The 72089-nt window shown below is 46.3% G+C and overlaps 1 protein-coding gene across 1 annotated transcript; it reads left to right on the forward strand.

The window, feature by feature from the left end:
* The first annotated feature begins 21941 nt into the window (after nucleotides 1-21941).
* Nucleotides 21942-58636, forward strand: LOC149360580 (cytochrome P450 2J3-like). The gene is made up of 9 exons (XM_089567875.1): nucleotides 21942-22004; nucleotides 25475-25698; nucleotides 37953-38074; nucleotides 39372-39478; nucleotides 42530-42837; nucleotides 44742-44857; nucleotides 45291-45549; nucleotides 49761-49951; nucleotides 58455-58636. The coding sequence occupies exons 1-9, from the start codon at nucleotides 21942-21944 to the stop codon at nucleotides 58634-58636; spliced, it is 1572 nt and encodes a 523-aa protein (XP_089424001.1).
* Nucleotides 58637-72089: the final 13453 nt, after the last annotated feature.

Here is a 72089-nt window from a genome sequence, read left to right on the forward strand (position 1 = left end):
TCTTAGCGGCAAGCGTTCGGCCGAGCGGCCGTCCAAACAATTCACGGAGTTTCTCTTTGCACACGTCCCAGCTGGTCAGATGGTCTTCGTGCGTCTCATACCAGACCCGGGCGGTGTCTTTTAGATAGAATATTACATTTGCGAGCATAAGGGTCGGATCCCAGCGGTTGTAGGTACTCACTCGCTCGTACATGTTGATCCAGTCGTCGACGTCAGTGTTGTCGGTACCAGAAAATGTCCCAGGGTCACGAGGGGGAGAAAGAACGAGTGATGTCATGGCCGGGGCTGACGTTTGCTGGGCGGCGTCTTGGGTCATGATGAGTGAAGGCAACTGGCGGCCGCTGCGGAGCTCCGTCGTCGGTAGACGTAGGGGAAATCCGCACCTCCACCAAATATGTTGCGGGAAAGAATATATTTACAGATATTTACAAACAGACAAGAACAGCTGCGAGCGGCACCACCGAGAACACAGTCCGAACTTCGTTGTCGTCTTCTACTCTGCGCACTCGTGCCATCGCTCTTTGTCGTCGCCGTCTACCCGCATCAATATGGTGTGGTGGTCTATATATTTTTTGTGCTTTTAATAAACTTTGTCAGTTGTTAGTGAGCACTTGTGTTGTTGCCACTCTGTCACTGTCCCTGTCCCTGTGGTGCCACACCAGTATGAACTTTAAATTTAACCGACATGCTTGAACGTATTCAGAACTTTGCAGCTCGGCTTGTCTCAAGAAATTGCGATTTAAACAAACACTGGGATAGGAGCTGTTACGGAAACGCCGTACGAACTCCCGGTTAGAAATGTTGTATAAAATCTTTCACCGAAAAATAAAAATAGGTAAAGAAAATTATTTGCTTCCACCGCATTCCAGGTCAAACAGACTTGACCACGGATGGAAGATTAGAGAAATTAAATGGAAAACTAACGCTTATCAAAATGCATTTTTCCCATCTACCATTCATGACTGGAATCGCCTGCCCCATCAAATTGTTGAGTGCCGTTCCAAACCTATGTTCCGCGCGTTGCTGTCGGATGTATGAGTGCGCAGTTGGCTTTTTAAGCATGAAATGCATTTAGCTCCCGTTGCCGGCAGTGTGGTGACGTCACGCCGAGACCGACAGCCAACATCCGGGCACTGAAACGAGAGCCTCCGGGCGCCGTACGAGATTTAACGAGACTCACCAAGATAGAGCGCGGCGCTTCCGCGCCGTCCCCAAGGATGGCGCTGAGGTCCCACACTCAGTAGGGAGCCTACATGTCGCTTGGAGGGGCGCGACATGTAGGCTCCCTAACACTCAGGCGTGTAAAAGACCGGCCGCTGGGCCTTCAGCTCTCGGAGGTTCCCCCTTTGGCAGGCAGGTGTATACACGCTCGCGGAGTATTCGAACGCGCTGCGGGTACATTCTTGTCAGGCCTGCGTCTCGTCGTGTCCCGCGTATGCTTCTGCATTGTCCTGCATTTCATTGCCGCCACCGTCACAGCTGCTTAAGCCGAGCAATGGAACATCACTCGCAAAGCGATCACTTTGCGAGTGATACGCCACAGCAGAAGACTGCTCACTCCTGCCGACAACGCCATGATTATGCGGCCGCTCCCGAAAGCTACAAGGCAGCCGCGGTTCGCTGCTGCCTACCTAAGCCCGCACTATTGCAGGCGATCGCTTCGACGCAACAAGAATAGTGTGGTGTGGTGTGTTGAACACTAGACCCATTTCAAGATTTTGACTAGTACCATCTACAACCAATGTGTTATGCCCGTAAACATTTCATGCTTACTCTACTGTCGGTTACGGGAGAGGCAGATATTTTTTTAGAGCGCAGCTCTTTGGCGTCCGTTCCTGGGTTTCGCGTCGTCGTCGGCCTCGTAACCAGCTCCACCCCCAATGTCACGCTTTTCAATTGGTCGAAATGCTCGTGACGTCACAGTGCGCGAATTTCAAATGGGGCCAATTGTACTTTGGCTAGTAACCATGCAACCAATCAAAGGGATCGTATAGTGATGGTGCAACTAAGTTGGACTGAGTTTAGTTAATTGCTTAATTAATCAATTAGCCTAATTAATATAGAGGAGAATGAAGAGGTCAGAAGAAAAGAAAAGAAAGACGCGCGCCGCAGCGACAACAGCGTCCGCGGAAGGAGACGCTGCTGAAAAAAAACAGATAAGTACGAAGCCGCGTTCCCTCCACCACCACGCACTTCCCCACTCAGTAAGACGTTGCTCGTTTCATATACGTTGTGTCGAACATCCTAGACAGTTCCAACAATTGACAGGTTAATGACAGAACACGATGGATAGAAATACAATAATATAAATATGAAATAGCCTAATTAACCTTTCTAGTTAGACCGCATAAATCAATAAAACCGAGAACGAAATTGGTCGAGTTGGGGAATCGAACCAGGGTCTCCGGAGTGCGATACGAGCACGCTAGCCACTCCGTAATGCCAGCTGAATGGTTTGGAATGAACAAAGGCGCGTCTAGCTAATACGGCGTCTTCGTTCACTCCCATCTTCCCCCTTTCCCTTACGGCGAGGTGCAGGTGTCCACCCAGATATGCGAGAGAGATACATTTCCTTTCCTCAAAAAATAAATTTACCGTCCAGCAAGGCGTACAGCCGAATTGGCGATGGCGTTCTGTGGACTCCCTGGCAGCGTTGCAAGACGCTGTCGCGTTCCACTCTTACAGGCGAAGCTTAACATGTTAACCACACATCAGTAACACACGCAGACAGCCAATGGACGCGTCATTCGCTGGCAGCACTTGATTCATCATTCACAACCACATTCTTAACGTACGCTCCCTTGCCGCACATGCCAAGGACGTACACCACGATCACATTCTGCGCCATTCCTCTGTACTTTGCTTTGCTGAAACCTGGATGGATCCCGAAGAGCCTCTCGAAATCATAGATTTCCTATACTGCTGTGGTGCTCGCAGAGACCACAACAGAGCGGCGGGAGTCGCTATCTACTTGCGCACAGGTCTCTCTGCAATACCAGTCGAAATGTTTGGCACGTCACATGAAGTTGGCGAACTGTGCGCCGCAAAGTTGCCCAACGGCTTGCTGGTGGTAGCTGCCTACTTCGCCCCTAACGCACTCACGAAAGACGTCGTGCACTTCCTGCAACTCGCATTAACCGTCCATCGATCCACACCGATGTTAGTAGTGGGGGACTTTAATGTTGACATAAAGACAAACAGCAATTTCCTAACACTTATGCGGGAGAACATCCCGTTCCTCTCGCTCGTAACGCGTCCCACGGCTGTGACAACCTCGCGAGGCACTTGTATAGATCTCGTCTTTGAGAATCAAGCATTGGTGTACCAATTCGAACATATATCACTCTATTTCTCCGACCACAAAGCTTCCTTCATGACTGTCAAGAACTGTTAGTGGAGTCTTTGTTAAAGGAATACGTGTGAAAAATAAAAAAAAAAAATTCTGTGATAGCGCATACATGTGTTGCTCGATTTCTTTGCCTCAATCTATCGAAAAGGTGAAACAGCTTATTTGCTGCGCTCAAATTTCGCATTAGGAAGTAACGTAATCGTCGGTAATTTTTTTTTTGGTCATGCCTTGTTGTTTCTTCGTATTCATTCATTTTGTACTTGTTGTATCATGCTTTGCTGTATTGCATTTTTTCCTTTTTTCTTTTTGTCTTTCTCTTTTTTTTTCCGGCCTATTCTTTTGTTATGAATCCTCACCCCCACCCCCGCCCTTGCAATAATGCCTTCGGGTGCTGCAGGTATTTCCAATAAACAACAAATAATGCCTCATTGTTGTAAGCCGGAGTTGACAGAAATTTCACGCTTTTCAGTTAGTTTAAATGGTCTTGACGTCAGAAAACGCGAATTTCAAACGGGGCCAATTGTACTTAGGCTAGAAACCATGCAACCAATTACAGGGATGGCATAGTGATGCTGCAAGTAAAAGAAAAAATAAATAAACCGAGAAAGAATTTGCTCGAATTGGGGAATCGAACCAGGGTCTCCAGAGTGCGAGACGAGCACGCCAACTACTCCACCATGCCAGCTCGATGGAAGAGAATGAACACGCCTAGTGAATACGGTGTCTTCGTTCACTCCCATCATCTTTCCTTTCCTGACTAAAAAGAAAGGCAAAAATTAAAATAAAAAAGAAATGAAAAGAAATAAGAATAAAAAGTTTAAAAATGAAAATAAAAAATGCACAAAGAAGAAATCAATACACACCAACGCGCAAGGAGAATTTTTTGCCTTACACCACTTTAGAGAGCTAAAGTGCCCCCTGAATTTTCAGATTTGCGCAATCTATGAAATAGTCAGGAGAGTGCTCACTGATCTGAGCCCAACTCAGCCTCTGGTCCGCATTTTATCCCCTGTTTAGTTTTACTGGCCTATTGCGACAAGCGTAGCCAGGTTCCAGGTTGTACAACTGCGTTCGCGCCGACGTGAGGTCAGCTTCAAAAAGTGAGGGCGTTGGCTGTGGAATATGTTATATTCAAGAAGCATCATCTCGAGCGGTGGCATGTGCAACACACAAAGGTGACGGAAAACAGTCTCCAGGGAAAGCTCCCCTGCGCATATGTGAATCACCTTCCTCACGTGGCAACAAAGGGCAACGGAACGCAGCTGGTGCTCGCAGAGCTACGCGACAGCTCGAGCATGCAAACAGTCACAGCTGTTGAACCGTTATCTGGCGCCTCATTTCGTACGTCCCGCTGGGAGAGGACTCTGTTTTTCAAGCGGCGGTAACGGCATGCACCACTGATACCAGGCGCTGCTAGCCTTCTTCCCGTCTACTCCCACAAGCCATCTGCTAATACGGCTTAACCGGCGGACATCCATCTGACGCAAGTTCTTCTTACTTTTGTATCAACATTGTGATGCAACCGTTTGTCACACAGCGCTGCGGGCTATGTATTATTATTTCTCTTTGCATTTACCATACATTTGCAAGTGATGTTTGAGCCTAGCTTGCGAAAACGATTCCAGCCGGCTACGTTTGTAGCTTTAATGGTATCCCTTTCCCTAAATTTCTTTTCACAATTTGATGGAACCGTTGGTCGCACATCGGAACCGGTGGTGTCATACGATTTCTTGTTGCACACAGATACAGCTGCTAGACGATTTAGAGGCTATCGCGTGATAGGGATTCCAACCGACTACATATAAACTCACCGTGAGACATTCATGATTTCGCCTTCAAAACCGCAAGTAGTCTTAAGTACCGTCCGTATTTTTTTGTTGTAGCAGCATGCCCTTTCCTTGTCTGTCTCTAGGTGAGCGTGTGTTGTTGCAGCCCTCCTTAAAATGATGCTTGTATAGTCATTCTGGGAGATCGTTCGGTGTGCTTGATGGTATCGAGTCTAATTTGTCTCACAACGTTAATATCAGTGGCAGTGGCAGAAAACTGAAGAGCATGCGATTTCCGCGAAGCACGAGGCCTCCATAATCATAGCAGTTGCATGGGGGGTGAAAAAATTCCAGCCAGCGACGGACTTTGACGCAGCTCTCAACATGTTGTCTAGAATTCTCGGCAACATAGAGAGCAATAACCACCGCCTTTCCTCGATTGTTGCAATTCACTAGAGCGAGGCTGCGTTCCATTGATATCAAAGCACTCGAAAGTAATTTTGGAGTGGTTTTTCTTTAGTGCGCCAGGACAGTTCACCAGGTATCGAGTAGGAGCTTGAGGAGTAGTTTCGCCTTTCATTGAGAGTCATGCCAGTTGGCGTCTTTCGATATGTCAGCGCTCCTGCTTGCTTGGCGAGTGCGGTTAAAGATGCCAAAAGAGCAGGGAGTCACTCAAGAGCACACGGGAAGTGTGCATTCTTGCTTCGCTATGTCGAGCTCTTGAAAGTCGCCTTGCGGGACCTCGCAGCGAAAAGTGGTAGACGAGCTGCTCCAAAGTGTAGAATCAAAAGAGGAGCATTTACAAGAAAGTGGCATGGGACTTCCGATTTTATAAGCATAACGCTGAACAAGCTGTCAGAGGTAGATCAATAAAATTCTCACTTCGTAAGGGTGTTGGGAGACGGGCGATTGTCACTGCCTCCAGTCTCATCTGACGGACACGAAGCTCAAACAGCACCTCCAGTCCGAGACGTAGGAACCTTATATACGGATCGCCAGGAGCGACTTATTTGCTAGTGTCAAAATATGAGAGAAAGCTGACAAGAAATATGGCTGCGATATCTTTTACGAATTAGAAGACTATCACAAGGCAGAGAAAATTTTGGACTGCGCTTTTCTTACGCGTATATTTGTTAATGCATTGGTAGGCTCAGCTGAAACTTGGGGACATACACAGTGGCCGTCCACAACAAAGCAACGTTTCGTAGGGCGCATTCGGATCGACTTCTTTGCCTCCTTGTTACACTGTTGCCATAAAAAGCACTGCATCGGAATACAACGGCAAAACGTGGGACTGCTCAAGTTTCGCCGCAGCTTCCAAGAGATGCAAGACGAGCGGATCCCGATTGCTTGAAGAGGATAAGGGGGCTCGTGCCCTACACCGGAGTCGTCCAAGACCAAAGCCCTCGCTCAGGCGCCGCCCGTACAAGGACTTATATCACACGGAGATCAAAGCTCCGCGCATCAAGGCGTCATCCCTGGCGGAGCTCTACTCCAGTCCACCTTCCCCGGCTGAGGCATCCCTCGGACCATCTTGTGCATGGCTCGGATGCCCCGCCTCACGCGACACTTCCTTCCAGCTATGCGCCGATTCCCTGTCAAGAAGAACTCTAGTTCGGGCTAGTTGGTTCATGATTCAACAGGAAAATGGCGCAAAAGACGTGGACAAAAGAGACAAACACGACCCTGTCAAACGACGCATCCTGCATCGGAATCAGGTTGCCACTGACCCCTTCTAGCCACTTACAAGGAGAAATCGACCATCATGGTATTCGACCCAGGCAGCCTACCAAGCTTTCGCCTTCACATCCAGTAAAGGACGGACTAATGATGGTCTTGGAGATAGGCTGCCTGTCGGTTCAAGTCTTCCCGCGTTCCGGATGCTATGACCACTACGGCACACAGTGCAGAGTGGCAACGTGGTGGCCTCTACTGGCAGCAGCCAACTATTAGGGGTCATAGTGGTAATGTGAACGCTTCCTTCGGCAACTACCGACAATCACGCCGTAGCAGACGCGATAGGACCGCCTCCTTTCATAGAGTACCATGACACAGGATGGCAAGCGCAGGGGGACCACCCCCTTTGGTAGCATACCAAAGCGCACTACATGACTGGACATTAGAAGCGATGTCTGGAAGTAGGTTTAGACTAGCCTTACCTATGATAGTGCGAGTATGAGAAGCGCAAAAGGCGGGGATCAAAGTGGGAGGAACACAGGACGAGTGCTGTCTGTGTTCACAGGTAGCTCGTCCTTCTACCCCCTCTTTTGCGTACCCGTCTTTTGAGCTGTTACCTTTAGGGATGCTTTTCCAACTCGCCCGTTTATCACGAATAAATAGTGGGCTATGATGTAGTTATTCTATATAAGGCGTGACCTTAAAATATACGAATGATGTTTCGATTATTCATAAATTAGGAGGAGTAGTACATGAAATTTGTAATTTCCGAAAATAGGTACAGTTCTGCGCTGTTAAAAGCATTAACCAAATTCAATTTCGCAGCGCAGCTCATCGCTGACAGCGGCACATATTTCATGGGCACTATATTTGCAGACGCTTGCAAGGTTGCCGTTCAGCTTAAAATGATGGTTCCCTACCACCCTCACCTCAATAATACACAACCGCTCAGAAGAATCCAACTGGCGAATCTGGTCACTTACGCATAATGTCGGAAGGATATTGGCCATGCGGCCAACAGGTTATATACCGGCAGCTATTCGCCTTAGTTATTCTATATAAGGCGTGACCTTAAAATATACGAATGATGTTTCGATTATTCATAAATTAGGAGGAGTAGTACATGAAAGAAGAGGGCATTGCACAGCCCCATAGCTGCCTCCATAAAGCAGGAACACCGCAACTGGAATATGCACCGGGAGGGGAATTACAGGATAGGAGAACGGAGGGTACACGGTGAGGACGAGAATGGTAAAGGGGCCTGAAGTAGGACAGCGGAATGTGTTCATCAAAGCAGAATCGTATATCTCTTAGCCAGGCTGCGTCAGACCACGGAACCTAGGCAGTTAAAAGCGTTCGTAACAAAGCAAAGTCAAAAATGAAAAATCGATCCCCGTCAAAGGGTAATCAAGACATGATAATCGCAGAAAAGACGGCAGGAATCACTTTTCACAAAAAGAAACCGCCTACACATGTCCTTCGAGAAATCGCAGCTCTTTGTCGAGGAGTGAAAAAGAGGGCGTGCTGACACACTTCTCTCTCGCTTTAGAAATACAAAGAGCTAGAATAATCTCCAGCTCCAGTTTGTCTTTGGCGCATGCAGAAAACTTGGTTTTGTTAAAGAGCGGTTTACAGTCACAGCTGTCACAAAGGTATGCGATGAAACGGCAGAATTTTTTTTCATGTTCAAGTCTTCCCGTTTGGTCATTGTAAACGCTATTGCAGATCCTTCATAATTAAAGAGTTTTGAGGCGCAAAAAACAGACAAGACACATTGGTAGGTGACAGGACGAAGCGCCAACTTCCAACTGATTTTATTGCATGCATGAAACGTACTTATATAGCTTGTTGTCACATGCGCAGGAGGGTCACCTAAAGCTCAGGAACGACATAAGGCGCGCTCCTTATCATTTAATTATTTAATTATGCTCATTTAATTATGAACCAAAACCAACTAGCCCAGCAGCAAGTGCTCTTAGGCTATTGCAGATGAGAGGAATCTCATAGATAAGTTTGCTATTGCATTTTGTGTACTTGGTGACATGCTTTTCAGAGCATGATTGTTGCTTTCGATCGCAAAGCATCGCACAGACCTTACCAAACTTGTACCGGGCAATGAAAACCACGTTAATGTGATATTTGCCATCTTCTTAATATTCTGCGACAGCCCGTGAAAACACCGAATACCGCGGCTAAACACTTCGTTCTTTCTTTTCCGTCTCTGTTTGTTGCTTTGTAGAGCAGGCTTTCACAACTGCTGGAAATAAATGCACTGGGATAACCAGCTCTAGTTAGGCGAATCACTTCGTCATCGAAGCTTTGACTTCGATGACAAAGTGGTATGGTTTGGTTTATTGGGGTTTAACGTCCCAAAGGCACTCAGACTATCAGAGACACCCTAGTGAAGGGCTCCGGAAATTTCGACCACCTGGGGTTCTTTAATGTGCACTGACATCGCACAGTACCCGGGCCTCTAGAATTTCGCCTTCATCGAAATTTAGCCGCCACGGCCGGAATCGAACCCGCGTCTTTCGGGTCAGCAGCCGAGCGTCGTAACCACTGAGCCACCGCGGCGGGGATGATGACAAAGTGGTGAAATGATGAAAAGTAATGCAATTGCAGAAATTATAGTAACGCAATAGTAATCGATTACTGTTCTGTAGTTATACAGTTACTTTTCTGGGCTGGTAATTGACCACTGTAATCAGTTACATTTCGATGGAGTAACTTTAATTGTAATAGGTTACTTATTTTTTTTAACGTTTACAAGACTGATGCCCATTTAACATGTTCGTGTGCTTCACTGACTCCTCGGCGCGCACTCAAGGAGTTCGGCACTACGAGAAGGTGACGCCGCCTCTCGGCGGGTAACAGAAATCCGATGCTGACGTGGGGGACGAGGGTGAGATCAGCGGCCGGAAGAAGGTGGAGGCGCTAGGGATAGAATCCGGAAGGCAACCGCGCGAGGGCCAGGGTACGAAGCGTGACCTGTTTACCCACGGCCAAGAGGGGGCGTGCGGCCATAGCCTTGAAGCGTAGAAATAAAACGTAAAGCGGAGAGACTATCCCACCGTGACCACGCCACGTGATAGCGTGTTGTGATATATACCCCTAAAATCCCTAGATCGGCTTTGCTAAGCACGGACAAGTTCCTTCTCACCCAGCCTCCTTTCTAGAGCTACTCGCGTCGTCCGCCATGTTCTTCCTAACGCGTTTGGGGCGATGCGGCTGCACGCATCCGAGCGGTGCGGTGGGAGACCTTGCAGAGTTACGGTTTTGCCGCCGCGGACAGCGAAAATTATGATAAATGAACTAAGCACTAAGAAGGCGCAGAAAATTCCACTAGCGCACCCCAAGTTTATTTTACGTAGTGTTTGTCGCAAGCGTTCAGGGCGGCTCGTATTGCGCAGCGTGGCGGCCAATTTCCCGGGCGCTTTCTGACATGCTGCATCCCATGTACACAGCTGTTGAAGCTATTTTCAACGCACGAAATGTTTCTGCATGGCATGCAGCTTCGTGCTGGTACGGAACCGCAGAAGTAATGGGTGCTTGCAGCCGCACAGGCTGCATGTCTCAAAGGAGGTATCGCATATAAACAGGCGAGATAATAGATAACACGAGCTCTTATAACCTCTTGAGGTTTATTGCAACTGGCACTTTGCCTAAGCTTTTTCGCCTTCTGCTTTTCCTTATCTCTCCCATTTCCCCCTCACCTTTATATCCCCTTATTCCTTTCCCCCAGTGCAGGGTAGCAAACTGGTTTCATCTTCCGGTTAACATCCTCGCCTTTCCTCCTCCTCTTCCGCCTCTACTGCAAGCGAAGCAATCAAAAGGAAGTGTTTCAAACACACATAAGAAAAAAGGTAAAGATATGAGACATCGGAACCAAACGCAGTTTGGCTGGAGGTTACAGTAATTTCGGCAGAAGACCCACCTCAAGTCGCAACAAGAATTTTGCAACTTTCGGACCATAAGGTGTGGGACCAGAGAAAATAAAAAAGAATGTCATCAAGTTGCGCGATTATAAAGGTTTGACATAACTGGCCTCAGCCGTGACCTGGGCTTATCAGTCTTTTTTGCAGCCAAGACACACAAGGATGTCTTAAGGACGTCCCGTTTAAGGACGTCGCCTCGCAACGACGCACATGGCAGCAAAACTAAGAACAACAAGCTTGTTAGGTCTGGGGGTTCTTATCACAACAAGAAAGCTGACTAAAGAAACACACTCATTGCGTAGGATATCAGGAGGGCGTAGTGTGGTGCATTATGGTCCTATGCGGTGCTGGTCATACAAGTCATCCCTTTTGACGGCGTCTACGCGTTGAGGCGATGCCGAGATAGCGTTGAGCTTATGGGTTCAACAGTCGAGGAATTATGGGAAAAAGAGTTTTCGTGATTCCGTCCGTGAAAAGCAAGGAGGCTCGCCGAAAGTTAGGCTGCACCGGGTCTACCGGGCAAACTTTCATAATGCGCTCGGTTCGCTTCTTTCTGATGTAAGTGGCCTTTCTTCGGTTGTCAGTCTTGTTTGTTTTTTTTTTTTCGGAAGGTCTAATGTGAAGCGAGTGCGACTGCATCTTTAAGTGGAAAACCAGCGGAAAGCACTCGTTCACAAGCACAGGACAATGCTGGAAACCCAGGTGTTTCCAGAGTGGTCCTCTGTACTTCCCCTGCTTGTGAACGAATCTTTTCCACTGGTTTTCCACTTACCATGCACGAACTGGCCCAACAAGCTACGCTTCTTCAAGACTGCAACTTTCTTCGCATTTAATGCTGTTTGGCATGGCTTCAGATGGATTCGTTCGCTCGTGGGCTATACGAAAGCCGTGCTTCTCGTTGTCTTAGCCCGTCGTTCAAGCTGCTGTCTCTGCTAGGTTCTGCAGGTCTAGCTTTGATGTCGCCCGCATTGAATGGCTTATTGGTTTGGTTGCAGTCGGCATCATTCGCGGGCTCGACTTGAAAGCTGCCGTTCATATTGTTTGAGCCCCACCGATTACGCAGCTCTCAGTGCAGGTCTAGATTTGATGAGCGCACTTCTGGACGTATTTGTTTCTTTGCCGTTGGACCCCTTCGAACACGAAATCTATACGAAACAGACAGTTATCGTTGTTCCAGCCCCCTCTGTTCATTCTGCTGGTGGTGCATGTGAAGCTTTCATGCTACGCGTACTGCTGACCGTAATTGTTGACAGTCAGGAGGTCTAGTCTTATGTTGCTCCACGTCCTCCTAACGGAATAAAATTTTGAATAAAACTTGACAAAAGACGTCGGTCGCAAAACAAATCTCCGAAGGTATTCATTACATTGCCACGTATCATTGTAGCGTCCGTTCGTTCGCGCAAGGCCGCAGAAAAGGGGTGTTATCATTTTTGTTCGTGACGCGAGAAGCGACCGGACTTATCTCGATTGTTCACAGCCATGAACAGCTGCATCTACGCGTTTCTAGATTACTATAGATGATCACGACCTGTTATCTCGAAGTTTCCTTGCCGGCTTTAAATTGAGCGATGCCGCGAGCAGCGGACATTCGTAGATCGACGATTGACGAGCACGCTTGTTGCTTACGCCGCCACCGAGTGATTTAGTTCTTTTGCGGGCGCAAGTCAGCCCTAATAAAGAACACTCTAAGAACTGATACTCTCTATGATAGAGTATACCGGCTACTCTACTCTCTTTAGCAGCAGTTTACTCCGCCTAAATTCCCTAAGGAGTGAAACGCCTCCTTCGGTAAAGAGTAAAACTGCGAGCGCACTCCCTCTAGGGCCTGAGGGAGTTGGAGGTTGTTTATTTTCTTAGCTTTTGTACTGCAGCGGAGCCATATATATAGTGACCTGTGACTCGCATCTCATGAAAACTAGTGATTAGCAAAAACAATCAAACAAGAAAGTGCGCTGTGCTCCGCCCGCAGAGCCAGACCTTGTACATAACCGATACGTGCAGTGTACACTTTGGAGATTATTGCGTTGCATTCATACAGCATATTTGATTTGATTTCAATGGATTTTACGTCCCAAAGCAACTGCACTGACATCGCGACATCCCAAAGCGAAGTGCACTAACATCGCGCAGTGCATGAGGCTTTGGAGTTTCGCATTCATCGAAATGCGACCGCCGCGGGGTTCTGAATAGTCATACCATTCAGCGAAGTCATGCACTTCCGTAGAATGCGTTTAAGAATGGACTGTCATGGTAACTGTCGCAATTTATCCTAAACATTAGTTTATTGCTGTGTGAATATATTTTATGCCCTTCGGAACCGCCATTCACATTTTGCAACATCTATTTCAGCACAACAACCTCCAAGAAAAAGCGGTTCGCAGAAACGAGCGATGCTTCTGTTAAAGGAAAACACTTCTGTCAGATCCCGTAAACCTTCGCGGTCGACGGCGAAACATTAGTCTAAACACTTTATATGGCATTCCTACTACGGTATGAATGATCGACGAGTGTTCTAGGGAAGCTACACATCATTTTAATACGAATAATAGTGCATCAGGACACCAGTTAACTCGTTCGCGAAGGGCGAGTCAACGTACTGTGCACCATGAAATTGCTGTCGAGTAAAGATTTACCGTGGCGTTGTGGCGTTCAGATGTTGCCTTTACTGTTTCATCATTTACTGAGCTGTGCCAACTCTAACCAGCCAGCGATCTACCAATTTAGAGAACAGAACTCGCGACATATACGCACGAAACTGCCGCTGAACTCAAAACGTTAGCATATGTAACTACTGAAAAGCATTACCAGCCGTCTCGCCTTTTTTACCGTGGGGATCGAACTGCTTAATTTGTAAACAGCCTGAAACAATAGACCATGTTTTTTTGCACTGCTGGGAAGGGGTTTATTTTTGGGACGTGTTACAAAGGACCATAAAGAAAGAGCTACCACTTGACGCGCACGGAATTCGCTATTTAAGCACTGATAATGAGGATGGGGTACCTTTTGATCTCATAATGCTCTTGGGCCTCCACTGTATATGGCGCTCCAGAATGGCAGGCTACCATTGTGACAAAGACGCACGACCGGCCCGAATTTATTTTCGGGAAAGCATGGACTGGTTTCTTGCAATCCAAAAAGCAGCTGCGGAGCCTCCCGAGTGGCTCTCAAGACTAGAGCCGTTGTGTATGTTGCGGGAATTTTAAGCTGACGAAGCCAGTCTCGTGCTGGCTGACCACGACAGTGTCGTATGTATATAGCGTTATGTGTATTTTTGTTGTGCAATGTCATGAGCCAAAGACAGGCAATAAAAAAAAAATCAAGTATAGGCGAGAGGTAGCCCACTCGGCTCGCAATGCAGAGTTTCCCGGTTCGAATCCTCCCTTCGGCGCAGCTTTCTTTTTTCCCAGCCATTCGTAATAAAGGAGTGTTTCTACTCCTGCAGAGGGAGTGCGCCTAGCAGGAGTGCGGCGACTCTGAAAAAAGGAGTGAAATATGGGACAAGCGTATACTCCATCGAAAGGAGTTCCCCGCACTCCTTTTGTTCTTAGAGTGAACTTCGTTTTCAAGTATTTCTGGTGTCTTCCTGACCGCTGGACTGCCGTCACTAAAACGTGACATCTGGTGGAGGTGCTGGGTAGCCTTCCATGTACCGGACACCCCCTACAAGCCGTGACGCCAGCCCTCTGAGTCATCAACAGCAGGGCCTGAGTCCAGTCCACCGCGCTAGCCGACGCCTGCAAGGGGACGCACCAGAGTTCGAGAATCTGCCGGACCCTACCCGGAAGCGGAAGCCAGCCGCAACGTCTACCATGAGCTTGCCCCAGACGACGACTCCAATCATTCTTCACCAGCCCCGGGTGCCACCAACCTTCGACGCTTCGCCTGGCGCCGACCCCGAAGAATGGCTGGAGCAGTTCGACCGTGTGGCTATCTTCAACAACTGGGACGATGCCACGAAACTTAGGTACGTCTTCTTCGCCTTGGAGGGACCAGCAAAAGTCTGGTTTGAGAATGAGGAAGCTAACCTCACGAACTGGGAAACCTTCAAGGAGCAGCTTCTAAAGACCTTCACGAACGTCGTGCGAAAGGAGAGAGCCCAGCAGCTGCTACAGTCTCGCATACAACACCCAAACGAGACCGTTGCTGTGTACACTGAGGAAATGAAGCGTCTCTTCCGGCGTGCCGACGCGAGCATGAAGGAAGAAGAGAAGGTGAAGTTGCTTATGCGAGGAGTTAAAGAGCAACTATTTGCCGGCCTCGTTCGCAACCCACCGAAAACCGTCGCGGAATTCGTAGAAGAGGCATCCACAATGGAGAAAACTCTTGACGCCCGAGCCCGCCAGTATGACCGCCAGCAGCGCTTTTTGTCAGCAAGCTGCATGGACACCGCTAACAACGATAACCTGCGGGAGGTTATACGTCAAGTTGTGCAAGAGGAGCTACGACGATTGCTGCCAACGGGAACGCAGCCGCAACTTTCATCGCTCACTGACGTCATCCGGGACGAGGTTCAACAAGCCTTGGGTGTGACGCCGACACCCAGGCAGCCTCTGCAGCCCCCAGCCATGATTTACGCCGCAGCTGTGCGCCGTCCTGCACCTCGACGACGGGACCCAAGCCCCTATCGCCCTCAGCCAGCTGCTTTGGACCGCCGCCCACTCGCCCCAACCCGCCCGTCCTACGAGCGACGCGCGCAGCCGAGGAAATGCGACGAGTGGAGAACTCCCGACCAACGCCGCCCACTATGCTTCCACTGTGGCGAAGCCGGTCACGTCCTCCGGCAATGCCCATACAGAAGACTGGGCATCCGAGGGTTCTCTTACGAAGCCCCACAACCCCGACCCGGCCAGCGACCAGCCGAAATCGAAGAGTTCTTGCGTCGGGAAGAATACTCAACGCCCAGCCGCCTATCACGTTCCCCGTCGCCATCGCCACCGCCCTTCGTATCTCCTAGCCGAGGTTACGCCGTGCGTGGACGCTCCCCCAGCCCCCGAAGGTTAAACTAAACAAAGCAGCCTCTGGAGGTGAGCTTGCTTCTAAGCGCAATGACAAAGATCCTCCATCGACGAGTACTCAAGACTATGCCTCAACTACGACGACAACACCGACGACGACAACACCGACGACGACAACACCGACGACGACGACACCGACGACGACGACACCGACGACGACGACGCGGCCAGACTTGAAGCATTTACCGCTGCTCAGTGAAGTAACGTCGCAGTACGCCCACCGCAGCCTCACTACTCGACGAAGCCGAGATCGGACACCGAAGACAACGTGCAATACAAGAACGCGAACAAGCGAGCTTGAAGTTACGGTCGACGGTCACGTGGTTACTGCCTTGGTGGACACGGGAGCTGACTACTCTGTCATGAGTGGCCCACTCGCTGTCCGACTCAGGAAGGTAACAACAACCTGGGATGGCCCGCTGATCCGCACCGCAGGTGGCAACCTGATTACGCCGTCAGGACGCTGCACCGCGAGAGTTACTGTAAATGGGAGAACCTATGCGACAACCTTCCTGATCCTACAGCGCTGCTCGAGAGACGTGATTTTGGGGATGGACTTCCTGAACGAACTTCGGGCGATCATCGACCTTCGATCTAAGTCGTTCAAGCTTTCCACGGAAAAAGCCATACCTGTTGCGACGGGCGCGACTCATCACGTTGCCTTAAACGTCCTCTATGAAGCATTGAGCGTGCCGCCCCGATCAAGTGTTCTCGTCGGCATAGGTACTGGAGACATCGAAAATGCCGAAGGCGTTATCGAGGGGAACACGCAGTTACTCCTGGATCGAGGAATGGGCGTCGCGAGGGGTGTCGCCGAAATCTGAAATGGCCAAGCCCAGGTGTTGCTAACCAACTTCACGGAAGAATACCGGCATCTAAACAGAGGTACGACGATCGCTTTCCTTGATGAGCTGGCAGACATCAGAGACATATTCGCCCTACCCGACCAACCCGCAGAACCATCTGACCAAGGCCATCAACCCACGTTCGACATCAACCCGGCATTACCCCGGAGCAGACAAGACCAAATACGCAGCCTTCTTCAAAAGTACAGCGACTGCTTCTCATCAGCATCGAATGTGCGACGAACCCGGCTTGCCAAGCACCGCATTGTCACAGACGAACACGCACGACCACTGCGACAGAGCCCCTACCGCGTATCGCCGCTAGAACGCCAAGCTATCCGCAAGCAAGTTGAGGAAATGCTTCGTGACAACGTCATACAGCCATCGAGGAGCCCCTGGGCAGCACCGGTCGTCCTAGTGAAAACGAAAGACGGCACCCTTCGCTTTTGCGTCGATTACCGCCGCCTGAACAACATTACGAAGAAGGATGTCTACCCCCTCCCCCGCATCGACGATACACTGGACCGGCTGTGCAACGCTAAGTACTTCTCATCGATGGACCTGAAGAGCCGCTACTGGCAAATTGAAGCCGACGAAAGAGATCGCGAGAAGACTGCGTTCATCACGCCAGACGGACTCTTCGAGTTCAAGGTGATGCCATTCGGCCTCTGCTCTGCCCCAGCGACGTTCCAGCAAGTAATGGATACGGTGCTCGCAGGCTTGAAGTGGCAGATTTGCCTAGTCTACTTAGATGACGTTGTTGTCTTCTCCTCAAGCTTTGAAGACCACCTCAGAAGGCTTCGGATAGTGCTGGAAACGATCAAGTCTTCAGGCCTGACACTGAAACCAGAGAAGTGCCACTTCGCCTACGAAGAGCTGCTGTTCCTTGGTCACGTCGTAAGCAAGGATTGAGTTCGCCCAGACCCCCAGAAGACGGCTGCTATCGCAGAGTTTCCACAGCCTAATGACAAGAAGGCTATACGCAGATTCCTTGGATTGTGCGCTTATTACCGACAATTCGTCAAGAACTTTTCGCGCATCGCTGAACCTTTGACTCAACTTACCAAGGCTGACGTGCCTTTTAAATGGGAAAGGCCACAAGAGGAAGCTTTCAACGAGCTGAAGCGCCGCTTACAGTCCCCTCCTGTGCTCGGGCACTTTGATGAAAGCGCCGAAACCGAAGTTCATACCGATGCAAGCGGGGTGGGTTTAGGAGCGGTCCTAGTTCAGAAAAATGGCAGACAGGAGAAAGTTATCGCGTACGCTAGCCGTTCACTGTCGAGAGCCGAGGCCAACTATTCGACCACCGAGAAAGAATGTCTCGCCATTATTTGGGCCACGTCCAAATTTCGCCCCTACCTATACGCACGACCATTCAAGGTTGTGAGCGATCACCATGCTCTGTGCTGGCTGGCAAATTTGAAAGATCCCTCCGGCCGCCTTGCTCGTTGGAGCCTGCGTCTTCAAGAATTCGACATAACAGTAGTCTACAAATCTGGCTGCAAGCATTCCGATGCAGACTGCTTGTCACGAGCTCCTGTCGACGCAGCACCCGAAGAGGAAGACGACGACGCTTTCTTAGGACCGGTAAGCGCAAGCAGTTTCGCGCAGCAGCAGCACTCGGATCCTGACTTGCAAAGCCTAGTTGATTATCTGAAAGGCAAGACCGCATCGCCTCCCCGAGGGTTCAAGCGGCAACTGTCGTCCTTCGTCCTTCACAATAATGTCCTCCTGAAAAAGAACTTCGCGCCGAACAGGACAGTGCATCTTCTTGTAGTGCCCAAAAATCTCAGGCAAGAAATTAGGCAGGCATGTCATGATGAGCCGACTGCAGGACATCTCGGGATTGCTCGCACGTTGCACCGCATCCAGAAGTACTATTGGCCACGGTTAGCTACCGACGTTTCCCATTACGTGAAAACGTGCCGTGAGTGTCAGCGACGCAAAACACCTCCGACTAGACCAGCCGGACTCCTGAGCCCCATACCACCGCCAACTAAGCCCTTTCAGCAAATAGGGATGAACCTCCTCGGCCCCTTTCATCGTGGCCACCGACTACATGACCCGCTACGCCGAAGCAAAAGCGTTGCCTAGTGGTACCGCAACAGAAGTCGCAAAATTTTTTGTCGAACAAATTCTCCTGCGACACGGCGCCCCGGAAGTGCTCATCACAGACAGAGGAACGGCGTTTGCAGCAGAGTGGACGCAAGCCATTTTAAACTACAGCCAGACAAGCCATCGGAGGACCACTGCCTATCATCCACAAACCAACGGACTCACAGAGCGTCTGAACAAGACCATCACAGACATGCTCTCCATGTACATCGACGCCGAACACAAGACGTGGGACTCCATTCTTCCCTACGTGATCTTCGCTTATAATACTGCCGTCCAGGAGACAACCAGGTTTACCCCATTCCAGCTGGTATACGGCAGGAAGCCCACGACAATACTCGACGCAATGCTCCCGCACGTTTCCGACGAAGACAACCTCGACGTCGCCGCCTACCTTCATCGCGCCGAAGAAGCCCGAAGACTTGCGCGGCTTCGCATTCAAGACCAGCAGCACACCGACGCTCGACGCTACATCTGCGCCGACGAGACACGCATTACAAGCCAGGTGATCGGGTTTGGATATGGACGCCAGTTCGCCGCCGCCGTGGATTGAGCGAAAAGTTGCTGCGACGCTACTTTGGGCCGTACAGGGTTCTCCGTAGCATCGGTGACCTCGACTATGAAGTCATCCCCGACGCCACGACAGCATCTCAGGGACGCCGCCCACGCCCAGAAGTCGTACATGTCGTACGCCTGAAGCCATATTATGAACGCTAAAGGACTCGAAGTTTCATTTTCCGTGTTTATTTTCATTTTGAAGCATCGAGACGATGCTTCTTTGGAAGAGGGGTAATGCCACGTATCATTGTAGCGTCCGTTCGTTCGCGCAAGGCCGCAGAAAAGGAGTGTTATCATTTTTGTTCGTGACGCGAGAAGCGACCTGACTTATCTCGATTGTTCACAGCCATGAACAGCTGCATCTACGCGTTTCTAGATTACTCTAGATGATCACGACCTGTTATCTCGAAGTTTCCTTGCCGGCTTTAAATTGAGCGATGCCGCGAGCAGCGGACATTCGTAGATCGACGATTGACGAGCAAGCTTGTTGCTTACGCCGCCACCGAGTGATTTAGTTCTTTTGCGAGCGCAAGTCAGCCCTAATAAAGAACTTCGTTTGCAAGTATTTCTGGTGTCTTCCTGACCGCTGGACTGCCGTCACTAAAACGTGACAATATTGCCGCTAGCTCGCTCGCGCACGCCACTTCCACTGTGTGTACCACAATCAAAGCGATTTCAGTACAAAACGCTTCGGTACAGCAGTGCAACGTGAGTTGTGGCAGTTACCCGAGTAACCAATCTTTGAATCTCTCATGCCATGATCGCGCTGCGGCCGAGCGCAGGCAGGAAATGCAAAAAAAAAGAACAATTCGTTGGAGCGCGTGTTTCACTTCGCGCCAAAGTGCGAGCGTTAGGAGCGTGCGCTATCTGTACCCGACCTAGGGGCCGCAAGCCTCGACCCTCAGGAGGGGAGGAAAGAAGCGCGGGTATGTGAGGCGGGGGGAGGACATGTTTTTACTTGTAATTCATTGAGGGATTTTAGCTACGTCCTATTTTCTGCAGCCGGACAGGAGGGGCACCCTTTGCTAGATGGCCGCTGTCTCAGCGCGTTTGCGAATGCGTAGCAGGCAGTCTGACACACGCACCGATAATGGAGACGACTCCGTTGCGCCCACAGTTCCTATTGGCTGCGCCACCAGCTAACGACTCTTTGTAGTCCTTGCGAAAGCACGTGGCTTCCGGTCCATGTTTTGTCATGAAGCTCGGATAGCCAGTGCCTCTCCGGAGCTTTTCTTCCTCCAGGATACTGTATATAAAGCCCTTTTCGTACGGTACGACGTCGACATTAATTGGCCGGCCTGCCCTTTGGTGGACGCCGCGCCCACTCCCATGGAACACGGCCGCTGTAACGTGACGTCTACAACACTGCAACATTGGCGACAGCGGTTGGATGCCTCGATCGCACAACTGATTGTACCGTGGGATGACCCAGATCCAAAAGTAGAGGGAAGCCATGTCAGGCTACAGCAAAAGCAAAATAACTGACACTTTCATGCTTTATTGTGCTGTTTTCTGCTTGCGCGAAGAGCAAAAGGCCAAGCAAAAGCTAAAGGCCTCTATACAATAGGTTAGCTTGCTCTGCGGCTTTTACCTTCCATAAAGGCCTTTGTTCTTGCTTCACTTTCTCCTTTATGTGTAAGCAGAAAATAATCCAATACAGCAGCGAAGTGCAGGTTAATTTGTATCTGAGCTTCACAATTCGCAGCAAAAAGAATCATGCCTTATTCGAACAAAACTCTGGTTGTATCTAGGAACCTTTAGCTTTCCCTTCGCATTTTCCTGTATGCGTAAGCAGCAATAAATCCAATAAAGCATCAAAATGAAACTTTGTTTTGCTCTTTAGTGCCACAATGCGCAGGCAAAACAAAAAAATCACCTATAAATTAGGGGAGTTAAGTATAAAAGAAGTCATGGTGAATCCAAAGCACAGAATAAGAAGAAAAATCTCTACGTACCTTAATCAAATTCATCCAGGGGTAAGTGACTGGCTTATTTGAGGGATGCAGACTGGTACGGTAATGGAAAGTGTTTTTTTTTTTATTTTAAAAAATTACCTATTACATTTCGGGCCCATTTATAAATGCATCTATATTGGTAAGCCGGAATTCCCGTTTACTGGATTCGTATGTAAATAAAAGTGGATATGATATTTTGGGATGAATGTTTTAGGTTAACTTCGCACTTTATTCAGCATGGCGATACCTTTGCAGAAGCCACCGACGTGGTATTCGATTCTGAAGTAAAAAGAGGCCTGGGTCTTAGCCGCAACATTGGCTGGCGAGAGGCAGTATAGCATATAGAAAATTACATCCGGACAAACACAGCACGGTTGTTGGAAATCTGCACTGCTGCCTTGGTTAGCGGAGCCCGTGCTCAGTAACAGAATAAAAAGCATCCCATAAACAATAAAACATTCTCCCTCAGTCCGGATTCATTGCACCTGCTGCAGCATCGAGTCGTTCAAGAATTATTTCAGCTCAAATATAACTGCGGGGTAATCGTCAGGAAATCTGCACTGCTGCCCTGGTTAGTGGAGCCCGTGCTCAGTAACAGAATAAAAAGCATCCCATAAACAATAAAATGTTCTACCTCAGTCCGGATTCATTGCACCTGCTACAGCATCGAGTCGTTCAAGAATTATTTGAGCTCAAATATAACTGCGGGGTAATCGTCGGCAAAGCATGGATTCAGCACAGATGCAGACTGAACAAGCCGAGCCGATGTTTTTTGTCACCCCTCTCATGGTAAGGAGACTTTCATCTTTTCTAATATCACGCTACCGCCCCTATTAAAATAGTATTGTTTTAAAATTCACGGCATGCTCATTATGTAAAAAAAAGATGAAAAGCGATTTGTACAAGGTCATAGAATTGGTTCTTTTCGCCCTTGAGTAGGGTAAGGAAGTGAAGGAAACAGGTTATCAGTCTTTCGAAGTTCCAATAGATGTCAGGTAGGACACTGAGTAGACTACTGATTGAAAACAATTTTGCGAGGACCTGAACGCGACAATTTATTTCTCCTGAAACGTCGTATGAAACTGATAAACTACTTCACTCCACTCATGCTCGATTTGATACGTGCAACTGGTTATCCACACAACCGTTACGCGTAGGCTAGGTAATATACAATGAAAGAGCCAATAGGTCCCTGTTTTTAGGGTGTGATGCGGTGGGGAGTGGCACTGAAATCCAGGGGCTTTATAGACAATTATGAAAAGAATTTTAGAGAACAAACTTTCTCTGTGTATTTGGGATTGTAGTTAAGCGCTTAATAATGACGAATCTGAGCGCAAGGAAAATTTGTCATCGCGATTGTATATCCAGTAACTTCTATCCATTCAATTTTCTAGCCAGCGCTATCGTGGCTTTTCGTTTTAGCACCTTCGTTTCTGAGCTTAGAGCTTATTTCGACCGTAGCTTTATTTCGAGCTTACACACACGTAAGGTTCAAACATTCGGACCAAACCTTAACCCGTTTGTAGGCCATGTGCTCAGTACTTTCCAATATGCAGCCTGATGTCACCTGCTTTCTGAAGCCAGCGCTTTCCATTGAGAATCTTGGGCGTCACTGTGAACCCCATGCTTCTGGAAGAAGTGGGCGCGAATATGAGAACCTATCCATATTACATTCATTCCTTGTCTTGCATTTTTGTGACAAATGTTGCGGGGAAAATTGGAAGGCATTTGCTGGATAAAAATTGCTTCCCATCTCTTGGCATGTGAACTGATCCGAGTTCTCCGACCTCATCTTTCACAGTGCTCGGACGAGCTGTAGAGAACGGACAAAATGTTCATTGTTGCTGATTGCTAATTTTAAAAATACAGATTTCTGAGCTTTTAGTTGCAGTAACAAAATAGTGCACTAGTGCTTTTGAATGCGAGTTCATTAGCTGCCGTAAGGTCGAGTTACTGAGTTTTTTCTTGATTTCTCCATATTTTGTAAGTGAAGGGTTTGCGCCGACACGCTCTGTGGTGCGAATATGACTACTTGTTCAATATGCCGACCTTATTCTCGAGTGCCTCGGCACAGATAAATGACCAGTGTGTGTATTTGGCATTCCTATACAATCAAAACGACGCGGCAGGTACGATATGGGCTGGCGTTTGCTTTGCACGCAGTAATAAACTGTTTTAAAACACGCCTGCTGGAGCGGCAGCGGCTTGCAGGCTAATCACGTATGAATGTCAAAAAACTAACAAGAGCAATTTATTTCCCATAACGCTCATTGTCCTGCACTTAATGGACTGATGTTTCATCTATCCCTGAATTTGTAATATTGAGTCCCATCGATTAAGACTTGTTTTCTGTTCAACTCCGCTCGAGCACAGGATGGAGTAAATGAGGCACAGTTAACAATGGGCAAAGTAACAAATTTTATGAGCCTATTACATCGTCACAGATAAAAAGGGTTATGTTTTCAAGTAATCGATACGGTTATTAGCAGTGTGAATCCAACATAGGGTCGAAAATTGCCTCCTCTATTATGATTGATAGGCATCTTGACAGGACGCAAGATTAGCTGTGAAGGAATTTATACATAGTAAATGCAAAAACGTGTAATTCGAAACGTTGCTTTTGGTAAAGTGGTAACTAAATGTTAATGCCATCTTCTGGGCTTGTAACTTTTATCCTGTCAGAGCATGGCTTCACTTACGTTCCTTTAAGAACTGCATTTGATAAAAATATTGTTAGCAGCTGCATGTTTGTTATCTGCAGACTGTGTAGGTGAACAGATGCTATCTCACTCATGAGCTAGTCAAGTTGTCCGAAAACATAATGATCAGTAAAATGTGGGGAGGACCACGTCTGTTATGCAGATACGAAAGACAATGAAACGCAAAATAAGCGAAAAGGTTAACTGGTAGTTTTAGCGCTAATTGAGCTTATCTTTTGGCGCGTGGTAATGACAGCTAGATTTCTGCACTATATTTAATCTCCTTCCGGAGGGAACAATGGCAGCATCAATTGCACCACCGCATCGGCGACTCAACCATCTGATCTCTCTATGGGAGCATCTGTGAATCGCTGGCGTCTGCTGCGGTAGTTTTGTCGGGGTAGGAGCGATTGTATATTACAGAAGTGAAGCCAAACGGGACACTGTTAGCTCAGCATGTAGTCCTCACCCGTCGCACCTAAGAAAGACGTATCCATGCTGCGAGAAAAAACTTATGTCAGAAAGTAGAATACTCCCGAGCACCGCTGATTTTTAAACACTGTTTTCAAGCTCATATCGCGGACTGCTTTGACGCATGCACGTATGAAAAAGAATGTCTTCCCGATAGTCTTGATATATCTTGACAGATTTAGAATTTAGTTTTGAAATAAGTCTGAACTTGGCTGACTGTTGAATGGTCGTGATCTATGAGCCGCTAAATAACTGCGTGGGAAATCCGAAGATAATGCCTTATGTACGAAACCATATTCCTGTCAGGAATTAAAAAAAGATATAAAAAATTATGGTTCAGCACCTCAGCTGCGTCAGCTGTTAGCTACAATCACCGTCTACATTCTTAGTCTAAGTGCGTACTTTCTTGTCTTGAATTTATTTGGTGCAGCTGATTTGTGCCATGCAGCAAAAAAAAAAGTTGAAGTAAAAACTTCAGGTGCCTATATGCTTCTAATCGAAAATGCTTGGCAAACCTCGAGTCACAATTTTGACCTTGTTTCTTGATAAGTTAACGTAGTAGAACGACGAAATCCACCTAAAGAAACAAAATGCGAATCCCTATTGTAATATCGAAAGTGCTGAAATACCTGGCTACATGCATTAACCCCATTTCATTGCTCAACTTTTTAAGTTTGAATTCTGTAAGGAATAGCGATTTACCTGGTTCGTTAACATAACTTTTCAAAGCCCTGACGCATTGCATTCTGCTATTTAGCTTTAAATATTAGTTCGCAAATGCGATCCCTGAAAATTAAGATCTTCAGAACTTTCTTTGCAGCAATCTGAGCACTCGTCTTGAAAAACAGGATGCTATATATATTAATTTCATATCCGACAAAAAATACTTTGTACTCGAATGCTTAATATCCGGTTCATCGCACAGTACACCCGGGTGTTAGCAGTAGCGATCGTTTTGACGGCATCTTGGCTTCTAGCAATGCACAAGCTCCAGTCCAAGGGTGCTGGAGGAGAAATAAAATGAGCAGTACACGAGCGAGAGTTAGGTGCTCATTATGAGCTCGCTTATATCTTCTCACGTTTTTGCAGGAAATGGTGCCTGCCTCCGCAGCAGCACTCTATGCTGCAGCTCTGACGTCACTGGTAGCAGCGATTTTGGCAACGCTGCTACGGTTACGGAACACAGGCTGCGTTACGAAGACACCGCCTGGACCCCGCTCCTATCCACTGCTGCGCAGTCTCAACTTCTCAACATCCCACATTGATCCAAGGAAAGCCATCGAATGGGCTAAAAAATATGGTTCCATTGTCGGGTAAGTGACGAGTTCTAGGTGGGGTTCCATATCCGAGGTGTGCCGCCATTACGATCACCACGAGACACGTTGCGTCCTCTACAGGACAGATATCGCTCCCAATGGCTTCATCTTAGCCTTGCTTGCGCGCAGTGCTGCCACCCTTTTCCAGGACATTTTCCGAACTTACCATCGCACTTGGGTTTCTGCCACTATTTCCCAAGTTTTCTTTCCGTATACTCGTTTAACCTTGCCCTATCACTTTCTTTCCGTGCTCCGCTGCACTCTACTAAAAATAATTCCAGGTCTTTTGGTCGCCCTTCAAACAATGCAATTGTATTTCTCGACGTCACAGGCGTGCAGCGATAGCTAGAGGGTTAATAGAATAAGAGTGGTGGATGGCCAGGAGACAATCTTTTTGAAAGATGTTGAAAGCATTAGCTAAAATTCCTTACTGGGCTATTGAAAGGACCTACAGTTTACCTTTAGAGGACATTTGGCAATTTTAGTTCCCATGCTACGCACCGATGGCCAATTCATCACAAAGATAAATGTAGGCAAACGTGGCTTGGTGTAGCTTTCGCCAACCATTACTCTTTTTTAATCGGTATGGCTGATAGCCCTGCATGTGGCATCTGCGGGTATGACGAGACTATATCCTACATTCTTTGCGACTGCCTTGCCTACAGCGCCGAAAAGCAGTCTCTGAGCCATGCGCTGGAGCGTGCATATCCACGCCCACTGACGGAAATGAAGATTCTAGGCCACTGGCCGCGGCGATCGTCGGCTGTGAAGGCCTCCAAAGCCCTATTCTGCTTCTTGCGAACTTCTGACCTACATGATAGGCTGTGACTTTAACGACGCTGACTTTTTCATAGCGACTTCAATTTTCTGCTACTCTCCCTTTCATTTATTTTTATCCCCTTACCCCTTTCCCCCGGTGTAGGGTAGCAAACCGATTATTCTTCCGGTTAACCACTCTGCCTTTTTTCGTATTCCTCCTCTTCCTCCTCCTCCTGCACGCACTTTAACACAATGCCTGCATGACTGCTACTTTAGTGAATCAATAAATCTTCCACATTCGATATAAAGATATATGCGCCGAAAGACATGAAGGTTTTTTATTGTGACTTGGCGCTTCTTGTACACTTCTCATTAACCTAGGTGACCTGCAGAGATTGCTCTATTCAACAGTAATTCTAATGCGAGCAGAAATTTTGAATGCATCCGCTCATGGTGCATCAGGCAGAATTGCATGAGGATGATTTGTACGGCCTGATATTCGTCCGGAACTCTGTAGCCTGAATTTTGGATTCGACTTCTTGATTTAATATAAAATTATGAAAGGAATTTTAGGCCGGAAATTTCTTTTCTTATGTACTGGTAACCACTCCGCGGTGGAAGTTTTAACGATTGGTAAAGATTGGACGGCAACAAAACGACGTGGTCCCGAAGTGTGAAGGAACTACGCGGACCCCATTGTCTGTCCAATGCCAGCTCTCAATGTCAAATCTTTAGGGGTCATACGCACCTGATATTCACCGCAACTACATATCCGGCTGACCTCATATTTTTTCCTGTTACTGAGGAGCGTTTTACAGAGTCATAACCGCATTTTAACCCCGTCAGTGCTCCGAAAAAAGATCAGCTCGCCTCGATTCACCATTCGATGACGCACGAAACAACGCCGCAGCTGCGTCGCCCGCCGGCTCACAACACGCCATGGCCTGTCGACACGAGGCGATGGCGAGCACTCTGATCCCACTCGCTTGAATCCTAACCACCGCGGTGGCTCAGTTGTTAGCGCGCCCGGCTAATAAGCCGGAGTACACGGCTTCGGTTCCGGCCGCAGCGACCTCGTTTCGATGCAGGCGAAACTTTATAGGTGCCCGTTTGATGTGCGATGTCAGTGCACATTGAAGATCATCAGGTGGTCGAAGTTATTCCGTAGCCCGCAACTACGGCAACTATTACGGCGAGAGCCTTTAATGCCTCATACTGTCGTTATCAAGACGTGTTAGCAAATGTGTCCGCGTTTCGGATGCATGCCTTATATGGGCATATGCCAATCAATAGTCAATCGATACTTAATCAAGTGCAATCGAAAGACATCGGAACATGACATAAAGGGATTTCATGATTGTATCATTGTACTTAATGCCTATATAATTAATGCCTAAATAATTAACCTTAACTAACCCTAATGCCTAAATGACTAATTGGTAATTAGTGGTAGTTAAGAAGTGGCATATGGGGCTGTGCGCTGCGCCTCTACCTTAACTAACACTAATTAATCAGTGTACTACTTAAGGTCACGTTAACTATCCCTGACCATACATTAACTAGCATCAAGAACTGCTTGACTGCTTGAGAAGAAATGCTTGATAGTCAAGTCATGCTTGACTATCATTAACCATCATTGGTAGAGAGAGGGTGTGGTAGATGGTCCTTGGGGATCACAAAATGAACAAGGGAGGGGAAAACCTCATGTTGCTTGAGCCAACGTTTCGACAAGGGGACTGGTCTTCGTCTGGGTAAAGCGTTCATCATTGGCAGGGATTAAATAGGGCCTTCGCTCCGCGGAGGAAGGCCCCGGGGGTGGGGAAGGAAAGTGGTGTGAGAGGGGATGCGTGTCAGGAAGAGGAGGAAGGTAAATCCTGATTCTTTCAGCTGCAATAGTGTAAAAACTTATATCCCGAGGGTGTGTAATGAACAAAGTCTTTGAAGGGGCTGCGACGGGGGGTTGGCGCTGGGTTGACCTGAAAAACTCAGATAAGAGGATTAGTCAGCGTGGTACAGGGAAATGAGAACAAGGCAAACAAAATAGGCTGGCACCGGAAGGAGTACGAAAGGGGGGACATTTCCAAGGAAGGACAAGGCAGGGGGGGGGGGGGATGGCTCGAGTTCAGAGAAAGCCAAAAGGTGGGGGCAGAGGGGCTTACAGGAATGTCATGGTTTCCGAGAATTGATAGTAGGGGTTTAGGAGGAAAAAAAGGGTGAACAAAGGGAGAGGGTGAGAAGGCCGGAAATGTGGTGGAAGATATGACGTGGGAAGGGTGCAAAGAGCGATAGTATACTCAGAAGTACTTGTATTTGGGCGTGTTGGTTCATAACTTTTCAGGAGGACACAGGGGCGCAACAAAAGACACAGACATAAAAGCAGACAGGGACAAGGGCTTGTCCCTGTCTACCTCCACGCCCGCGCCCTCCATCGCGCCCCTGTGTCCTCCTAAAAAGATAATATACTTATGCGAGGTTCTAGGAAATGGTCTGACCACGTGCAAGACATTTGTTAATTTAAAATGATGCTAACCCTGAAATGTACCTGAGAGATTCCAGGTTTCCTCTGGACATGTTAATCCCTGTTGGTTGCAGTGTTTTAAATTTGTGGATTAGGAATGCTTCTCTGTATTTTCTGTCCCTAGTCGATTTGAAGCCTGACTGAAGAATGAACAATTTGAGTTCGTCGAATTTGTGATGGCGTTGATTAAAATGGGTCGACACTGCCTTTTGTTCATTCCGTCATTATTAGTTAGATGTTTCTCGACGTTTCATAGACATTGTGTCGAACATTCTAAAGAGTTCCCTCACTTGACAGGTGAGTGACAGGACATGATGGATGGCATTAGAACAATAGTAAAGACCAATTAGCCTAATTAACCTTTCTAGTCAGACCACATAAATAAATATAACCGAGTAGGAAATTGGTCAAGTTGAGAACACAACCATGGTCTCCGGAGTGCGAGATGAGCACGCTAACCACTCCGCCATGCTAGCTCGGTGGTTTGGAATAAACAAAGACGCTTCTAGGTAATAAGGCGTATTCGTTCACTTCCATCTTCCTCCTTTCCCTTACGGCGAGGTTCAGGTGTCCACCGAGATATGCGAGAGAGTTACATTTCCTTTTCTCAAAAACCAATTTACCGTTGAGCAAGGCGTAGAGCCGAATGGGTGATGGCGTTCTGTGGACTCCCTGGCACGGTTGCAAGACGCTGTCGCGTTCTACTCTTATGGCTGTTTCACATGGTGCGATTGTTGCCGCAGCGCAGTACGATTTCTGCCGGTGTGCGACAGAAATGCGCGTCGTTCTTGTCGCAGGGCCACTGCGACAGAGTTTCAACAAGTTGGTCGCACTGCCTTGCCACTGCCGCAGCGTCGGTGCGATCGCAGTGATGGTCACAGTAGTCAACAAATAGCAGCTCAGCGACATGAAAGGAAATGACGGAAGGGAAACCGTCGAAATCTGGCGTCGGCATTGTTTTGACTACTTTGCGCTACTGACAGGTCCTTAGCGAAAGAAACGGAGGCTAGAACGGTCGCTCTAGGGTGCCACGGTTGAATGCTCAGTGTCAAAGATGACGCGCCGGAGGCCGACCCCCGCGCAACACTTTGCTGACTTTGCGGCGAGATGCGCGTAGTTGCGTAGCTGGTAGCAAAGGCAAAAAAAAAATCTCGAAAGCGCTTTATTGAACATTATAATACACCACGGCTCAATATAATTACCCGTGATTACGAAATCAACGCCTGCCACGACGTTTGACATTTATTGCTGCCAAAGAATTTTTGGCCACTGAAAGGCCGCACCGACGGTAGGGTGCCGACGGTACCCACTGAAATCGTTGGCATGTGAAACGGGGGCTGCGATTACCGTCGCAACGACAGTGCTACCGGGCCGTATTTTTTCGTTCGCGTCGCACCTTGTGAAACAGCCTTTAGAGGCCAAGCTTCACATCTTAACCACACATCAGTGACACAAGCAGCAACATTGCACTTAAGGCTATCGCCCCACCGAACTTTAGGTCAACCAAGTGCCCCCTGATTTTTTCTATTTCGTCTTTCACTCCTACCTTCCTCCGTTCCATCACGGCGCGGTAGAAGGGTCCACCGAGAAGTGAGACGGTTACTGCGCCCTTTCTGTTCCTCAAATACCACTAATTCTGGCCTCACCATCCTTCCTCTGACACCTTGGCGCGCCTTTATTCTACACTTCTTCCTCCCACTCCTTCACATTACATACTTAAGACTTTTCACATATTATCGTTGCTTCTCCCCTCTGCTCTTGCAAGTAGCTAATTATGCGGAAAGAGGGGTAAAATTGTGTTCTAGACCTACCGCGCGGTCGAATGTGCTAGAAAGCCAGGCTACTGAGCCGAATGATCCGAGTTAAAACTTGGCCGCGGCGGCTGAGTTTCGATGGAGTAAAAACGCAGTGTGATCGTATGCTGCGCGATATGAGTATACATTAAAGACCACCAGATCCTCAAGTGGTGAAAGTTATTCTTGACCCTTGCACTGCCGCGACTTTTTCTGCTTACATTCATTTTTCAGCACGATAGCTAGGCGGGTGAGTTGGAGATACATTTTCCGAAAATAACAGCGCGAAAAACCGACGGGGACGTAGGTTCGAAAAACACAGGACTAGCGCTGACTCTCAACCAAAATTAATCACAAGAAACAGGTAAATATAAGACAACAGGCAACAACCGAACAATAAAACTAAAAGGCACGTCTTACTATGTTGGGTGAAGATAGGCAACCTCAATGTCACGCAGGAGGAGGGATGGTTTGCTGACGCACAACCTTGGTTTGTTTCTCATTTAGTAGGCTTCTACGATTTTCCTGGTCAATTCGGCGAGATTTTTGTACAATACGTCACTATAGTATAAAGAAGGAAAACAAGATTTACAATCTCGGCAATGATCAATTAAATTACTGGAGCGGGTAGAATCTAATGAGTTAAGATGTTCTCTGAGCCATGTGTAATTAATACAACGTCCCGTTTGACCTATTTAAATTTGACAACAGGATAGAGGCATTTTATAAATGACGCATTTAGAGCACGGAAAAAGTTCCTATCATGCTTAATGCCACAAGACGCTACAGATTTATTAGGATGGCAACCCTTATTTACAACGATTGAACAAATTTTATTGAGGTTATTTGGTGCCGAAAAAACCACATCAACTTCTTACCTATGGGCCACATCTTTAAGACCCTGTGACAGGCTGTATACATAGGGAAGGACTGCGCGCTTTTTACATTTCTGTTCTTTCTGCGAAGAAAGTGACAAAGCCGAGCCAGGACAGCGCTTGGCCTGTGTGTTCCTACCCTCCGTCCCCGTTTTTCACAGTGTTATTTTTTTTAAATATTCATTTTTCATCCCTTCCCTCAGGGCAAGGTTGAGGTATCTATTGATACGTTACAGATTCTGCGCCATTTCATTTCCTGCAATACAATTTTCATTTTAATTTTTGATATGATTTCGCTGAACGGGGAATAACGTGTGCCACTGGAAAGCAAAGTGACGTTTACACACTATTTTTCATCTTCAAACTTTCTTGAGGTGTTGCTTTACGGTGTGTTTCTTGTGCCTTCCCACCACTGTGCCACCTACACCGGTTGTGTAATACCCTCTTCAATAGAGCTTTTAGGTGTATTTGAACCAAAATAAATGCTGTAGAAAATAAAAGCCCATGCCTGGAGTCAAAGGTTTGAAACACGCTGGTGGCTTGCCGTATGCGTCCCGCCTGGCACCAAAATTACAGTATTTGCTTCAAAAGCATATGTCAGCTTCACGGCCACACTTGTTTTTCTTGCAAAAACAACGAAAAGGCATCGGACTAGTTGTTACGCATTCATGGTTAATAAGCGTAAAAAGACGAAGAGAAGAAGACTACAACACGACCCAAACGCTCACTCGCAACTGAACGTTTATTGGAAAAAAACAATATGTAGACAAAAATTCTATCTGACTACTGCCGAGCATGTGACCGGATAGGAAAGCGCAAGCGATGTGCGCCAAAATTGGATAATATCATCGTGTTCTTATACACCATAAAAAGTATCGCTACCAGACAGTACACATTCATTGTAGAAACGAAAAGAGCAAGGCGCCTGTTAATATGCGTGAACTTCGGACGGACGTCAGCAGCCTTCAACATCACACAAGGAACGAGCCACCGGTAGACCGGTACGATATCAGGCGCATTTTACAATTTAGGGCATACGTGCAGTTCTTGCCAAAAGTAACCGGGCAACGGTGGTTCCTTTCTTAGCCGCGTAACTATGCACTTACAGCAGCCCTTAAGCTCTGATTCTGTGTGACGTAAGGTGAACCCTTGTCCACACGTTTTCACACCTTTCGGTCTTTAGGGATGCCGTAAAGGCTCAGTTGTACGGCCGAGAAGCAAAAACCTGCTGCTCGGTCACTTTTGACAAAGGGGGTACGTATATATGTCTCTGAAGCCTGCTTCGTGGAAAGCTGAATACCTTCGTACCGGGTCGTGAGGAAAGTGCCAGATGCATCCACCTGGCAGGGCTTTTTCTGAGTGAAGGCATGGGTGAATGATACACCTGGGTGAAGATCTTCAGGGTAAAGGCCTTTAGGTGAAATGCCTTTAGCCCGTAAGGGCTTTAGAGGGGCTCTGAAGGGGGGCTCTCAATATTGTTGTGGTATTCCTATGATGCTAAAGGACGCGTCTTCATAAATATCCTCGAGCAAAATTTTTTTAACCCATTTCGCGGAAGCTCCCTTATATGCAGTTAAAATTTGATTTTCCCAGTTTTCGTGCCCGTCTCTCTCCTCTCCTCACATTTGCACACCGAAACGTTGGCACTCCTCCGCCGGCCCCGCCCACTCGGCCCTTACGCCGGCTACCAATGAGCGGGGGTTCCCCTGGGGCGAAGGTTCCGGCCGAGGCCATGGTATCTGCGTGACGTCAGCAAGGGCTGGCACGGCGAACCAATGACAGCTCTCCGCTGCTGACGTAACAAGCCCTGCATGACGACTTGCGCGCGGATTCGGGCGGAAGCCCGTCACCGCTGGTTGCCCCGAGGTGCAGAAGCACGAATTTTTAAAAATAAATTCTTAATGATCGGCTCGCTTTTGAGGTCTTGTAAGCGGTATGAATGCTCGGTAGATTATACTATACACAATTCAAGCGCATTATAGCCAACTTCAAACGCCCTTCTCAGGAACCCTTTAAGAGTTCTCCGTAACCAGCGCGAAAGCACGATGTTGCGTGTTTAGCAATGCTAAACCATCTGAGGCCCGGTTGTGGGCGACTTGAGTAATGTGTTTGGCGCAGTAGCCCTATGGCCCCTACTCAGCGATTTTGCTGATGTTTGTCTGTCCGGTCCCACAGTGAATGGTGCCCACCATGCCCACCGGTTAAGATGGCAGTTCAGTTAATAATTAGTCTCGAAAGGTTCCTCCGGAAGAGAAACCTTTGTCTGACAAGTCCCACCGATGGCGGCATTTGCCATCGCAGGGCACTGGCGCATCGTTTAACTGTTGCATCACTGCGCCGGGACGTGTGTGCGTACTTCCAGCAATCTATGAATGTAAAGTAGAAAATTACCAATTCCGCATTGATGGGCACGAAGCCATTATGGCTATCGCGTCATACCCTTGAGCTGAAGTCGAATTGCTGAAGTGCGATTTCGCCGATCTCAGAAACCTGCTTGACCTTCGAACCAACACCGAACCAAAATCGAGGATAAAACCGAAGTGCTACCGCACCTAACTTGCATTCGTCCTATAACCACGCTAAATCCTTCGCCATTTTTTTTCTTACAATACGGATGAGAGATGTATTGTCTGAAAACATTGTTTAATTCAATATCTCTCTACGATCAATCCTGAATTGGCGACCTGCGAAGTTTCCGCACAAAGGGTACCTGCCGCTTTTTTTCTTTTCACGGAGAATGGAAGATTTTAGTTTTGGGTGGAGACATAATGGTTATTTTGGTCAGAAAAGAAGTGTTACGAGACCAGTTCTGCAAATCATGTATTGTGAGCATGCTTTTTTGTTTTCATTTTGTTGTAAGTCTCAATTCGTTGAAGACATCAGAATAGGTAGTTCCTGCGCTTCAGTAGGTAATTATACACTGCTTTGAAGATTCAAGTCAGCAATTACTTTTGTCCCAAAGGAGGCTTGGTTTGGTTTGGTTTGGTTTATGGGGTTTAACGTCCCAAAGCGACCAAGGCTATGAGAGACGCCGTAGTGGAGGGCTCCGGAAATTTCGACCACCTGGGGTTCTTTAACGTGCGAAAGTACTGATGTGATAAAATACTGATGTAATAAAAGGAGAGCAAGAAGTAGTTGCCAGTATTGTGGGGCATAGCTAATCTAAAAATTCAGGGGGCGCTTTGACTGTCTAAAGTGCGTAGAGGCGAAAGCGTTTTCCGCACCACTTTCGCTGCTTCTGTGGCACTGGTGGCGTCACATATAATTGAGTACTAATTACTAAGTGATGACAAATCACTAATTATTGGTTAATTACTGATTATTGCCTGGATACTAATTAACGGCTTATTAATGACGCTTAAGCTTCGCCTTTAGGAGTGGAACGCGACAGCGTGTTGTAGCGCTGCGAGGGAGTCCACGGAGCGCCACCACCCGTTCGGCGCGATGCCTTGCCCTTTGAACGCAACGCTTTTTGAGGAAAGGAAATGGCGGAGTAATTCCCTGTCATCTCGGTGGACACCTGGACCGCACCGTAGAGGAAGGGAGGAACTGGGAGTGAAAGAAGACAAAGAGGGCCCGTAATGAAGAAAATGAAAATTGTATTTGAGGAAAGGAAATTACGCAGTAACTGTCTCACATATCTCGGTGGACAGCCGTCAAAATTCAGGGCTGCACTTTTTTGACGTAAAGTGTGGTCACTGATGTGTGGTTAAGATGTTAAGCTTCGCCTCCAAGAGTGGAACACGACAGCGTCTTGCAACGCTGCCAGGGAGTCCATAGAACGCATCGCCCATTGGGTTCTACGCCTCGCTCCTCGGTAAATTGGTTTTTCAGGGAAGGAAATGTATCTGTCTCTCATATCTCTGTGGACACCTAAACCTCGCCGGAAGGGAAGGGAGGAGGATGGGAGCAATAAAGACGAAAAGAGCTGGCATGGCGGAGTGGATAGCATGCTCGTCTCACACGCCGAAGACCGGGGTTCGATTCCCGAGATCGACCAATTTCCTACTCGGTTTTATTTATTTATATGGCCTGACTAAACGAGTTAATTAGGCTAATTGGGTAATTAAGCGATTAACTAAGCTCAGTCCCACTTACTTGGAGCACCACTATACGATCCCTTCAATTGGTTGCATGGTTACTAGCGAAAGTATAATTGGCCCCGTTTGAAATTCGCGCACTGTGACGTCACGACCGTTTCGACCAATTGAAAAGCGTGACATTTCTGTCGACAACTGCTGCTTACAAAGATGAAACATTAAAGGCTTCCGCCTGTAGCCCATCCAAGTTTTCTTTCTATTACTAAAAGGAGGACAACGAAAACCCATAATAACCATGAGTTGTAAGTGCGGATTCAAGACATTCGCAGCTCTTCGATGAATTCGAAATTACCTTTTGACGATTCGCTACGCGGGTCTACGATGTTGAGCTTAGGTTTCAGATGGTACTTACTGAACCTCAAGCAACACATTACGACAGAAGTTTTAAGACGTAGGTGCCACGAAATTTTGCAATTTTTCGTTAAGGGAATAATTCCAACTCTGCGGCATTCGGATGACGTTCAGACCGCAGCACTTCAAAAAGCACCCATTCTCCTTAATGAAAGTGCAGAAGTCTGCTCTGTGTTCAAGGATGACAAATGACCGCCTCAGAGGCACCATGCGAATCATCTCCGGACAAGACCTAACACCGGATGCTGCATCCCTTGACCCTGCAAAACGTTGTCAATCATCGCGTCAGCAGCACGCTGAGAACTAAAGATGAATAACTCTTAATAAAAAAATAAGAGCTGCTTTCATACGGACAGATATATTCGTTGTTTATTTTATTTTGAAAGCTGTCAGTGACCCGGCTCTCTGTTATTTACGAGTTCCTGGCCCGCGGGTGAGGACATTCACGCAGTGCGGACCGCAAAGCAATAAAGCATACTATAAGCTATGTTATAATTATGGAATATGAGCATCCCGTATTCGCGTTTGCCCACGACATACACTGCAAGCAGCCGCATTCACTAAAAAAAGGACACTAGCCGAGGAAAAAAAGACCCATCGAAAGACATACCGGAAGTACCGAATGAGACAGGGCGGCCGCGGTGGATAGTGCTGCCGCACAAGCACACAGCATCACACTCCAGAATAAAACTAGTGCGGGTACTGCAAAGATTTTTGTAATAGGCTAGCGAAGTGGGCATCGCACCCGCTTAATAACACTTCTTATTGTTAGCTTGCTTCTAATGCCTAATAGTCAGTGTGCTGGGAGTTTAAGTTAGTCTGTTGTGTACCTTAACAAGGCGAGTACCTCTTTATGGGCACGGTAAATAAATAAATAAAAATTTAGCGCAGGGATTGAGGCAACCATACCTGAACTTCTGGGATACACTTAAGCTCCACCTTTAAGGGTATGACGCGATAACCTTTAAAAGGTCCCATCACTGGCTTATCTTGGACACGCAGAGACGAAAGCACTTTAAATATTTTGTAAAAGAAAACACAATGTAAATTTAACGCCTTGCTTAACCTAGTCTTACGATCGTGCCTCTATTTTGATCTAATGGCGGTGTGCTCGGCATTGTCTCTTTTCTCGCGCTATACAGCTGAGGTGTTTCGTATTATGCACTCGGTTGATTTGATTTGCCACTGTTTTGGCAGTGGTTTGAACATAGTCCATGCACACAGGAAATTGCATCATGCCTGCGTCCACTAGCACTAGCGTGTATGACTCAAAACCCAAGGTTCAGAGGCTCGATTGTTGACCCAATTTTCTGAATGTTCTCTTCATCTCAGTTCAGTCACTTTACATGCTTACGTGTCCTAATGACGCTGTGCTCAAGTTCCGCACTTGTAAGCACCAGATTTGTAATGTTTCAATCACTTTTCATTCAACAGCTCCACGTGTGACGTCAAGAGCGTCTCTATCAGTGCGAATTTTCCGCCTAAAAGCGGCGAGCATGCCAGCTACGACCGCGGGACGGATGGCTATCGGGTTAAAATTCGACATCGTGGATAAAACTTATAAATGAGGTGTGTTAGTAGGAGTAGTGTGTTCACAAGTTTATGCAAAAAAAGAGAAAAACATCTGAATGTTTACATTTTACTTTCCGCTTTTTAAAAGGATTCAGAGTCAAGTGCAGTGCGAAATGATGACATGAAATAGAGTGGTTTCCGGTTGTGGTCATCATCAGCAATTGCTCAAGAAAGAAAATAGACTCCGAAGTCGCAGTGTTGGCTGTATCTCATAAAACGCAATTGTTTTTGCTACACTCATGCCTTCGCTTGTCTTTCTTGGTGCCTCACCCACGATGCGAAGCCTGAAGCAGGGTTCTGTGAATGTGGTGATCCTGAGCGACTATGCGGAAATAAAGGAGTTCTTCAGCAGGCCAGAACTCCAGTACCGGCCTACCACGTGGGGTCTGCATATTGCTGAGAAAGGTCAGTCACGGTTAGGGCGTAGGGGGTCAAACTGTTCGCGGAGCGTCGCTAAGAAAACGTCTATGTAAACCACCAGAAAAATGGCTTCTATCCTGTGTGCGGCGGACAAAAGTTTTATTCCTGAAGGCCACATAAATTTATGCAGCTTTAGACACCTTCAGTGTCTTCAACGAACGTTGCCACTTTGTGAATAATAGAAAAAAAATCTTGATGGGCTGCTTAAGGTCGGCCTTAAAGATGTGCGTATATGTGTTCATGGCCATATATGTGACACTGGTCGCTCCGTACTTTAGAGTAATAGACCTCTAGAAGTCCTGATGCAGCTCCTGCCTCAGTGGCATAGTGGTTAAGTGATGCAATGACTCTGGGAATAGCACTTCGCCTGCCATAGAAAAACAAAGTGCCAAAACATTTCTTTTGAATTTAAATGGGTACAGGAATACGGTACCGCATTATCTGTAAGAAATGTATTTTGCTTTCCCCTTTGATTACTAGTCCTAAATATGCGTAAGGTTATGCCGTTAGAGTTGTATGCGTAACGTTACTATTTCGGCACCAATATTTCTTCTGCCTCCGTTCTTGATCTGAGTGATTGCTAAAACTACTGCCATAGTAGCGCACTCAAAAAATTGTTTTGTTTATTTATTATTACTCAGGTATTGGATTTTTGCATGCAATCCCTGCTGAAAAAAGTTATATGATGCAATAACCTCATAGATCGTTCATCATAGAATATCATACAATCTGTATGACATATCATACAATCTGTATGATATATCATACGAATTGTATGATATATCATACAATTCGTATGATATATCATACAGATTGTATGAAATTCTACGATGAATGACCTATGAGGTTATTGCATCATAGAACTTTTTTTCAGCAGGGATATGTTTTGGACAGTCTCTAGCAAAAATAACACGGCGGCTGAATTTCGATGGAGGCGAAATTCCAGACGCCCGTGTACTGCGATGTCAGTGCACGTTAAATAACCCCAGGTAGTCGAAATTTCCGGAGCCCTCCACTACGGAGTCCGTCATAGCCTGAGTCGCTTTGGGACGCTAGACCCTAATACACCAAACTAAACCAATCTAGAAACAATAAAAACAAATTCCGTGGCTGGTGTTCGGCAGCAATGTGGAACAGTATGTTTCCTTTTTCGTGATGTGTAGCTACTTTCCCATCCTAACCAAGCTAACCAATGCCAATTGCAAAAAGATGATTTGTGGCTATGTGCTCTTAGTTTCCAACGAGCCTTACGAGACATTAACCTTTTGTTTGCTTTTTTCAGGGATCACAGTTTTCAATGGAGAAGAGTGGAAGCAGAACCGTCAGTTCTCCATGCGGGCACTCGCCAAGCTAGGAATGGGGAGCTCGCTTATGTGTCAGCACATCCAGGTATGGGCGAGCACAGTGGATGAGTGCCCTGATGCTGTCACTATTGAATTACGGATGGTTCGAAATTCTGGGATGACGACATGGCCGTCTCTCCGGTAGTTACTGTTATTGACCTTGGCCAGAGCAAGGGCAAAATCATAATTGATGGACACAAAATAAAAATATATTGACACTAATGGTGGATGATATACAATTTTACTTTCAGTAGCCTTGTATTACGGAGACACTGCAAGGCAAACAGCAGCATATAAACAAAGCTTGTAGGAAAGCATACGTAGTAATGGTTTCGGTTTTTAGGACAGTATCGTCTTTCTTACAGACCCGTCGTTCCTCCCCTACCAGAATTATTACGGTTCTACAATAATACTAGGCCGACATGTATTTGGGCTCTAGGGTTTTCACTTCAAGCTAACTGAAGAGGCCTATTTGATGGGTCACCATCGCACCAGCATGTCAAAGATAAAAAAATAAACGAACTAGGTCACCAAACTTGACGGGGCCCGGAATACTATAGACAACTAATTCTTAGTTGTTTCCAACTTCCTTCTTTTTAGACAGCCAAGCGGTGTTTAATGAGCGTAAATTTTTCTGGAAGGCCCAGGAGCAACTAGTGAATGGACCGAAAAAGCCTTGAGGCTTAATTCGTACAGGTAATCCTACATGTCGCAGATCAAATTATGGAGGGCCAAAGATCCATTACTTGCTATCAGTGACGCAGCCAAGAATCGCTTTCAAAAAGTATGTCGCTCATATCACCTTCTTAAATCTGGGTTGAATTACTGGCATTTCTTTTTCCCAAAAGGATTGAAGGATCAGAGTGATACGGAGGGTTTGCTTTGCGCGTATGGAAAAAGTGTGGCCATAGATGCAGGGTTTAATATTATTCGATCGTATATCCTCTGTTTGTCATCAGCTTAGCGTATTCTCGAGTTGGTCAATTTGCTCTTAATGTTCATTATATGGCTCTCACAAAGAGCACTTGAACATATATGTCGCAGATCGCATTATGCGGCTCACACTGCAGGTGTCCAATGATACACAAACAGGATAAATACAACGCGAAGATATTGTTACGGCGAAGTCTGTATTGAAGGCTGCGCTGCGATGGCCAGCACTCAGCTCAGACTCCAAGGGCCGAGCTTCAGACTGTCAGCGTCGTCGTCGTCCAGCGGACCGCCACTTCGTCGTTTACGATTCGTTCACGAATCATGCCCGAGTCGAGTCCACTTATACAGCAACCAGTTCACTGGTAACAATATCAACAATATATATTTCTGAAGAAGGAACATAATTGAGCTAAATTTATACTTTCAATCATCGGCGCTGGTGGCACTGAAATACCAGCCAAGGGAGCTAGTATTTAGTCTCTCTGAACTGAAATCTCACTTTTCTTCTCTAGTTTCAACCCCGTTCATGTTTTATTTCGCACCCGCTATACCTGGTTTTACTGAGCATGCATCTGACTATGAACGCCCTTTGAAAGCATGTTCTCGCCTAATAGTTACCGCTTGTTTCTGTCTAAGCATTTTCTGATATTTTGGTCATTGCTAGCAGCGCTGAAGGCACTGCCGCCTGCACAGAGCATGGCCGTTAGACTCGAGAAGAATGGCCCCCACGCAAAGTCGACGATGTTCTGCTGTCAGGGCATGGGCCTCGCATTTTTTTTTATTTCAAACGAAAATCTATTTACAACGGTACAGTACGCACAATGCTCTAGGACCCATAGCCAGAGGCTAGTTTCAGCTCCATCACAATAATGTACCACGCGAAGACGACACATGCGTTCATAAAGTAAAAGTCACATTGTCAACAATTTGAGACTGAAACACAAATTAATTTAAAAAAAAACGTTTCAGGTACATGCAGCGTATGCTGGAGGAACTGTTACAGAGGTATCGTATTTTTTCGAGGTGGTTTTATTTGTCCGCAGCGATTTCTCTTTAATCTTAATCTCGAAAGTTTACCTGTGTAACAAAATACCTTGTACTCCAATTACATGCCGACCTATGCAGTGTAGGCTATTTATAGCCGTGTAAAGAGTGGTCAGTGATGAGCGTCGGCTATTGAAATAGCAGGACAATTTTTACAGAGATAGCAGCAGATCTCTCATCCCCGGGTTTCGCGGCAATACGGCATCTGCAAGCATGACGGGTAACAGCTAGAAAACATCAATTGTCACCAACAAAACAGGCGCGGAGGAGAGTGTGAGCACTGCCTGTCTCATAAACGAGGCGCTTGATTGGTCGGTAGCAGCTAGGGGACGGAGAGGCGGGTAACTGGCCCGTCTGTGACGTTATGCATGTATACAGCTGGCCAATAGCCTGCCCGCTCATAGTGGAAGACGGAAAGTATGGGGAAAGATGCGTCTTCGATCATGCCAGTATTGCGCCTTGCACGTGAGCGGGAACGCAAGCGGTGTTTTCTTCTGAAGCAGGGTTACTTCGCAATCCCACAAAGCACCGCTTCACAGTCCCCGTCCTTCAAATGTGCGCAGTTAAAGTGCTTCGGCAAACGGTAAACGCTTCCGCTTCTATAGACAAAGGTGCTGTAGAAGCTACTTAAGGATCTAATAGACAGATCAACTGGTAGTGTTAGGCTATGACTTGCAAACATCATTTCGCCTCAGCATCCATACCAAACCAGTTTCCACTGCATTGCCACAAGGGCATTTCATTGTGCTTCGCGTTAGCAGAAAGCTAGATTTGCGTTAAGATTTTGTTGCGAATTTTTTCTCTCCAACCGTTTTCTTTGGCTATTTCATGCCTTCGCGCTTGGCACATTTCAGTTGCCCAATTTGTTGCAGAAATTTTGTGATTAATTTTGTCGTAATAAAAATACTACTTTTGGCAGCTTGAGAAATGCGAGGTGGAGGTGAAGGATGCATTGTAAGTTCGACTTGTTAGTGTCCGATGTCTTGTTGGTATTAGTGTTCCAGGGCATTGAACGCTTCGTATTTATTTTTAAAAATCTCACGCTTGGCAAAAGAGGTAAAAGTAAAAGTAAAATCTAGCGCTCGTCATTCATGTCACTTTGGCTTCTGCCCATGAACAGGAAGAAGCCTCCCACCTCGCGGATACCCTTGCATCTCGACGTGGCTGCCCCGTGGCTGCTCGCTCGTACTTGCAAAAAAGTTACATGAATTCCATCTGTCGATATCTTCTCGGCTACCGGTACGACCTGGAAGACCCCCGGCGTAAAGCGCTGGACGACGCGGTGTCCGAGTACCGGCTGCAAAGCGCCACAGCACCAGCAGAACCCCGCGCTGCGTGGCTGCGTCGGGCCCTGCTCGACCGCCTGTGGCCAAGATCCACAAGCGCTAAACGGCGTTCCATGACTACCACGCTCAACGCCGTATCCAGGTCTGGGTTGCCATTATGCTCATTCAACACATCACGCCTCTCTTGTTCATTTTGGTAGTGATAGGGGATGTGCTACTTAATACTGGATGTCCTGCGAAAAATAGCCAGCGTAATTGTAAGTATTTGCGTTTGTTAATTGAACTTCAGTGATTGCGAGCAGAGTTTGCTAGGAGAAGGTATAAACCTTTGGGCAGGGTAGCATGTGTGTGTGTGATCGAGAAAGAGCTTTACTTTGAAGATGTGTGCTAACGAAGGTCGAAGTAAAACGTCTAACGCCTGTTGCTTCGCAAGAACCACCAGACAGAAAAGGACAACGAGAGGAATCACAAAAAAAATAAGGGCAAGAGTCGACGACGCATCTCGTGGGTTCAGAACTTTATCGTTTTTATACCTAAGGGCATTTTTAGTTAATTGGATGAGGAATACATGACGAAAACGGAAAGCGAGTAACAATATGTGCACTCTTTAGCTGAGGTGTCTGAGAAGCAATCTTCCTGGTTTCTACTCTCCACTCGCATTAGCTGCTATTCGACGCTGTCGACTTCTTTCCAGGTGTAAACGTAAATAGGCATCCGAACCTTTTTTAATCATTCAATTCCGCAGCTCGATCTGAAGGTGGCTGTGTAATAAGGAAATAATACTAATACTTTATAATAACAGTTAATAAGGAAACGCCAGGAACGTGTCAGCCTGAACGGTGGTGATGACAACATGAAAATAAATTGAGGAGCTAAAACTACCATATCCTTGGCTTCTTGCTTACATATACTTGTCCTGTTCTCTTTTGTTGCTGACATAATAAAAACCGTACATTGTTTCTCTCCCTTTCTGAAATCTAACTCCTTGCTCCTACATTACGTGTTTCATTTGGGAGAAGAATTCGGAGAACAGCCCACCAAAACATCTCCAGAAAGAACTTGGTCTCTATACAAAATATAAAACCTTGAGCATTAACCATCGCAGCAGGAGTCTTATCGAAAAAAAAAACACAATTTGCACCTGCATCATCTGCTCTGGGCAGACAACGTTTGTGAACACCAGACCTTGAGCAGACATTGTTGAAAAAAGCCGTTCTGGTTGGCGCCACGGAGTGCTTCTCTGAGCATGCAGGCTTATTTATTTAGCTTTAAGTATCACAAACTCTTCTGAAGCTCAAAACAAATATGCACTGACGTGCTCCATCTGTGACACTACCTACTTTCCTATACTGAGGTGTACTGACCCATAATAATCTGCAAACTGAGCTTGCAAGAAAATACTGCCTATGCATAAATATGAAAGTCTTCTTCCTGGTATCTACTACATTCATGTTCTCATCCCGTAGTGCCATGGGCATGAAAGTCATCTTCGTCGTACTACTGAATTCACGTTACCGTCCCGTATGTGATTTGATAGCTTTGGGAAGACGCTCCCTTTAAAGCTCTTGTTACCTTATATGACACCTTTGCCCGATTGTGTTCTGTATCGCCTTATGTCAAATCGTTTTATTGCAGTGGCGTCGAGAGAGAAAAGTTCATGCGAGAGATTGACATTACATGACCTTGCGCGAGATCTGGAGTCGCTCTCAAGCTGTCTTCACTTATCCTCGCTAACCCTGATTAATTAGTAGGTGTTTAAATTCGATATCTCCCCCCACACAGTACCTACAGACTTGAGGCAGAAGAGTTCATTTTTCATTTTTTTCCTTAGTGCAGGGAAAGAATGGTTATTACTGAAAGATTTCAGAGTTGATCATTATGTTTAGTATAACCCAGTGCTACTCAGCACCTTCAACGGCTCTTTGTGTGCTATTACAAGTGTCGTATAATTTTCATCTCATTGTATACAGATGCAAAATAAAGCTGCCCTACTATTGTCCACGACTAAGAGAAAAATTACACAGAATTTATGCTTTTTATTCTCAGGCGTTTAATAGAGATTAACCGCGACACGAAAAGGGATCAACGTGAACGGAGCTACATCGACCTCTATATGGAAAAAATACGTGAAGCCGAGAAACAATGCGACCCTTACTTCAGATGTGAGTACCGAACACTTTGTACATTGAGGTCTTCCTCATGTGCTCAGCTGAGTGCGTTGCGATGCGCGAGAATTCTTGCGCGAGCAGAATTTTCCCACAAGAGATATTGTGTATCTTGTACAAGTGTTAGCCCAGCCAGAGTAGCAGCATTTGCTCTGCCCAGAAAAAAGCCCAACTTGAAGTAAAGACCACAGTAAAAGCAACTAGAAAATTTTTGGCGAACATTTCAAAATATGCGCCCCAATTAAAAGTAAATAACATATACGAGCTGACTACTTCGTTCTAAATCTACAACGCATTTACTCTTAAGAGGTTGACACAGTAAAACAATATAATCTCCATCGACCGCGTTAAATGATCCAGGTGCTTGCTTTAAGAAATGGCTGTTGCTCTGCATTCGCCACAGCTTGCCTGTCTTTGAAATGTTTTTCAGTTGACGCCATGGTAGGGAACATGGTGGATATACTCACAGGAACAGCCGTGCTTGGCCCCCTCTATCTCCACTGGAACCTCCTCAATCTAGCGACCCGTGCGGACACACTGCAAGCAGAGCTACATCAGGAGATTGACGCTGTTGTGGGCTTCGACCGATCGCCCATATGGGAGGACCACACGCGTATGCCGCTCACCATGGCGACGATATGGGAAATGTTCCGCTGGAAAGTGGCCACGCCTTTCAATATACCGCGAGGGTGGGTTCTTCAGCACTATTTCAGACATTGAGGAAGGTTGAGAATATGTGGAAACGAACTGTGAATATATGCAAACACAAATGTCCTGCAAACTTATGCGTTCATGCGAACACACTTTAGCTATACATGCATACTTGTGTTCTTTTAGAAGTAGCTGATAGGCTTTTTGCACAAAATCAGTGGCCACATGGAATAATGCAGTAGATTCGAACCTGATGTAAACATAGGAGAAAGAGGAGAATAAGGCAGCGACCTGAGGTGGGAAAGTTTCCAGCCATAGGCTAGTTGCAGCTTATGCAGAACAGGGTTGTTGGAGCATAATAGTATAGACAGTTGGCCTGGTGGTACTGATGATACTTCAGCGTTAAAACAGTGCTGATAGTAAACCGAATTTTGAGGGCTTGAGAGGAAAATAATGTTGTTTTAGAGGTCTCTCCAGAAATCACGAAAAGAGCCATCCAAATAAGAGAGGAAAATAATAAAACCACTTTAATAAGCATGGTTGAAGTAGAGATTGCGGAAAAATAAGCCAAATTCGCTAAACGTGTCTTCTTACGAGGCTGAAGAGCTAAAAATGTTCCACATTTAGCACACCCGCGATACGTGGAAAGTGGGGCAATAGTTCTTCTGTCAACACCCACTTCCTCCTCTTAGCCATAACTTTAGGAAGGGCTCACAGAGTATACCCTGCACTGCATAGGCCTACATGACGCTAATTATAAAATAACAAGCTCTAGTCGTTTCGTATTATCGCCCTTTATCCGACGGACTTGTACTCCGTTCTTGAGTCGAAGGTAAATCGATTTTCAGTTTTTCGATAAAACATACAGCGAATAGGAGCTCCACATCAGCAGGCAGGGCAGGCAGGACAGGCAGGGCAGGGCAGGGCAAGGCAGGGCACGGCAGGGCACGGCACGGCACGGCACGGCACGGCAGGGCAGGGCAGGGCAGGGCAGGGCAGGGCAGAGCAGGGCAGGGCAGGGCAGGGCAGGGCAGGGCAGGGCAGAAGGGCAGGGCAGGCAGGGCAAGGCAGGGCAGGGCAGAAGGGCAGGGCAGGCAGGGCAGGCAGGGCAGGCAGGGCAAGGCAGGGCAGTTCAGGGCAGCGCAGAAGGGCAGGGCAGGGCAGGGCAGGCAGGGCAGGCAGGGCAGGCAGGGCAGGCAGGGCAGGCAGGGCAAGGCAGGGCAAGGCAGGGCAGGGCAGGGCAGGGCAAGCAAATTGTATGTCCATGATTTCAAAAATGATCGCAGAAGTGAATTCATTCTGTGCTGTCAACGCACTGTACAGTAAGCATATATTCTACTGCCTTATCGAAGCGCACTACCGGATAAAACACTGTAAAGTAAAGGCGCCAAAAACCACACACACACAAGAGAGGAGAACGGGACAGAGCACCTTGTGTGTGTGTGGTTTTGGCGTCTTTACAATCCATTACCAACTAGCCCCGCAAGAAGTTCTCTTACGCGGATAAAACACGTATAACGTACTGCTTAGCGCAGGGGGGCGCTGACTATATTACACAAGGGCCGCCACAAGATGACAAGCGCAACCTAGTAACCTTTAAAGTTCTGATAACGCCCTCGGTAGGCAGGTTGTCTGGGGTCATCAATGTTAGTTTACAATAGAAAGTTAGGGGGGCGGAAAAGATTAAGAAGTTTGTAAGCCTTTGCCCTGCAGTGGTTGTAGTCACGCTGATGACAATGGACGTACTTACGATTGGAAAAGTGCGTAGGATATCTGGTATTTTTTTGTACACATCACATAGTGCGACGTCTTGACGTACAAAAGCAAGCTGCGAATTTCGAGAAATTTCGCAGGCTATACATTTGCCAATATATTTTATTCCTGGCGTATATTGCTATGATGTATAAAATGCAAAAGACAACTGCATTCTTTCAGAACTGCATTCAAGCTGCATTCTTTCAGAACTGTACGAAGACAATGTGTTTCAGATGTGCTAAGAGTCCTTAGGTTCGGTCAATAGAAGTATGAAGGTTTAATCGCTGCAGTATGTAATGGGGTATGGTTGCCATTATGCTTTGTCATTATGCTTGAGCAAACTGAAAATTGACACGCGCACATTTTGTGGGGGTTATAGCATCATCATCATAATCATCATCAGCCTAACTGCTCACACTGCAGGGCAAAGTCCTCTCGCATGTTTTTCCAATTAACTCTGTCCTTTACCAGTTGCAGCAACCATATGCCTGCAAACTTCTTAATCTCATCCGCCCGCCTACCTTTCTGCCGCCTCCTGCTACGTTTGCCTTTTCTTGAAACCCACTCCGTTACCCTTGAGGACAACCGGTTGTCTTGTCTTCGCATTACATGCCGTGCCCAAGCCTATTTCTTACTCTAGATTTTGACTAGGATGTCATTAACCCGCGTTTGTTCCCTGACACACCCCGCCCGCTTCCGATCTCTTAACGCAACACCTATCATTTTTCTTTCCATAGCTCGCCGCATTGTCCTTAACTTAAGCTGAACCTTCTTTGTTAGCCTGCACGTTTCCGCCCCACAGGTGAGTACTGGTAAGATACAGCTGCTGTAGACTTTTCTCTTGGGGGATATTGGCAAACTGCCATTCATGATGTGAGAGAACCTTTCATATGCGCTCCAATCCATTCTTATTCTTCTAGTTATTTCCCTCTCATGATCTGGATCAGCGGTCTCTACCTGCCCTAAGTAGACATGTCTAGCTCATTGATCGTGCTTTGGAGTTCAAGTCCTCAATTACTTAGCAAGGCAATGTCATCAGCAAATCGCAACTTACTTAGGTATTTAACATGAACTCTTATCCACAACTATTGTCATTTTAGGCCCCGGAATACCTCCTGTAAGCAGGCGGTGAATAGTATTGGCGAGATCGTGTCTCCCTGCCTGACACCTTTCGTTATTAGAATTTTATTGCTGACTTTATGGAGGACTACGGTAGCTGTGCAATCGTTATAAATATCTTCGAATATTTTCACATAACACACTTCAACACCTTGATTATGCAATGCCTGCATGACAGCTGAGGTTTCCGCTGAGTCCAATGCTTTCTCGTAAAATGAAGGCTACATGTGGAGGCTGGTTACATTCTGCGCATTTCTCGATCGCCTAATTGATAGCGTGAATAAGGTCTATTGTCGCAGTACTGCACTTAATTTAGCCAGCTAATTAAGCGCCCCGCTTATCCGCGGCTTGACGGAGACGGGGAAGTTCATCATCCGGTGCGCATAACTTCAGCCAGGCACTGCAGAAGCAGAGGTAAACTGGATGTTTGGTTTAGAGTTTATCAGGGTTTAGCCTCACAAAGCGACTCAGATTATGAGGGAGGCCGTAGTGAAGTGCTCCGGAAAATTCAGCCCCTTCAGGTTCTTAACATGCACTGATATTCCACAGTACAGAGGCTTCTTGAATTTCGCCTGCATCGAGATTCGACCGCCGTGGCCGAGATCAAACCCGCGTCTTTCGGGTCAGCAGTCGAGCATCATAACCACTGATTCACGTCGCGCGCCGATAAAGTTGAAGTAATAAAGGGATTGAACAGGGACCGGATAGAAAAAAAAGTGCTCTAAGTTTGTATAAAGGGACGGGTAATTCGTGTAAGAGGAATGGGGAAGGAAGATTAAATTCAAATTTGCGAAGGATGTAGGATTTGTATGCAGAGAGGCGGAACAGCAGGGCCGCATCCCAAGGCCGTTAACATGTATGCCGAATAACAAAGGGCTTAATAGAGCAGCTTGGAGGGTAACTGCTAATGTTACCGATGAATCATTGTGCAAGTTGGCAATTAATTCACACTGAGGCCTATCTATTGAAAAAATTGTAATCAAGTGGAAGAAGCTGCGAAATCCAAGATTTGAAACCTTGCTAATGAAAAGACAACGACAACAGCAGCAAAAAACTTTGTTCTGCCGAAAGACTTTCTTGTGCCATTAAAATGTCTAGGCACTGGGGAAAGTGAAAACATTAATTCACAGTTGAAAATCAGTCATCAAAAATCTCATCCTGTTTTGTTAGTGACCGCACCATGAGCAGAAATTCGTCTTGACTGCTATCACACGCTCAACCGTGACCAGCTCGGAAGCAGTTCGCACTCCTATCTTTCATCCAAGCGACGCCGCCATTTCCACTAACAGATTTTCCATACCATGGCCTTAAATGGATTGACGAGCAAAGCGTATGACTAGTGGGAACAGCTGAAACTTTGATATGTTATTTTCAGAGTTGAACGAGACACCAAGATCGGAGAGTACCTGGTTGTCGAAGGCACCATGGTACTCCCGAACCTACTCGCACTGCACAGGGACCCGAAGTTCTGGAAGGATCCGGAGACATTCGATCCTTCGCGCTTCTTGAAGCCTGATGGGAAAGCCCAGACGACGAAACCAGAGGGCATGCTTACTTTCTCAGTTGGTGAGCTATTTTTCTTAACCAAGCTCAGTCATAAGGCGTTTAACGTGGTCTAGCCGATTTATATTCTTGAGAAAGTTCTATTGTTATACAGCTTCGGAATTAGGGCTAGAGAGCTTTAAAAATAAGCTGAACTTTCATCGGCATCTTGCGAGATGGTGACGCAAATCATTTTTTCACTTCAAGCAGCCTTACTTCACTCGCTCGGAGAGATCAGCGTGAACTCATCGCTTCTGACGGATCCACAGCACTCTCAGAACATTTCCATCAAAAGCTTCACTACAGGACCTCATGCTTCGATCGCCGTGTGCCTAGTTTGTACCTTCAAATGACCTTGATGTTCGAAAGGAAAGTAAAGGCGCAAACTGACCTCCTAGGATCTTGGACAACTTAGTGGCGCTTTAAGCTACGAAGCCAATAGAGCTCGGGAGCTTGGAAAGCACAGGAAAGGCGCATAACTGCCCTCTTGGAACAGTGGACACCTCAGCAGTGATTTAGGTTACGTGGCGGTCGTGACAGATGTGCTCTGCATGCATTGGTATGCACAACGTTGTGACACAAATGCGGCACTGAAGCCATAGACCATCGGCGTTCATTGTGTTAATTGGCGTTGGCATTGACAACGTTTTACACTCCGATGATATTAAGGAAAGAAGTGCGCACAACTGGCTCCCTGGGTCAGTGGACGCCTGTATTGTGCTTATAGTTAAGTGGCGTGATGAGAGAGATGTGGGCTCCACGCGTTAGCGCTGACAACGTTGAGGCGTACACGCGGCACTGCTGCAATAGGCCGCAGCGTTCATTCGGTGAGAAAACTGTCGGGATCAGCCATTAACTGCCACCTGCTAGTGCTGTTGCACTGCCTATTATAGCAGCCCGATACCCGATAGCTTTCGCTCTCTAACCACATTCAGCAGTAGTTGAACGGCAGCTAATTTTTGTTCAAGTGGCCTGGCTTATCGCCTGTATATTATTTTAACTGTCAAATGAGTGTAAAATATGGTGGGTGCTTTGATCCATCCGAAGCATAAAGGCGAGATTCCCCGATTTTTCTTCTTGATAAACTTCTATTGTTGTGGAGCTTCGAAATCAGTGCTAGATAGCTTTAAAAATAAGGTGAACTTTCATCGGCATCTCGCGAGATGGTGACGCTGCTGGTCGTTTTCAGTTTGATCGCTTGATGAGGGTCCGTTCGCCTCAATTGGGAACCTGTCCTGGCACCTTGTGTTCCGGAATGATATGAGGTAGGGTTTAAGCGCAAGCCGTATCAATGAAAGGAAGCACCTTTTTTTAACCTTCGACTCCTTTTCCACACTTGTAGCGCTCAGGGAAAGCTGGCTGACATGTGTGGGAAGGCCAGATATGCATTTTTATAAAAGATCTTGTTAGCATACAGCCTGTTTTCCACTCAGCTAAGTGCTGCAGGCTATCACCCTCAAGCATTGATGATTTGGAAATGCATCTTGGAGCCTGAAGCGAAAGCAATTTCTCTTCATCCAATGCATTTGTGACTAAAAATTGGTCAAAAAATCGATAAGAAATTGCTTTCTGTAGGTGAAGCGGAATATTTTACTGAGTGACGCTGCTCGTGAGAGCATCAGCCCCAAGATACAAACAACGAAACATTTTTTTTATAAGCCAAAGGCATTGTATATTAGTTGATTGCTCGAATCGGTAGGCTTGTGAAAGTCGCAAAGATAATCTGCGAACCTAAAGCAAGAATACATTGAAAGAAAAGAAAAATAGGACCGAAACCTAAATCAAGTTAAAGACAATCCTAGCGAAACGAATCGTTTGCGTGTGAGGCAAGAAAAGAAGGAAACACGAAGATAGCCGACACTATCGCATGTGCCTTCGAATACACTTCAGAAAATGTCATAATTTTTCTATGGAAGAGCCATTTCCTCTTTTACGCGCAGAAAAAAACGTTCAATAACCAAAATCAACAGCTTCAAAACGAATGCAGTTCTTCACGATAAAACTGTGCCCCCACAAAATGTGAGTAGACATAGATCCCGGGAGAGTACTGAAGAACAAACATTTCTCCTTTTCTTTTCTGGAGGGGACTGTTAATAGGAGGCTTTCGTATTCCACAGCGTTGAGATATCAATTGTTTGATGAATACTCATCAATACAGTGCCCAATTTCCGCCCCATAATCGACCACGTAGCCACTGATATACCCTATTTCATGTTGATTGTCGTTAAAATATTGATTATGAGACTAGGCTCATTATTTGGATATTGATGGATGACGCTTTGCTGTGAAATGGCAATAAACCACAACAGCACAATGATTCAGGAGACTCCACTATTTGCTCGGCTGCCTCATTTAAATGTAGAGCGCTCGAAAAGGTACCTGCCATACACAGCGGGCTTTCCAAGAATATGATTAGTCTGAGTGTGCACAGCCTCGCCCTCTGGTGTACAAAAAAAAATGCTTGTGCCAGCGCTCAACACGACGACACGCCAATCACCAGGAACAGCGCATATAAAACGACCATTGTGTGTGCTAGGAAGCTCGCTCAGCGCTACTCGCAGTTTCAGCGCCTTGATGCTACTAACTATCGCCCATTCCTCTTCAGGCTTAGCGACATTTTAGGACACCAGAGCCATCTTCTCATTGTCGTGATAAGCTACATAAAGCTGCCACTGACGACGTAAGAAAGTCTTTCGATCTTCTGACTTATCCAATCTATTGTGTTCTCTCTGCCGGTATTCTACTGCCGCCAAATTTATGAAAGATCAAAACTCCAGGAAAACGAAATGAGAACATTATAAATGGATATTAGTGTTAGGAATACATAAAAGAAAGACAAAACATGCAAGCGCCCATGTTGTCTTTTTTTTATCTTTAGCCTCGGCCCTAAAATAGGTTTTTAATGTCTGACAACCAATTAGACAAACTGTTATGTATTTTTACGAAGTAAGAAGAACTGGTACTAATTAGAACCTGTGGCGTGTGCGGCTGTGCAATGGCTCACCTGTCTAAAGCGAAGAAAAATTAGTAGCGACTTAACCACTGCTGATCCTTGTTTAGAGGCGGTTAAAGGCGGTTATGGCATATCTGGCAACTATACGCGTCTGTACGTCTGTAACTTTGAGTGCCTTCCGGACACTGGACAGGCAGCGCGCCCACCCTACCAGCCTGATAGGAGGCAGTGAATAGTTGATCGTGAGAGTTTGCTCACCCAATGAACGCTGTGGCCTGTTACAGCAGTGCCGCATATCCAAGGATACCGACCATGCAGCGGGGTCTTCTGACCCAGGAACTCTCATTGGGCATTAAAAAAAAATTCACCACAACCACCACACCCCAACGCCCCAAAGCCAGTAAAGCTGTGACTACGGACAACTTGAGACCCATCTCATTGATCTCGCGTATGGGGAAGCTCATGAAGACGGTGGTACGGGATCGCCTCTCTCCATACATTGAGGGTAAGGGCGTCTTTGCAGACACTATGTTCGGGTTCCGCACTCACACGTCTGCACAGGATGTCGTACTCCAACTACACAGGGACATAATACGAGCCACAGCGATGCAACAAAACAACAAGGCCATTCTCGCCCTTGATCTTAAGAGGGCGTTTGATAACGTAAAACATGCTAGCATACTGTCTAACTTGAACACCACTAATTGCGAGGCGGAGGTCTTCGCCAAATGTTTCTCTGCCCTTCTCTCTCTCTGGCTTTATCTCTGCGCGCCAGGAACTCCTCCGGATAGAGAACGAGGAATTCGGCCCGTACGCTGTGGGTACACGGGGTGCACGACAGGGGCGGTGCTATCGCCGCTCGTTTTCAACATCACCATGATGCATCTCCACGGCCAACTAGCTCAGGTGGATGGCATAAAACACGCGCTCTACGGAGACGATATTACAATCTGGACAACCAAGGGGGGCCTTGGGGATATGGAGGACCGCCTTCAGCAGGCCGCCTCCATAGTCGATGAATATGCTCCCTGCCGTGGTCTCCAATGTGCTCCCGTCCCATCAGGGATTCCACATGTTAGAGCAAAACACAAGGACAACACGTCTGTGCACATATCTGTGTCGGGCGGTCCCCTCAGAGAAGAGGCAGAGCTCCGGATCCTGGGTCTGTTCATCAATAACAGGCTTAGGCCGGATTCTATTGCGAAACTCAAGCGCACAGGCGAACAGGTAGGGCGCATGTTACACCGCATCGCCAACAAGCGGGGTGCTCTGCGGGGCACGGACGCGTTACGGCTCGCCCTGTCGCCCATGCCTTCATGACCAGCCGGATCCTCTACGCAACGCCGTACCAACGCACCACCAAACAACAAGACGAGCGCATTGACGCCATCATCAGGAAGGCAACAAAGCGAGCACTGGACCCCTCGGTGGCTACCTCCAACGCCAAATTGAAGGCTTGGGGGTGGTAAACTCCTATCAGGAGTGGCGGGAGGCTCCCCTCGTCAAAAAATATACGCGGCTCTCGCAAACGGCTGGTGGGCGCCGCCTGCTAATTCGCTTACACATCCAACACATATGCATACCAGAGGGGACGGAAAACAATCCGGTGCTCTAGCGCCATATGCTCTGGGTCGCTCCGCTCCCGTGTAACATGTACAGGCGCCCAAATCTTTAACTGGCGTGCGCGAGCGGCGACTTTTCTGTGCGTCAGCGCCATATGACGGGCGAAGTTGGAAACAGGATGAGGCTAAGCGCATGCTCACAAAGCACGCTCGGCTGGGCCCGTCGTCTGCCAGGCTGTTACTTCTTAAGGACGTCACCCCGAAGGTCGGATCGAAGATGCTCCTCGCTACCTCACCAGGAAAACAAAAAAGAAGAGGACTTGCAGATTGTTGCCTGAGCTAGTGATAACCCTTTCATAACGATAATGACCCATGTTCTCCATTCATAATGATAACGACCCATGTTCTCCGGCTAAACGCATGATTGGGCATGTTCGGCCTATCTTTCAGTTTTATTTCCTCGCTTGGATGCTACAACGCTGTTCTTCGGAACGTAAAATGCGAGCAAAACCATTGGCCTACTCACGCTGCTTGCTCGTCGAAACGCGATAAGAAGGGGTGACGTCCTTAAGAAGGAACAGCCTAGCAGACGAAGGCCCCAGCTGAGCGGGCTTTGTGAGCATGCGCTTAGCCTCTTCCTATTTCCAATTTCGCTCCGTCATATGGCGCTGATGAACAGAAAAGTCGCCGCTAGCGCACGCCAGCTAAAGATTTTGGCGCCTGTACGTGACTTTACATGAAGGCAGACGACAAGCGCGGGTTCGCACGCTTGAGAGGCAATATGGATCTAAACAGGGCATCTACTACGTGAACATATCAGGACCGTCGCCCGCGCGATTCCACACGGCTGCCGTAGTCCACCGAGGAATGGATGTCGATGGGCTATCTTTTCGGGCCCCAAATTCAACGCGAGCGGAGGGAGTTGCAATAGCTCTCGCTGCCGCCTATCCAAAATCAAGAACGGTTGTCACAGACTCTCACTGGGCTTGTGAACACTATCTTGCCGGTGAAATATTACCTCTTGCCTCCCAAATTCTAAGACGGGCTTCCGCCGATCCAACTCGCGCAAAGGTAATCTGCGCTCCAGGCCAACAGGGTCTACGAGGCAATAAGTCTGCTGATGCGGCCGCCCAAGCGCTCACGCCGGCCTCCTCCTCCGACCTCTCCTAGCGCAGAGGCTCATAAACCGCTTCTGCTGTTCCGCGAAGTCTTAATTCATTACTGCGACAGCCACTGCCTCTACCGGCGTCTGCCAAGGGGCTGAGTAATGCGGAGGAGCGAACTGTGCGGCGCCTGCAGACAGGAACTGCGGTGGAGAGTTCTGCGATATCTTTCCCATGGTGTTGGCATGTACTCAGAATCTCTCCCCCCCACTCCAAGGAGCATTGGAGACTGCCCTCCTGAACAGCTCTAAACTGGAGTCCCAAAAGCCACCAGTAAACCGGGCGCGAGACGGAGCTTCGTCGTGCGGTGTCCCGGACTAAGGATACCGACCATTTAGCGAGGTATTTTGACCACCAAAGTCTTTTCGAGTATTTCACCACCACCACAACGTTGTCAGCACTAACACACGCAACCCACACCTCTCTCTCAACCTCCCCCCCCCCCCCCTTGCCTCAAAGAGCTATTCAAGCGTCCACTCACCCAGGGAGCCGGTTATGGGCACTTTTTTTCTATAAAATCTTCGGAGTCTAAAACATTGTCATCTCTAAAGACCGCAATAAACGCCGACAGCACGTGGCTTCAGTGCCGCGTTTCTTCCACAACGTTGTCAATGACAACACGTGCAGCGCAGATCTGTCACTACCACCACGTAGCATAAAGCACGACTGAGGTTTGCACTGACCCAGGGGGCCAGTTATGCGCCTTTCCTTTCCTTTCGAAGCCCCCGCTCTTCGCTGGTTTTGTAGCTTAAAGCGCGACTATATTGCCCACTGTTCCAGTGGGCCAGTCATGCGCTTTTCCTTTGCTTTCGAAGCAGCCGCGCTCCTCTAGACGCGGCAGCGTCCACTTTTATTTTTACAGCTGTTGACGTCACAAGCCACGTGTTAGTTTCAGCTCTGTCACCAGGGGGTTTGTCGACACGTCATCGGCTACGTCATCATTCGAATCGACACACAATCATCCCCTCGTCTTCTTCCTTTTCCTTTTCTTTCCTTTTTCGTTCCTTTTCTTTGACCTTGACCTTTAACCTTGACCGTGACCTTGGTACTACGTGGTAGAACACCATACTTTGACCACGGCTACATGGTTTGATCTGTGGCTCACTTGAAGGTCATAGTCCTCCGGTTCGCGACGTTAGCTTTACATAGCATAGTGAAGCTTTCGCTTCAAAAATCCAAGGTGTCCTTTTCACGCCAGCTTTGTTAACAGTCGCGCTAGGAAATGGTCTGATTCTCTTAGATAGCATTCCAATCCGTCACTCAAGCTTCACAAACATTAAATTATCGCTCTCTCTTTGTACCTTGCAATCACAAAGATTAATTGCCCTAGTCTGCTTATTTCACAAGATAGTCTATAGCACTAATCATTCGACTCTCCCTCTTGCCCAACCTCACCGCACCTCGCGCCGTTTAAACAACCATCTCAGCTTTCAACGCCTTTCAGGTAAAACCGTTGCATTCAATTCATCCGCTTTGCCGCAGGCTATTGTTCACTGGAATGGTCTTCCGGAACACATTGTCAATATTCGTGATCCAGCTTCTTTTAGGACCGAAATAACAGCCATTTTTTCCAATTACTGATGCGGCAATAAGTATGGTACAATGATGTTCTTATTGTTTTATGGTGAGTACTAACAGTCAGTTGGAATTGTGTAATGATGTTCTTACTTACTGTTTAATGTTCTTCTTACTGTTTAATGAGTACTAACAGTCAATCAGCATTGTATAATCATGTCATTCATGCTCCTGTTGTACCCCTATTTATGTAATCCTCCCTCACACAATACTCCACGCTTGGAGCCTGTGAGGCAACGTGAATAAATAAATAAACCATTCGCGGCATTGTTTAGTAAGTTTCCATCAAGTTCGGCCCCTGGTTTGCAGCAGTGTGTCGATCAGATTAGGCAGCTTTTTCCGAGAAAAAGAGTTGAAAGAGATCCATGCATAAAAATGCACATCGCTTGCGCTATGCTGCCTGAATCACAGTGCACAGCTCACGCTGTGTATCTTGAATATATTGAATGGTAATGTCTTTTTGTATCACGATACATCGCAATTAGTAGCACAGAATACGACACTTTTCTTAGAAATACATCATCTACTCGCTAATACATTACATACTACAAATTGCAGTTCTGAGAACTGATTTGAAGGACTCCACTTTTCAGCAAAATGTGGGGAGTACAACTTTATTCATGCAAGCTGCACATAAATTACGGATCCGCCTTTTCCTGCTTTGTAACTTTCGTAATGACAAACCAGAAAACCAAATTTTAAGAATCTCGATATAACTTTGTACCTGTTCAATTATAACAGCGCTGCTTGTAAGGATCAAAATACCTGATCACAATTTAAGTACGCATGGCAAAGGTGTGACTCCCTTCCGCGTCACATAAGCAGCAGGTATAGAAACATTCATGAAAAAGCAGCAAGACAAGAATGCCAACACTAGGACTTTTCTGTACAGGATTGATGAAAGAGAATAGATGCGTTTTGAGCACTAGAATGCATTCCAAAGCAAGCGAAACTCCACGGAAGGTAGCAGGGAGAAGATGGGATGAGGTGATTATGAAATATGCTGCGAATTGATGTCCTCGGCAGCGAAGGCAGCGAGTTTCAAGCCCTGGCCTCTTTCCTTGAATAGACGTCGCTGGTGCCAATGGCGATGAATAGTTTACAGTCAGCACTGTCCGCACGGCATTCTAGAGTTAAAAAACGACGTTTGCGCTACTGCATCATGAGAGCTTCTGTTAGTCAGTTCTTATCAATATTGATGCAACGTCAGGTACTCCTAATCTTTCATACTACATAAAATACCTAAGCAGGTTGTAATTATTTTCATGTTGCAGGAAAAAGGATGTGTCCGGAAGGAGGAATGGCGATGGTCCAGATGTTTTTGTTCTTCACGACGCTTCTTCATCGGTTTCGCATACTTCCTCAGGAAGGCGAGACGATCCACATTGCGCCACTGGGACCATCTGTGGAACTCTCAGAGACAAAGCTGAGGTTCATCCGACGCACAGTGTACTGACTGCATAGAGAGTGAATACCATTTATTGCTAGGCTTGTTTATTAGCCGCTGAGCTGATAGTGGGCTTGCCGCACGAGGACCACCTGGCCCTGCTGGTGGTCCAAAGAGAGCCGAAATCTCCGCAGAGTAAGAAGTGAGGTGCCGAAATGTGTGTGAATGCGTCTCTAATGGTGATCTGTAAGACAGTGGTAGAGGCTGACGTAGTGTTCTAGGAAGCTGGCTCTCTACCACATAGTTCAACAGAAAGGGTTCTGCATCGGCTCATCTGTAGCCTGCCTTTTGCGATATCTTCCTTTTGCCCAATGGGAACCCATATCGCACAACTTTGTGGTGGCAGTAGCGTATATTCACAAGGTGTCACATAAAACTAAGAAAGCAGCGAGCAGACATGAAGTTCAAGTCGTATTCTCGGTGCCTTGAAAGCTGTCGAAACATTGTGTTATAAGCAACATAGGTAAATGACCGGCTTGTGCAATAAAACCCAAGGAGGAATAGTTCAGTCAATGCAGGACGCAGGTTGTTTATCAGATTATCCTAAGCAGTGGTCTCAATTACATTCTGGAAACAGGTCGGTGTTTCAATGAGCGCGAAAGCGAACATTGCCCAAATAACGCAACAATGAAGGGAGCTTCCTAGTTGGTCAGTGCAAAAATTGCACTAATTTGAGCATGGAACTCGAAAAGGCCAAATTTTCGAAAAGAGTAGAAGGAAGAATTTAGGTTGGGATTGTTGAAGCCGATTTTCTGAAGAAAGCAGGCAGAAAATGCGTTTGTATGGCATCCATTACGCGTAGTAACGCGGAGACCGCTTTTAGAAGGGTTCCCGTAGTTCTTGGTTTCGTATTAATTTTTTTGGTCTGGCTTTAGTTGTTTTAGTGGCAATTCTTTAATTTTTACACACTGTGGAGGTTGTTCTTACAGAAATTATTTTTGCATTTTTTGCCCTTTTGCACAAAACACCATTACCTGGACTCCTTTCTCAGTTTTTCTTCGTTCTTGTTGCTCATAGTCTTCATTTTTTACACGTGGTTGCCTTTTGTTGTTTTTGCCTTGTTAAGCTCTTTTACGCAAGACCCGGTAATCAGACTTAATCTTTTGTCTTCTTAAATCGGAAATATTTTTTGTCTTATGAGTGGCGTGTACAGGACGACAGTGTCACACGATCTGCTAGTCATCCATTATAAGGGCAATTAATGAGTAGTTGAATAAATAGTAATGTAATTATCATGAGTAAACTTATAAGTCACCAAAATGATTAATTACATGGTTAAATAATTAGTTCCACGAAGTAACATTTAGTGAATTGGTCAGTTGCTTCACAAATTAATTGGTAATTTATTTGAACATTGAATTAGTTCGTCAAAATTATTCATCAATTTGGTAAATAAATAACTTAGTGATTACTTAGCTACCGAATCAGTTAATACTTAGTTTAATTATTTAATTGATTCTTTTTACTATTAAATTGTTAACAATTAACTTTTCTAAATAATTAGCACTTTACTGTGCTTACTATACGCTTTAGCAAAAGGACCCACGTCGTCAGATGTGGTAGAACCGAAGTTAGAGCAGAACACGACTTAGAAACAGCAAAGAAACGCCAAATGCCTAAAAAACGAGCATGCAGCTAAATAATCGGCAGGAGTAAAACAGATGATTTCACATTACCTGAGCTGACTTACCTGCTCCGCTGGAATTTTTCGGATCATCGTTCGTCTCCGGCTGTGACTTTTCACGGTGTTTCCTGTTATAAGTGACTGGCTCTGAAGGTTTCTTTTTGGTGTACATCGAGCGTGTACATTTTTTCTGCTCGTGTAGCGTAATCTCTTTGCCCTGTTTCGTTTTCGTTGCTCCTGGATGGCCAGGTTAAAAAAGTGTTCAGTGAAATCCTTCCTGTACATCGCTTGTGGTATTCAGCTTGCTGATGCGATTTACTGCGTCAGTAGTGATTGCAAAAGGTTTCGGTATATTATTTTTTTAGTTTTGTTGTATATGTCATACAGATGTGTTGTCGGACAAAAAGCATGCTGTTTCCGTAATAAACTGATTTGCAATTGGCGCTGGTTCCCTAGTCTGTGTGTTCTTTCTGACACCAGTTACCGCGCGGCCTCGCTGCACGGTAAACAGAAAAACATCCGGATAGGAGGTCAGATATTTTTCAGAAAAGAGTACCTCGTCTAATCTTTGAAGTGCTATTCAAAGAGTGTTAGCAGGAGCAAACACAGGGACGAAAGGAAGACGACGGACAAGCGCTCATTTTTGTTACGTCCGTGTGTTTACCGCACATTACGTTTACTATGGATCACAAACTAGCCCGCAAACGCACCTTACTAAGGAGTAAAGTGTGGCCACCGTCTACATAAAAGTTTGTTTAGTAGAATGTGCTGCACATCACACTGCAGCTAGCAGAGCAAACAGTGGAAATAGTATAATTTTTAGTACGTTTCAGGAATATGTGTCTGTTGCTTTTCAGAAAATTTTACAAGAAATGCTTGAGGCTATTTGCTTCACAAAAAACGGCACTTCGCATGCGTAGAAGATATTATTTCACTTCATGAGAGAGCCCTTTGGAAATAAAAGTACTCCTGTGGAAGCCTCATTTTAGCGTTTTGTGTCCAAGAATGAATGCGTCAATTAAAAGACAGTGACTGATTTCAAACAGTGTTTTTATAAGATACAAAACATTCGAGCCAAATATGTGGCAGCTAGCCTTCGAGTTTTTCAGGGGACCAACGCCTTGGCCTCTGTCGAAAATAGGAGTGCCTTGATTGGTTATTCGATTTCAAATAACAGATCAGATTTATCACTAATCAGATTTATACTAATATCTCAAAAACCTGCCTTCTTTGTTTTCATAGTCCATACAAACAACTTCGTACATGCTCTAATATATATCTTCATGATAAGAATTGTACAAGCTGTTCATGCACGCCGTTGGAGCTTAAATCTTGTTTCAAGTATCTTGGCATGACATTTGACGAAACTCTGTCATGGAACATTCATATTCAGGAGCTAGCCAAACGTTTGCGCTTGGTGTGTGTTTATATGTATGCCCTGCGATCTATTTGCGATGTGTCGGTTAGAAAAATGGTTTATAAAGGTTTAGGAGAATCCATATTGCGATATGGAATAACCATTTACGGAACTGCATCACTGTATAAACTAAACATACTAAGCCGCATACTGTACAGAATTGCATCTAATCTCGCCTACGGAACTAGCTGTCATGATAAAGCGGTAAAAGCTAGTATGGAACATTTTGAGATGCTACCTGTACACAAGCAATTTATCTTTGAAATATTGCGCAAAAATTTCTTCCACGGCGTCTTTAAAATCGACAACATTAAAGCACGGCCTCTCCGTCAGTCGGAAAAATACGTCATACCACGGATTTACACCAACTATGGGAAAAAACCCGCAGTCATTATGTTCCTTATTACTTCAATAAGATACAAACAGCCCCGAGCATTAATGGATTAAAACAACTTAATAAGTTTCTTCGATCGTGGTTGAATAGTAATACTGAGTGATAAATTTTTAATCTATTTTTTTTTCTTTTCTTTCCATGTTCTCAGCGTTGTCATTTCGTGCATGAAAACGGTGGATGCTTTCTTGTACTCGATGTTTTTTGTTCATGTATTCGCCTTGCACCGCGGGAGCAGTATCTGAGTCTGTCTAGTTTCAGCTCTTTAGTGTTTTTATGTTTTATTGCATTGCGGAAGCAATTTCTGAGTCTGTCTTGTTCGAGCTCTTTTTTTGTGTGTGTGTGTGTGTTTTATTCACCGCTGATCATGTACTTCACACTTCGGCTGCCCAGCCCCGCACACAAGCGATAACGCTTACGCGGGCTGGAGCATGTACTTGCGAATTGAAGTGAATAAAAGATATTATTATTATTATTATTATTATTATTATTATTAAAAATGCTCAAAGGAATTAAAATACAGGCACCACCCTTGCAAGCCAGAAGGGCACCTTGGAAAGCTTTGCTTTCAACATACAAACACGTTTTTCTATCGCTGGTTACATGGCGCGTTGTCATAGGAGGCTCCTTCTGAAAGAAAACATGAACGCATCAAAGTAATTACGCCTTATAGCTTGAAGTATATGACGACCTTCAAGTGCAGTTCGAGTAAAGTTTATACAAGCAACTCAAAGAGCATTTTTCAATGAAACGGGCATTGTTTAAGTATAAACGTTTTTCATGGTAAAATATTAACTAGTAGTACCACGTACCTAATTGACTAGCTAGTACATATCTCTACGCTGTCGGCTGACTGCGGCTGAACGTGGTTTTCAGGCTGGTAACAGTTGCAGAGAGAGTCGCTTTCGTGGTCGTTAATGCAAGGGGGTCAATGAGAAGTAACGTCTATCAGGAACATTTTCCCTGTAAAACATAAAACTGCAAAAATAGAAAGGTCTTACTGAGGCACTGGCGCATTCTCACTGCCTTTGGCTGCTTTCCTGTACGGGGAGGGTCATTACGGCATAAATTTTTTGTGCAGTGGTCAGAAGGTTCCTGACGCATTCCTGACACCAAATAAAAAAGTAATCATTGAACTCGGAGCATGCAAACAAAGGATCGCGCTTTGCACTAACCCAGTTGGAGCTTGCATGCAATTTTCTTGCTGGCAGAACCCACAGCTGCGTATTTTGACGATGTCGACATTCTGCGTACAGGTCACAGGCAGGACAAGGGCGATTAGCAAGGCAGGGGCAGCGAAGTATTATTGTAATTTCTTTGGAGTTTCTAGGGCTAGAAATTTGCCACTGGCCCCCTCCCCACCCCCAAACTGTCTTGTGTTCTGCTTTGCCGTCCCATTCCTGGCCAGGGTGCGTCAAAAGGCTTTTATTTTATTTCCTTCGCTGCCTTCTCGAGATAGGCAATTTCGATTGGAACCCTTTCCTCCACCTTAGTTTCACATAAAATGGAAGGTTCTCGGAGACTCGGAGTAAAGAGGATACTGTTTCTTTCACATTTTTCCAATGCAAAGAGCTTACATTAAAAAAAAATTGAACTAGACGCCTCACGCACCAAAAAAGGCAGCGCTCAGTATGGTCGCCAGTGTGGTGAATGCGTTCCTCTGTTGAACACTTAATTGTAACCGCTGGAATAACGTTATATTGCTTTCTCATGGTGGAATTTTGCATGGATGTTCGGAGCGGGCGCAAGAACCTTGCTTCCTTAGATGCCTTGCAATGTTTGGGCGATTTAGTAGATACCTTTAGTTTCTACATATGTTCACATGCTCAGCAGTATTCGCCGAAAATGAGCTTGATGCGTTGCGGTAAGGGATTGCTTATTTATGTTATTCAGCACCACCTAGGAACTAGGAATTGTATCCAGCGCTTCTCAAAACGCCTGTCACTGCGAGATACGGGCCGTATTCGGGCGCTTCTCTGAGATGCGCTGCACGCGAATGAACTTGAGGGAAGAAAGGCGCTCGCAAGAAAGCTTAATATGCCATCAGGGCAGACAAGCCCGGTACTGAAGCCAGTGAACAGCTGATTGTAACTCTAGGTGTGGCTTGAGAAAAGCTCAGTGCTTACCGTGAAGAAGTTAGTCAGCTGCGAAAAAAGAAAACCGCTTCTTGTTCGCGACTTCAATGCGTCTATCGCGACAAACGATGGATAAGAGAAATGTGCTCGAACTGATTCCTCACGTTGCACTGAAATGGCCAGATAGTTGCGAAGGGTGACCCCACAACCTAAAGCGAGAAAAGTTTTCCCTGAATGATAAACTCAGGGCGACGCTTTTTTGGCTCCCGACTCAACGCCTCTAGGCACCCTATTTACTAAATTCCGGCGCGCGGTTCCCACACAAACCTTTGTGAGGTGTGTACGATCACATGTTCTCTTAGGTATTCGAAAAAAGGCACACACAGGTAGATACACTTCACTCAAATTTTCAAGATCATAGTTTCAAGAATCCTTCCGACGCACCGACCCAGATGCACCGACGAGTTTTCTGGCCTCTCCAACTCTTCGTGGTGGACAGTACTGAAGAAGCACTATCTTCATTCCCAAAGCGTTTCTTTCAAGAGTTATATCATGGAAGAAAACTGGGACAAGCTCTTAGTGATCAGCAATACTGGGTCATAATATGCTATGCGGAATAAAGATTTCTTCAACAGTCTTCTCTATACTCCTCCTAATCATCATCATAAGCCTTAATGCTTCCCCTGCCCTACAAATTCTTCCCCAGTTCCCTCCAATTAACCCTGTGCTTTACCTGTTAGGCCAAGTTATCCCCGCAAACTTATTAATCTCATCCGCCCACCTAACCCTTTGGTAGCCCTGCTACGCTTGCTCTTTCTTGGAATGTGATTCGCCACATTAAGACACCATCGGTTGCATCGCCTTCCAATTACACTCCCTGCCCAAGCGATTTCTGCGTCTTGATTTCTTCTAGGGTATCCTTAATTCTCACATTTGTTTCCTGACCTAGTCTGCTCCGCCTCTGTATCTTAAAGTTGTGCCCATCATTTTCCTTTCCACAGCTCGTTGTGCTGTCCTTACTTTAAGTTCAACCCCCACCGTTAGCCACAACATTTTTCTGCGTAGAATTAGTACCGCTATGATAAAGCGATCGTATAATTTCCTTTTCACGAAAACTAGTGAAGTGCTATTGATAACCTGAGCGAGCCTGCCAAGGGCACTCTACTTCGTTTTTATTGTCGTAATGATTTCATTCTCCTGGTCAGGATCAGCGGCCGCTACCTGCCCTAAGTGTATTCTCATACGAACTCGAGCGCTTCGGTGCCATTCTGGTGGTCAGAGTGCTCAACATTATTTTAGGCATCTTGATATTATTGCGTAACTACTAATCTGATGGGCACCAACCCAGAGCGAAATCACCCGTTCTCTGTTTCCTTGTCTGTTCGTAGCTGGCCTAGCGCGAGCATTCTCAGTACGAGCATTCTCAGGACCATAACTCGAGGAGCAGAATGCACGTATAAGTCCGGATGTACAATTTGTATTGCCGCGGAAAAACATGACTAAGGCAGAGTTCACACTTTATAGTAAAAAGGACTAAAAGGGAATGAGAGGTTATATCCTTTAGGCATGAACAAGTTTGGAGCAATCGTTCATCCTCTACTGGACCAACGGCTCAGAAACTGCTTGTATATATCCTATAACCGCGTGTTCTGAAATATGCGCGTGTAAAACTGCGCATATTTTATATAAAATTGGTGATAAAGGAATATTTAACTGTAAAGTACCAGTACTTGGTCCTCTACTTTTTTTAATTTACATTAATGATCTACCCTCTTGTGTTTCCTCTAACATTCATTTATTCGCAGATGATTGCGTCATCTACAGGGAAATAATTTCCGACGATGACATATCTTCTCTTCAAGCAGACCTTAACGCTATCTGTATTTGGTGCCAATCATGGTCAATGGAATTAAACATCAAAAAATGTAAATTTCTGCGTGTGTCAAGAACTTCCGGCCAGCTACCTTTCTATAACCTTAATAATGTCCCTCTAGATCCTGTTTCTTCTTACAAATATCTTGGTATCCATATTACTAGCAACCTCACTTGGTCCATTCACACTTCTTGCGTAATTAATAATGCTAATCGCATGCTGGGATATCTAAAACGTAATTTCTCTAAGGCACCTTCTTCCCTAAAACTACTTCTATATAAGACACTGGTCCGCTCAAAGCTAGAGTATGCTGCAGCAGTGTGGGATCCCTTTCAACAAAACCTAATTCACTCATTAGAAATGGTCCAGAGTAATTCTGTTCGTTTTATTGTATGTAATTATAACCGAACTGCCAGCATCTCTGCAATGAAATTAAATCTCAGCCTGCCATCTTTAGCATCTCGCCGTAAAGCCCTTAGACTCTCACTTTTTCACAAGATATTTTATCATCCTTCGCTTCGCCACGAACTGATCTCCCCTCCCCAATACATTTCATCAAGGCTAGATCACAATAACAAAGTCGGAATTCCATTTTGCAAAACCAATGCCATGTTTCAGTCATTTCTTCCGCGCACAGCTGCTGAGTGGAATCACCTTCCTGCATCTACCGCTACCATTACTGACAACCAACGCTTCAAAACAGCATTAGAAAACTTTGTATAAGTAGGAGCATCATCTTTTTTTTAATTCTATATTCTTGTTGTTTTTTGTACGAGCGTTTTGTTTGTTTGTTTTTCACTGTATTGCTGCGCTGTATTTTGTGTATTATATACTATTAACCAGCACACCAAGAACACAACAGCTAATAATGTATAACTAGGAGCAATCATTTTTGTATTACTAATTAGTTTGCTGCAGTGTACATTTTTTTTCTGAAATTTTTGTAACCACTCCCCTCTATAATGCCTCTGGCCCTGAGGGTACACGAAATAAATGAACACGAAATAAATAAAAAAATTTAGTTTCACATATGCGTTATCCGGTTTCATACTGGCTTGAAGACATATTCAACGAGTTCTACGCGGTGTTTTTAAGTTTATAAACATAAAATAATGACTTCCTTTTTTCCATCTGAAGCAGAAAGCGTCGGCGAGAGACAGCAAAGCGGGTGAAATTTTCCACTCGAATAAAGGCAGAACAGTTTTTAGAAACATGTATGGAGCGCTGCTTATGCGATTATATCTGTGCACACCAAGCAGAGCCGACGCTGTAGCGCAAAAACGTTTCGATTAAGACGTACTTTGCGCAATTGCTGGAAGTATGAGTCTGGTAATTTTTTTTATGACAGCTTTTTCAGAGTTGTTTGCCAAAGTTGAAATGTATGGGACACGCACTTTGCTGCGCACCTTGGTTTGCAAAGCGACAGCTGGGCTTGTCTGGCGACTACCAGGTGGCCGTTGGTTCAGGTGGCTTCATTAGAAGCGTTGTTCATTTCAGAGAACTCATTTTATTTCAAGAAAGTGGCTTGCGTGTGCCGTACAGACAAAGAACTTGTAAAGCAATATGGCAACTGCGGCTCTTATGCCTCGTAGCAGAGTTGGACGATCTCGGGGTCTAGACGCCCGAATATGCAATTTTCAGAAGGATACTCTGCGGCTAAAAATGATCCTGGGAAGCAAAATGGCGTTAGTTTATAATGCCTACGACTGAAATTGATATCGAGAATCCCTAGCGGCTTACGTGCGTCGCTGTTGTATGCAAACAAAAAAAAACAGCCGGGGGGGGGGGGGGGGGGGAATTGGCAACGAGCCAGAACACCCACTATCTAAGAGCTCTGGATGCCCGTTGTATTTCCTGCAACATCCATTTTTCGAGCAACCACTGCTAAATACAGGAATTGCCTCTTCAGACTTATGAGCCACTGAAGGCCACTTATAAAGATTGGTATGTTTATGACTACAACTGTGCATTATAAACCACACTCGTCGTATTTTAACCCAATTCTTCACAAGCGAAAGCGTGTGACAAATTTGGTTAACCATGGTGAAAGCGCTCAAACAACAAGGACAAAGAAAGAGACGGGCGCGCAGTGCGCTTCTTTCGACTGAAAAAAAAATTAAATCAGGGGGAACTAAATGCACTGCGTGTCCTTGTCTTTTTCAGCGCTTTCTCGATGTAAACATGGGTGCCTCAAGCTTGCCGTGCCTTCCTAAAAGCTGCAAACACTCGCGAAGGAGACTTGCCTATCCGTAAACTGCGCAATTTTCGACCGAATTATGTATGATATCATCACTTAAGCACGTGGAATCTGCTGCAAACTCTTTTACCTAATGAAGCACACGAGAAAGGAGTGAAGACATTGGTCCTTTAATTGGACTATATCGCAATTTAAATTATTGTTAACAGCCCCTATTTCCTGAACCTATTTTCCCAGCTACCCGTTGATGCTCTGCTCTCAGTTGAGCACATTGCGAGAGAATCAGGTTGGTACTTTTAGGTACAATCATAGAATCGCAGGCCTGCCCTCCTTTGGGTAGCTGACAAACAGGCTGAAACAGGTTAAGAAATGGAGGGCGACCACTGCTTACAACGATATGGAGTAACTGCCACAAAGAAGAAACCACTGGCGGGCGTGGCGCGAATACCCGGAGAAAAAAAATGGCTGTGGCTTTACTCAGTTATGCCTGGATGCGCGTAGCAAGAGCTACGGTTAATCTTATTGCTTATCTTGGTTTTTTCTACAGTTACATCTTTATCGTTTAGCTTGGTACGTCTCAGTGTTTAGGGTTTGTTGTTACCTATCGTTAAGTTATGGTTACATTAAAGACTATACATTTTTAAAGTGTAACGCATTTATTGTCAAAGCCTTCATCTTGTTTATCAATTCGCAAAAAGACGGCCCGATGGTCGGTGAAGTAGCAAGCAGCCGTCTCAATGGCTCCGACATAGTACTTTGAGGCCAAGGTTGGTACTTGTTTCCTTTGTTTGTTCTTGTTTGTTCTTGTTCTTGTTTACGTTTGTTCGCTCGTTCTTCCTCGGTCTCCTCGGCTCACTGCCTCCTCTTGGTTTCGTTCCGACGACGATGCCTGGCTTCTTTCAGTCTCTCCGACCAACTTTCCATACCTGCCGACGAATCCCACCGAGCCGCCCCTTTCATATATACGATGCAACGCCGGCTCCTCCTCGGTTGTTCCAATGCGGTTTCACCAGCTCCTCCTCTCACGTCATGCCAGATGGCGCGGCGAGCGGTGCTGCCAGCCTAGGCTGTTGCTAGGCAACGGCTCAGCTCGCGGTGTGGCCACCAGCTACAGCGAAACGGCGAGAATACGGTCAATGTAGCTCGCGTTACAAAAAACGAACGCAGCAGAAAGCAGGAAGAACATTTCTCTAATCATTTATCTTACAGAAGTAGAACTAGAAATGCTGCCTTTGTGACGCGCTGCTGCAGTTTCGATGAGACACTGCGTGCAAAGGCGGAAAAGGCTGCAATTTTCAATAAGGCGAAGCGATGGCCATGTATTGCTGAATAAATGAGCTAAGCGCTCCAGGTATGAGGACAGGGCTAGTTATTGTCACAGATAAATTCAGGGACTCCTCACTCCGTACTCATTCTTTAGATAGCTGTCGGCTTGTACTAAACCTTCCGAGCAAGTAACTATGTAACTGACATCGGGGTGTGCTTCTCCGATTTCGCGGCTTGTCGTGTTGAGACAGTCTTACAATAGTTCACCGACGCGTACCTGCCGCTCAGTCACAAAAGGGTGAATTCACCTCCCGCCAGTTCACTACTGTTGGCCACTCTGCTTCAGATGGTGGCGCCCTTTCAGACCCTGCTAAGCTCAGGGCTGTTACTTCGTTCCCCAAACTGACTGTTTTATTGGTTTTATTTCTAATTTCAGTGTTTTGTTACGAACCTTGCAACCATCATTCCCCTTTTAACGCAACTTTCGGCGGCAACAACGCCCTATCTGGCAGCTCAGGAGCTGGCGATTCAGCGTTTACAATGGTGCAGGTGGCTGTTGGAAATCGCAATAACGGCTTACTTGTTTGGCCAGAACTAGCTTGTCGTCTGCAATGCGAGCAACGCTTTTTTTCCTCTTTTCCCTCAGTGTTGTGGGCCTATGTTCTTCGCTACTTGACAATCTCTCTGGCTTAAACACCATCCCTCACCGAGCACATAACATTTTCAAAATTCCCTGATCATCTACATAAAGCGCCTTCTTTTATTATTGGGAAATCATGAGAATTTCCATTGGTGTTAAGGTTTAGGGCTAATGCGTGAAGTGCGAGCCAAGCAGGGCGAACTAGACGCCATCTGATGGCTTGTCTGGCGACACCAAACCAACACTGTAACCAAGTTTTCGTCATTTTGGATGGGCAATGGTTCTTTCGAAGGCACACCGCATTGCCGAAATGATTGGTCATTACCGATGCTAAACGGGGCGAGGATAACCCATAACCCGCAAGGAATCACCCCTTCCGGCGCAGCTGCTCATCCGACGCGAGCAACGCAGGGCTGCAACCATTCATCCAAAGAGAGCAAAGATAAAAGAAGAAAACAATTGCGCTACCGCAATGGAAGCCGAACCGTTCTGTCGATGGTTGGGAGCCGGGCGCTGACCACTATATCACCTGTACTTTTTTTCTTCTTAGTGTTCTCATTACAAAGTTTATAAGAAGCCTAGAAGAGGTAAGTGTGGCCCAGTCACCATTTATCAGACTTATTGCTAACAGTATTGCAATGTGGCCTTTGTCATACATACCAGAAGTAGTCTTCAATAAGCCTTCAGACAAAACGAGGTGCTTATAAGGGTGGCCTTAATGCAAAAAATGAGCTGGAGCCATGTGCGTATAGTGACACACGCACTAGCTGACGCGCCCTTGATGACATTGTTCACTCGGTGCCTGCAGTCGCAGTACCTACGTTGTTACGGTCGGGACACCTTCTCCGGATTTGAAAGAAGCTCGTACGCTGCTACCAGGGGGCGGAGGGGCAAGTCAGTTAAGTGCGGCCTTTCCCGTGGTGCGCACTAGCGAACCGAGATGTCCCACAGGGCAGAAGTGAGCGCGCAAGAATTACGCCTGCCGTGCATGCCCGCCACGAATCCGTTTTCACAGCAAACAATAAACAGCGCTAACAAAAATGTTAATTCATAAGAAATGACACGTCAAGGAATTGAAAAACCACAGGCCGATCAGCTTACTGTCCGTTTCTTATAAGCTATTTACTGACGTAATTGCTAATAGAGTCAAGAGAAGCGTACACTTTAAGCAACCAAGTGATAAGGAAGCTTTCGTAAAGGATACTCAACGATAAACCATTACCACGCTATCAATCTGGTGATAAACAGGCAGAATAAATCAACGCCTATAGATGGTCATCATTGGCTGCGACAAAACTTTGACTAAGTTGAAACCTCCGCAGTCATGCAGGCAATGCGGAATCAGGGCGTGGAACACTCTTACGAGAACATACAGGAAGATATCTAGAACAGCTCCACACCTACCGCAGTCCTCCATAAAGTCAGCAATAAAATTCTAATAAGTGAGAGTCTGGGAAGGATCCGTGATCTTTTCAATGCTATTCAATGCTATGTTCAGAGGAGGTATTCCGAGGCCTAGATTGGAAGACAGTTAGGGATAAGAGTTAATGAAGAATACCTTGGTAATCTGCGATTTGTTGATAACATTGCATTGTTAGGTTAGTCAGGAGATGTACTGCAATGCATGATCAATCAGTTAGACAGGCATAGTAGTACTGAGGGTCTGAAAATTAATATGAAGAAAACGAAATCAATCTTCGACAGTCTCGGAAGAGAATAGCAGTTTACAAGCGTAGAGGTGCTGGAATTGGTAGGGAACTTCACCTACTTAGTGCAGTTAGTGACTGCAGGTCAGAATCATGAGAGCGAAATAACTAGATTAAGAATGGGATGGACCGCATTTGGCAGGTTCTCTGGGGTTATGAATGGGACTTACCTGCATCCCTCAAGTGATATGTATGCAGCAGCTGTATCTTACTGGTACTCACCAATGGGGCAGAAACGTGGAGCTAACAAGGAGGGTTCAGCTTAAGTTAATG

The sequence above is a fragment of the Amblyomma mixtum genome, chromosome 2, assembly GCF_055824585.1.
Source record: "Amblyomma mixtum isolate Tamu chromosome 2, ASM5582458v1, whole genome shotgun sequence".
NCBI lineage: Eukaryota > Metazoa > Arthropoda > Arachnida > Ixodida > Ixodidae > Amblyomma > Amblyomma mixtum.

Bases quoted from the DNA above. Each gene is read 5' to 3' on its own strand.
- LOC149360580 (XM_089567875.1), top strand. From the start codon at position 21,942: ATGGATTCAGCACAGATGCAGACTGAACAAGCCGAGCCGATGTTTTTT. The intron at 25,699-37,952 runs GTAAGTGACGAG...CACGATGCGAAG, and splicing joins AAATATGGTTCCATTGTCGG to CCTGAAGCAGGGTTCTGTGA. The intron at 39,479-42,529 runs GTATGGGCGAGC...GCCCATGAACAG, and splicing joins TTATGTGTCAGCACATCCAG to GAAGAAGCCTCCCACCTCGC.